Below are 62,569 nucleotides of genomic sequence, written 5' to 3'. Positions count from 1 at the left end.
TGCAGGGCATGACATCAAGCCTCTGAGTCACTCTGTGTAAAATCTACACCACAGCTCACCTTCACCTCCATGGCACATATGTCTGCAGGAGAGATCAGACTATCCTACATTCCTTCCATCATGTCCTCAGTTCTGATTATATCCAGACACAATACATCTTGTTCTGCAGGGTTCCCAGCTTAGCAGATAGACAGCTTGGGGAGGTAATGTCTGAAAGGAAGAGTTCACCATCTGAAAGTGTGGACATATATCGCAACTGTATTGTATATATAACTGTATATACAATATACAGTTATATATACATATTACATTATACATATATATATATATATATATATATACATATATATATATATATATATATATATATATATATATATATATATATATATATATATATATATATATATATATATATATATATATATATATATATATATATATATGTATGTATGTATATAGGTATATTATAGGTATATTATGCAATATGTGTATATATATATATATATATATATATATATATATATATATATATATATATAGAAAAAGAAAGAAAGAAACAAAATTTGTGCTTTTAAAATATAAAATCACAATCCGGAATGACACTCAGAGAGAGAGTGCTAGTCAGTTTTTTCTTTTAAATTCCTAATGAAAATGATCAGAATCCTCTTTAAAATGTTGAATATTTGTCTCCACCAGAGAATAATACAGTTATGTGTCCACACAGTATTACTTTATTTTCTTATTGAGACTGACTTTGTTCAGATTAGTCTTGGTGTAGTATGATACATTTTGTAATATTTGCTGAGACCAGGTTATGATTTTCAATTCAAAATGAAAACGGGCTTGTTTGAAGAAGCAAGGAATTGATTTAATACAGTGATCAGAAAAGAGACCAGGTAACATTTTAAAACCCAACGTTTTGTTGGCAAAGCTGACGTTGTCAGTTGAGCATCACTGGCGAGCAAAACAGGAAAAAAGCAAAACAGGGAAGGCTAAAATCCAAGAACACAGACAAGACAGACAGACTTGACAGGGAACAGGCTGATGCAAAAACCAGAAACAAGGAAGGGGTGACTCAGGAGGGAATTGGACTGACAAGAAGAAGACTGGAAAGTGTGACTTTCAGAGTGTCTAAAGACAAACTAGCTGCTGAAAGAGAAGCTTGTCGGCATTTAAACAATTATATGACTGGTTACTGATGTTTAGATGGCACAAAAGAATGGAAAAAAAAAGTTTTTAAGCAAATCTTGAGCTCTATTTGGTGGCTACATGCCAGCCAGTATAAATAATCAAACATAAATAAGTTATAAAGATTGAATAAATAATTGAATTTCAGTCTATAACAAGCTCAAGAACAACAAAACATCCATTAAGTCCAAAGCAAAGAAAAACAATTCACTGAAAGTGCTCAAGCTCTCACTGAGACGTACATGTGCTCATAGATCATCCAACACCCCCACAGAAGCAGTACAGCAGAGAAACAGGCAGTACCCCATTGTATGACACCATTATAAAACACGTGCATGACACCTATAAACCTATTTTACCACAACGAGCACACACTTTGCTCCGCAGCACACACTGTTCTCCACACGGACCCATAATCTCTTGACCCTCTCACAGTGTACAGATGTCTACACCAGCAAGATCTCTGAAATACATCAGTCTCTTTCACATCAATCTATTATTAATAACCAAGCCTGAGGCACACAGAAGCTAGTGAATTCAGTTTTGGGTCTACTAGGCCGACAACCTGTAATTTATCACAACGTCTGGGCCACTTGGCTGTTTGCCAGCTTAGCCTTCGCTCCTCTTGCCAGTGAGAGCAGCGGACACGGACCCAGTCACTGCAGATGTCCTACACACACAGTAAAAGAAGCATGTACTCAGATGCAGGTATGTTACAAACACATTTGGAAGACAGGGAGAAAGATCCTCATGAGGCAGAGCAAAAGAAAGACACTATTGTCAGATTGTGCATGTGAAAGTGGACCGGGGGACGTGCTCGCTCAAACCCACGGCTGCTGTTGCAGATTTAAGCTCAGGTTCAGGGTTTTCCTCTGAAGGCTACTTCAAGCCTCAGTGATTTGCATGTGCTCCTTAACAGTGATCTTATGTGGACACGGTGTTTACCAGGCTCTCCAAAACAGAGGTGATTTTATGAGAGAATGTTACTGTCCGGAACAAAATAGGTCAGAGACTCTATAAGGGGGGCGGGGGGGGTGTTGCTCTGTTACAATAAAAAACAGTTTTTTTCTTTATTACAAATTATAAAAAGTCCTTGTTGGACTTTCCAACACTTTCCAGGCCGTCGAGACATGAAGTACTTCATAGTTACTCAAGAGATCAACAAAATCATTTCATAATAAATCTAAACCTCAATTCTATTTTAGCTTCAATAGGTTTAACATGTCCAGCTTCTATCCGAGAGGGTGGTTTGATGTCTGGAGAACACATACACAATGACTAAAACAACATCTCACTGGACATACCTATCAATCTTACTGAGTAGAAGCTTTTCACTATGAGTGGAGGGAGTTTTAAGACAAAAGTTCAGCTCTTTAAAAGGCTATTTGATAATCAATGAAATGAAAAATGAAACGTGCATTCCTCCACTGTTGCTAGCCACATCAAAACATTTGGTCAAATAGTCTCAGATTGAATTGTGTTAGTAACTGTGAGCATACAGTAGACTCATGGTGAAGGGATTGATATGTAAAAAGGGTTCCATCTAACTGGGAAAGTCAAAATTCAGATATGAAGGTCTCATGGAGTAAAGTTTAACATGTTAACTGGTTTTATAGCTTTTTAGAGAGATTCATGCAACGTTTTCACAAGCGGAGCTGTACTTGAAAACACTTGCGTCAAAGGTGTTTCCATCCATGTCAAACTTTTAAAATGTTTTTTTGAGATTTCTGTTTGGTGAACCATTGTCAAACCATTTCAAATTCAAAACCATTTAGTTTGAAACCTAAACAATATGTAATAAAACTGTAACTATTATCTCAAACGGAAGTAAAACATGATTCTAACTAATGTGTTCTGCTTAAAAGTCTAACATGTTATAATAAAAACAAGTCAAAGATGTTAAAAGATACTGGGAACTGGTGATTATTATGGTCTTTAGGCCATGGGCCATGGGGGGGGGGGGGGGGGGGGGGGGGGGGGGGCACTGTCCTGATTGCTGGCCTGGTCCCCTGCACCCTGGCAACAGGGGAGCTCTGACTGTGACTGTCTGACTGCTTTTCTCTCGATGTGCGGTTGTCCTTCAGGGTGGCGATCTCAGCTCTGTGTTTACTGCTTGCTGTCTGGGGTTTGGGGCCCACTAGATCTGCCCCTGGTCCTTGGAGGGGTACCAGGAGTTGGGGCGGCTGTAGCTCAGGAGGAAGAGCAGTTGTCCTTCAACTGGTAAGTTGGGGGATCGATTCCAGGCTTCCCCTGAAATGCCGAAGTGTCCTAGGGCAAGACACTGAACCCCAAACTGCCCCCCGATGTGCCTATCGGGGTATGAGTGTGTTGAGTGAGTGTGTGTGCGAATGGGTGAATGTGACAAGTAGTGTAAAGCGCTTTGAGTGGTCAAGCGCTATAGAAGTACAAGTCCATTTACCATTTACCATTTGCATGATTACTCAACAAAACTCCCCCCAGTGTTTGTACACACACATCTACACAGGCACACCCATATGAAGATGTAGACTCACATGATACACACATGGACTTGTTGCTGCTGTTGTTGTTGCTCAAAGAGTTCACAGATTATCTTCTACATGCGCTCCTGATGATGTCTGGTGTGATTTCTCAGAATATCCTGGAATAGTTACTGTTTCTTTACAGGTGTAGAACATGTGTAGTTTTTCTATTGAGGATGTATTGTAGCTGCTGTCGCTGCCTTGGAACAGGCACTATTCAAATACGAAAAGCTATTGGACACTTTAGGGATCTTACGTTCACAACCAGCTTCGACATAACAGCATTGTATATCATCCTGAAACTGACAAAGTATGTAACACAAACTTTAGATTGTTAAGCAATTATTTTTCAGGAAAACTCTTGTGTAAACACAGTTTTACAAGATTGATCACAATTAGTTGGTTTGACATGACAACTATACGACTGTGAAGAGCACTGAAATGACATTTTTGTGAATTGGCGTTACACAAATACAGCTGAACTGACCTGAATAAAATAAGTATTAGAATGAAAAGAAAAAATAACTGCAGTATATGCTGCAAAAATCCTATACAACATACCCTTAACAATTATCCAGGTCAAAAATAAAAATAAAAACATAAAACATTAAATTTCCTACATATAAAAAAATACTATTTGAGTAAAATACTTAAAACAGAAGATGTGAAAAAGATGGAGATTTAAGAAGTCCTTGTGAGTCCAGAGTCTGTCTGATTGAAGAACTTCCCTATAAAGCATAAAGGTTATCAGGTAAGACTCTTTCTGACAGCAGAGCTGGATGAGTCTTCTGGAAAAGAAGCTCCAGCATCTGTTTAGTGCAGGGGTGGGCAACTCCAGTGCTCAAGGGCCTCAGTCCTACATGTGTTATACACACCTGACACCTATCAGACACCTATCAGACTTAATTAGCTAACTTGTGGAGAGCTTGAAGTCAAATTCTGCACAAGTTTGCAAATTACACATTGATTTCAGTCATGTGTGTTGCAGCAGGGAAACTCCTAACACATGTAGGACTGCAACCCTTAAGGACTAGAGCTGTCCACCAGTGGTCTAGTGTGAGGTGGAGAGGCTGGTCAGGCTTATCCAACATAGATAACAATATCTCAGCAGTTTTCCTCTGCACCACAGCCTTAAACGTCTCATGACTGAAACAGGATGGGAGCTTGAGTTTGTTAAATTTGTAAATTTGAGCTTCTGCTTGGTGTGTTTAGGATTGCTTCCTTACTTCTCTCCTTTGCTCCAAACTGCTAATGACTGCAGTTAAGATACTCACTTAGCTGGCTGGCTGTTTCCAGTCACATTACACAATGCAGACACAAAACAGCTGCTTTAACAAAATGTGGACAAATATAAAGGTTGTGACAATGTTATCTCCAAACTTTCAAGCCTGGATTATAGACAGCTACATATTGGACATGTAGACAAATGCTCCTGTGTCCGAAATTCTAGTGGAACTGGGCTGCAGTCTGCCCTACAATCTTCACATGTATTGTTATCTTGTATTTACTATGTTTCCATTTCACTGCACACTTGCAACTTGCAGAGCGGAAATCTTTGGATGGAGCATGCTCTCTATGCAAAATGCACACATATCTAGTCCACTTCCTACGATGCATATCAGACATATCTTGGTGTAGTGATATTGAAACAACATGCAATATTGTGTAACTGCAATGATACAGAATACATGCATCTCAAGACAGAAAGATCTCCCTCAAAATGAAAGCTGAAGAAGATGTTTATGCCACAGGAATTTCATCCATTTTTCTCTGAATTACCTGAATGCAATGTTTTTGTGTTTGCAAGCCGGGGACAAAAATACTGAAGAATCATTCTCTGGTTATCTCAGCATTATCAGTGAGCTAAGAATCCACAATTATTCCCATGGACTGCATTGTGTAGGTTCAGTTCTTCAGCTGTGCATTGCTTGCACTGCCAGCAGATGACTAAATATTGCATTATGCAGCATTTTGCCTCGTCTAAAAAAAAATCTATAAAGAAAAAAAATGGTCACCTGTGTGGAGTTGAAATGTATGCCTTTTGCATATGTAGGTCTTTCTGCTTATTTAGCTGATTCAATCTTGTACTCATCCAAACCTCTTTGTCTCAACCAGCAACCACAGCCTTCTCTGTTGAGAGCAACATGTTGGTTTTCAGGATAACAATCTCTAGTTTCAGAGTAACACTGCCGTGCTTACTCTTGTAGCCACTTTGCAGCTAATCTTGACTTCAGTTTACACACAACTTACCTGCTTTTATTAAACTCTTCATCTCTCAGCAGCCAACTTAGAAACTGCACAGAAATAGCCCTTTCTGTCCCTGGCAAGAGAAAAAGGGACAGCCTTTACTTAAAACAGTATAACTGGTTGGTCATATTTCTATATTGCACAGTTAACAAAGTTTCTTTGGATTTGTATTGAAGCAACCATGGATATAACCTACTTTCCCAAACTCACTGACTCCACATGCAGCTGAAAGATCACCTCACAACGGGTGTTGATATGCTTATTTTTTCTTGTAGTAAAAAGAATAGTGGTAGAATAAGGAAAACCTGCTGTTTTATGTTTTTTATGTCTTCCTCATATTCCAACATTTACCTTCAGATATAATAAACTGAACAAGTTGCAGATGCATATATAATAAAGTAGGTCAGGGCAGGAGTTACTTTCCTGAATAAACGCAGGAAATCATTTGTGTCTTCTTGACTACCCATTGTGTGTCGTCTAAGATCATAGAAGTCATTCTGGAGCACTTAATCAACTGCTGAGTGCTTTTTCAGTCTCAGATGTAGAGGTTTAATTCAGTACTGAATGGGAAGGAATCGGGCCTCTGAATGAAAAATAAATAAATAAAAAGAACTCCTAAGAGTATTGTGTATAACCAAACACATTTTCCATTATTTCACAGCTCAAGCAGAGGAAGTGTTCTTTGATAATCAAAACTGTGAGCCACAAAGTCGTCTTTTTTTCGTTAACTAGGTTTTGTCATTGCAACGGTCTCAGATCAAATAACTGATTAATGAACCAGCTGCTCTGTCGTTTTCAGCTGCATCTTATCAGCTAAGGAGCCATTCTGACAATGTGTTGCTTGTTCAAGCTACGTGACTGCCCAACAAGCAGTTCCAATGGATTCCCTTTAACATGACACTTTTACAAAAATCTTTTCCCACTTTTTGACATCTTCTACCTGTTCTAAATAACCTAAATAAATAAACCTAAACACGTGGATAAAAGTAAATTTCGACATCCACAAGCTTGAAAATTAATTCCTGAAAGAAATTGCTGAATCTGCACTTATTACACACAGTTGTTTGAATTTGCAGTTATGCATATTTTTAAAGGATTACTTCAAGCTCTTTCTTATGGTCCAAATACTGTTCCTCAATCCTGACAGCTTACCCATCTTTTCCACAGGTTTTCCTGTCTGTGCTGCTAAATATTTCTGCAGACACGAGACACTAATTATTTTTAAATAAACACTTAGACCAAGTTTTTTTATGAACTCTACACCATAGTTTGCTCAGATTTGATAGTACTACAGCTGTAAAACTGTACCATAACCTCTGAAAGTGAGAGATTATCCCTCCTTCAGCCTTTACGAAAACAGCTCCGAATGATAAATTCTTGATTGTTTAAAATTCTTACATGATTGCTACTGGATTAAACCTCAGCTATATCCTGCATTATTTCACAATCTGTTTTGCCAGATCACGAGTGGCCTGTAAAACGAGAACACTGAGACCTTGAAAAGAATATCATACTGGGGCTGCTGCTGAGAGCCAGACGTTCCAGACATGAATCATTGTGGCCAACAAGTGATCACATTTTTAAGCATTTGACAATGAAGACGAACAAGATAAAATACGGTTCTGTTTGCAGGGATTGTTAGATGTATCAGTTTTTACAAAGACTTTGGTGCAATGAGGTCACCGTAGCCGATTGGTTGCATATAAACATGTCATTACAGTGTGTATTCTGTTCCCAGGAAGCTCCATCAGCTTTTGCCATATTTTGTCAAACTTTCTCTTGTTTCATCTTTCTTTGCTAATTTCCTTTTTCTAAATGGTTTTGATTTCCCAAGCCAAGAAAAGGAAGGGCCGTCAATCAACCGACAGCTGACACTGATAAATGAGAGCTATTATGCGGACGTTTGAATGCTAAAAGTTAACCATTAAACAGGCCAAGTTGCACTCAAGAGCAGCCAAAACTAAGTAATAGCATAAGAAATATTGTGGCCAGAAGCCAGGGAAGCCCCCGTTTGTGTACCAGCAGCGGGTTATTATACAGAAAATCCAGCAACATTTAGAGACGCATCACACTGTTGCTTTAAAGATTCAGCTACTGATCAAAACTGTATCTAAAAAAGGCAGGAAACAGAGGCTTGTGAAGCTCAAGAACAAATGCACACGATCACATCCGTACCATCAGATAAGGAGTCCTCGTCTGTTTTATCCATTGAACACTCTCCTTTAATGGCAAACGCAGACTGTCTGACTCTCTCTCCGCCTCAAGGCAAGCCAGTCTAAAGATACACTCCGTATTGTTCTCACTCTCATCCTCTTTATCCACGTCCCGTCTGTCCGCCCAAATACCTTTAAATACCTGTCTTTTCTTTTCCCTACTGACTGCCAAATACTCAGAATACCAATGTCATTTCCCATCTGCTGAGACCCATCTAGTCAAGGCTTCCTGTGTAAAAGTGAACTCTGGGGACTGGGGCACTGAGAAGTTTGGCTTCAGTACAAACCGTTCACAGTGCAGGTATTTCTGCTTTGTGCAGAGAGACGATGGTAGATATCCTCATAAATATCTTTTTAAAGCTATACACAACAAAGGAGGATTACTTGTGTAGAGGAGGGAGCCTGATTCATATTTTTTTCATAATATAACCAAAACACCTCTTGCCTAATCATGTCCAAAACCTCACACTGAAGTATTTCTTCTAAATGAAGTTAAATGATTTCCATTGTTGGGATTTGTTTTATGTGCACAGAAGGTGCGTCCCCTCATGGACACAGATTCATGTGCCCACATCTGAATGGCTGCAAGTCATAAATACAGAGAAATGCCAAATCAGACAGCCATGGGGGGAAAAAAGATGGAAAATGGCATGAGATCCCTTTAGGCTTAGCTCTCCTGGAGTAAAGGAGACAAGGAAAGATGGCACAGTTGAGAGGACAAAGCTATAAAAGCAAAGCAGCTACTGGTTTCTCTGTGAACCTGGTTGTGATGATTACTTTTCCAATTCTACCTTCAAAAAGTAAAAGAAACAAAAGGAAGGATCTATCAGCTCATTGCCCAGCACAAAAATAGAGATGAATGTTGATCTGAGCAGGCTTTACACTGGATACCATGACCCAATGTGACATCGTCCTAACTCCCACATCTGGCATTTCACTCATTTCTCTCAGCAATACCTGGAGTTAACATCTGAATATCTTCTTACCATCCTAATTAATTATACCTGACCCCTGCTTTGCCCTCCATGAACAGGGCTGATGTATTGGTCTTGTGCTGCCTACTTATAACAACTCTTCTGCACCACAGTGAAAACCTATACAGCACCTTGTCATCGGCCTGTTTTTGTTTCCACATGGTTTGACCGACACTCTGCTTTCGGAGGGCCTCTCTGCAGTCAGAACACTGGATCTGTGTGTTCAGACAGATGGATTGATGAGAAGACATTGAGCAATGCAGGGGTATTTTAGAAGAGCTATTTCTCACGATACCCAGAAGCTCTGCAATTCTAAAACTACCGTATTTTCACGACTATAAGGCGCACTTAAAAGTCTTTTATTTTCTCCAAAATGGACGGAGCGCCTTATAATGCGGTGTGCCATATGTGTGAACCGAGTTCCAAAATCTATAAATGTTGTTTTGTTACTTTGATGAGAACTTTGCTTGACCGACTGAGAGCATTTCCTGCCGACACGCTGCTTATATTGATAAAAGGCGGACATAACAGAGGGCAGCATGAGAACGTTAAAGGAGGAAGTGTGGGCGTAAATGAAGACGCTAAAGGCATGTCCTTAGTAGGTGTATAGTGCCGGTATGTGTATTATGCAAAACATCGGTTTGGCTAATGACCCCTTATTAAAATGTCACCTGCGAAGAGTCACGTTTAAGAAGCACAGTTCAAACTGCAAGCTATCAGCTACGCGGACAAATGTGGGAATCAAGAAGCCGTGAGAGAATTTAATATCAGCCGCTGTGAAGAACTTGCTACCATCCCGGGAGGCTTGACGGAGGAAGTCCAACCGCTGGACATTGGTATAAACAGGGCGTTCAAAGTGAAGTTGCGAATGGCGTGGGAGCGATGGATGACAGATGGCGAACACAGTTTTGAGGAAGCGCCAGGCGAGTTACGCAACAATTTGTGAATGTATTGCGGATGCTTGGGCCAATGTGTCTGCTTGCACTGTTGTTCGAGCTTTCGCAAAGGCCGGCATCATTGAAGAGGAGCCACACGGCAACCAAACTGACTGACAATGACGAGCGGGAACCCGGTGTGTTCGATGGAGAACTAGCCCAGCTGTTCGTTTCAGATACAGAAGATGAGGACTTTGATGGATTTGTGAATGAATATTGATCAAAAAACAACATGAAAACATTGCTAAATTCTTCAATAAAGTACAGTTTTTCTTACGCTACCTTTTTTAAAACACACACAAGCAAGCATGTTTTAAGCTAGAGTACCGATATGTTTCATCATGCCCGCGCCCTAAAATCCAGTGTGCCTTATCTATGCGTTAAAAACAGAAATAGCACCCGTAACTGAGACTGCGCCTTTTAATATGGTGCGCCTTATGGTCGTGACAATGCGGTACATGAATTGGAAGTCAAACTTTTGGTTAGACTTTTAGTTATTTTGACTTGAAGATGAGAAAAGTTAAACGGATGCAATGCAGTGAGCTCACTCAGTGCAACGGAAACCTGTTATTCTGAGTCCTGTAACGGGACGCTACCTTCTCCTTATGAAATGGACTTCCTGTAACATTTTTCACATGTGAGGTGCCTGGAGCGGATGACTGTAGAGAAAACCGTGACGAGCTGACATCAGCTCATCTTGTAAGAATTGTAGAAAATCTTGTTTCAAGAACAGCCTGGCTGAGCTTGTGGCTCAGAGGGATTCTTCGTACATATGTTTGCCTCATTATTTGAAGCTTCACACTTAGTATGAGCATGATGGATTATATATAGTATTCCTTATTTGTATACCAAATGCATATTACAAAAAATGTGGAAAAGTAGAAGAGTTGATGCTCATGATGCTGAATTTTTATGTGTTTTGCAGAACATCAAAATGTCCCACTCACCTTTGACCTTTGATGCAAAGTTGGCTTTTTTTTTCTTTTTTCCAAGTTTAAAGTTATTGGTTGAACTGTAGATATGTGACCTTTATCCATCCCTTTAGTCATGCTGCTGTGAAGCGTGTCTTTTGGAGATTTCCCATGATGCTCTGAGCACCTACACTCTCTTTTCTCTCAGTGTAAATATTATGTTTTGTTATTTGTGTCATTAACTTTCTCTTTTCTCTTTTTTATGGCTGTTCTGTTTTTCTTACCTCAGATTCAGAGTTAAAGGCAGATTGTCTTCCTGCTACCTTAACCTTCACATTTTGTCTACTACTCCATGTATGTGCAGATGGACGGATTGAACAAGACATACTTATACTAAGTGTTGAAGGAGCACTTCAACACTTAGTATAGCTGTATTTATTGGAAAGTTGGAGAACTTAGCCCAGTTCTTTGCAACAAACTTTATAATATTAATTCTTTGTATTGTAACATAGGTGATATTATATGGTGGGAAGGGATTAAACACTTCATGCAAGGATCTGCATCCAAGTGGGCAGTTCACGAGCATCTTCCTACGATGTCCTCTACTGTTTGATTTTGTGCTTGTGTTGTTCTCACTCATATGTAAGTCGCTTTGCATAAAAGCATCTGCTAAATGACTGTAGAATAGAATAGAATAGAATAGAATAGAATAGAATAGAATAGAATAGAATAGAATAGAATAGAATAGAATAGAATAGGTGACCATTACAAAAAGACAATGATCCTGAAGTGATTCAGTAGGAATTTAGTTTAATTGGATTGTGGACAGCTGGACAAAACAGATTTGAAATCAGATTAATTTATCAGGAATTAATTGGGTTTGACCTGATCTCTTATCTTTTTGGTGTCATTTTATTTTATTTTATTTTATTTTATTTTTTTACCTCATCTGCAATGTGCTTTTGATGTTATTTTTTGCCACAAATTGAAAATATATAAATAAAATTTAACCCATAATGTAAGTATATTATTATTTTTATAATAAATGGAACTACTTAATTAGTTGATTTTGCAGCAATTTCTTTTCAACTGGACATCTGGCACCTGCTTTGTTTTTAACAGTCTAAAATCATGGCCTTTGAAATGGAAACTGTGTGTTTGGAGGCACAAAAAAAGCTCCACACATTGGACTTAGATCATCAGACATTCATGTAAACATATAAAGCATTATCATAAAAACAAGTAAAAGAACAAATCAAACCTACATGGCTGGAAATGCAGATCAAGTTTACAGACTGTGAAGTGGTTAAGAGGCAAGATTTAGGTGTGACTGAACCTCAAGAATCAAATTACTGCAAACATATAATTTTTATTATGAAGAAAAAAAATCTGTATAAGAACTGAAAAAAAGTTCAGAATCTTTTCTTTACAGGAGACATTTTAAGCTTTTTATGTATGCTTTCAAATGTTCTCCTATACAACAAAACTGAAGATATGGACGCTTCACTGCTGTTGTTATCACGTTTCCAAAAAAAAAAAAAATGCAGCCATATTCTTGGAAATCCATCTTTTCATTACACTGGTTTAAATTTGATACATCTAAATATGAATCCCATGTCCAAAGCGGATAGACAGCATATGCTTTTTGTATTTAAGTGGTTCAAGCAGAACACAAAAACTCCCAAAGTGCTGACATAATTTATGCCATTCAAGGCTCAGTCAAATGCTTTCTCTCTTTCCCTTCTCTACTGTCATTGTTTAAGTCAGTGTTGTGACTGGGCGGCTTCCACAACCTCAATGGCCAGCTGCGTTATATGAAGAAAAGTGCAGACTTGAACTTATGGATGTGTGTGGATGCTGAGACTAACAAGAAGCCAGAGTGTGTGCTCAACAAAGCACGACCTCTTTGTGGCGGAGCGAACTACCACTTCATGTGCAAACGATGTAACATTTGAGAAGTACAGTACACTCGTCACAAAAAGTTGTCAAACAAGCAGAAGTAGGATGAATCATAAGATCATAGAGGTTTGAATCATGAGATCTCATATCCTGAAGCTCTGGTCAGTGTGGTTGGACTGATTGTCAGATGAGAAGCCAAAGTTTACATCAGAGAAATTTCGGTCTGCGGTGGGAATATGAACTCTCTTGAAGTCCTTTTCTTTATCTAATGTGTCCAGCAAAAAGGCAAACGTGAATCTTTCTCAAAGACTGTATATGTTAAAATGTACAAAAAGCATGAACACGATAAGAAAAATATTTTTCCAGAGTTTTGAAGCAGAACAGCCACACACTACAGATGTGTGAAAATTTACTCGAAGCTGACATGTTTATATCTCCTGCTCATGGTCAACTCGTGCTATAAGTTAGAATACATAAACTTTTATCTTTACTATTAATATAGGATTAAATACTTTTGATCTTTTATATAGTTCTGTGCTTCTATGGGTCAAAGCAATATTTTTTTAATGAATCTCTTGCTGGTAAAAACAGACTCACTGATATATGCTGGTTTTCAGTTCTTCCCAGTTTTGAAAAAAGTCTTCTTGATGCAAGTGTAAATAAATCATGTCAATATCAATGAAACCCCACATCAGTTGAAAAAAAAAACAACCCAAACAAATAAAAAAAAAAGGTGTTAACATTAAAATCGTACTATTCAATTAAATTATATGATGAAATGACTTTTTGTTAACCCTTTCAGTTTCACACCAACAAAAAAGTCAGAAAAAAATATTCTGAGTGTTTTTAATTTGTTTTGTACAAGAGTAAGCAGATTAAATGGTTTTTAGAAAATGGTTGAATAAGTTAATAATAATGTAATAACATGGAAATGGTTAAAATTTGAAACTGTAGTGTTGTAACACTTTACATACCCAAACTAATTGGTAGAAATGTCTCAGGCAGGTTTATTTCCACAAGAAACTCATCAAAGTCACGTCTATTTTACCTCTACCAAATGGTCGTCCAGGTCTTTAAAGGGTTAAAGTGCATATTAATTGTTGTGTTGCATTATCACTTATAAATGGTTAGAATACAGCAATAGTAGGTAGAAAAGTAGGAAATGGGGTTAAAAAGAAAAAGACATGTGAGAAAAAGGTCTTACCAGGTCTTAGCATAAGGTAAATTTGACCTCAGATGAAAAACACATGCCATATGTGGCATGTGGTTTTATTTATTTAACAAAATTCAAAGCATCCTAAACTTTTGGGGAAACTGTTTTTTTCCAGTTTATTGGATGTTTTCATTATACAAAGTCTGTTTAAGTCTATTGGAAGAGAACACAGCTGAGCTGAAATTAAAATAAACAGTCAAAGCCTGACTTGGAGGGAAATTGTTTTATAGAAATCACAGGTGCACCGGGGAGGGTTTTCTTCTCTTTCTCCTCTTTCAGACTCTCTGCAGGCTTCAACGGCCAGTCTCTCGATCTCCATGGCGTTACCTTTCCATCTGGAAAAGTAATATTCAAAAACATAAGAATGAGTCCATGAATTAGGCTCAATCTCTGTACCTTTAAGAGGTTTCATTATTTATCAGCAAAAAGGCGATTTTTTTTCTTACTGTCGACAGCCAGATAAGGGTCCTCAGACAAGAAGCTGGAGCTTTAATTTTGAGTGTTTTAATACTCCATACGTTGGTTCTTTATGCTTCATGCAGTTCGGGCTTGTGAAGGGGCATCGCAAGTCTTTCACATGGCCAACACAGTCAGAAAATACATGTTGTTAATGTAGGATCACCACTAAACTTGCATGTCTGAGGAGTGTGGGAGGAAACTAAAGTACCTGCAGAGAAACCCACGCTGACACATGAAGAGAAGCTCAAAATAGCAAGGCCTCAGCTGCGATCCAGGGAAAGGGAACCTTTTTGCTTTGGATAAAGGTTACCCACCACATGAGGGATACCAGTATTTTCCTAATCGGTAACAATTTGTCTTATAGCTTGATTAGCATAAATATAAAGAAGTACAAAAAGATGCTAATTTAAATTATTTTTTCATCTTGTGCGTGGAAATTTGAATTTCTGATTGCATCAGACAAATAACTCATTTATGTTTCTTGTTAGTTCAGTAGCTTCCCTTTTCAGTGGAGATTAGATGAGTGCTCAGATTAACGCTACGTGAGCTCACATAGTTTGCGTGGTAACAATTTTTTTTTCAGTTGCATAAATAGTCAGGCTCAAATGTAGACGATCTGAAACAACACTGGTGTTTTCATTTCAATCAAATGATGATGTTGAATGCCTTTAAAGTAAATAAAATCTGTTTTTTGAAAATAATTTTCCATTAGAACTACCTCAAACATATAAATTATAATGCAAGTTCTGATTTTTTTTTTTCTCCATGTTTGGCAAAGGACCACTGTTTTACGTCCTGTAGCAGGAAGCCCATTATTACATCAGACGTAAAGTGAAATATCTTTAGTTTAGAGTAGACTTCTAATGAAGATCAATATACAACAACTGGCATCTGATCTAACCTGACCAAATGGGATCGTTTTTAGGCACAGGTATGGGTGAGCTAATATTAAGGTGCTTGCTGAGTGCAGTGGGTGACACATCAGCTCAGTTCTCAGGTCATAAACTTCTGCTCCCATATGTGATTTCATTTAAACTCACAGTTTGATCTTTTGTGGCCGCTCTGGGAATTTCTGTTTCTCTGCCTGTTGGTTTTATTATTATCATTTTCCTTTCCTCTTAATAAACATGTAATTTGCACGTTGATTGATGGTTGCTATCACATTCCAGCTTTCTTAGCTGGTGTGTCCAATGGCTAAACCAGTCAGCCCCGTGGTCCTCATAAAAGTGACGGGCTAACGATAAAGGCCCCGTTCTACCAAGCGACGTCCTCTCTGTGTGTCCTGTAATTCCCATCACTGCCCTGGACTCCAGGCACTCACATCCAAAAACCTGTTTGCTCATCTCCTTCCCCAACCCCCTCCCTGTCTTCTGACTGAAACACATTATAGCATTCTTCTGTGCATCATTGAAAACAATTATAAGGTTTACAAGAAAGATATGCAGGACATACTTGTGTCTAGACTGAGGAAGTGATGTAACAGACATATCAGCACACTGTGGTCAGAAAGCTGCATGTTTTTAGGCTTGACTACCCTGCCAAAAAAGATTAAGTTCTACCACTGTTCTCAGTGTTGCAGGTCTTCTCAAGTCTCCTTGGCACAGTTATATTAACACGTTTGATCCACAGACCTTGACTGGAGTAAGCATCCAAGGTCATGGCTTGTCTTTCATCATAATGTAGCTGTATATCCAACAGTCTCTCATGTTTTCTGACCTTTTTCCTTTCTTTTTTAATCTACAAGATATGATGATTCCTTTATTTCAAGCAGTGGTTTAAATCATGGCCCAAATATACCTGCAAAAACAGCAAAGCAAAGCAGATAAAAACAACAATATAGGAATAGTTTCTGGACTGCACTGTATTTTTACCACACATATAATTTTCCAATAGAGAAAATATTCAAATTTACTTCAAAGCTTAAGTGTAGGCTCACATATAACCTCCCAAAAATGATTGCATTGGGAGTTTGACTGATTTCCTCCTGTGTCCCACAAAGTCCTTGCCATTTCTTCATTCTTCTGGTGGCTTAGGGGGGGTCATATTTCCCCTTCAAGTTCCACAAACCTCACTTTCAAACAAATCCTATTTTTATGCACTGTGTTATGACGTGATAACATCAGACTAATGTTACCTTTGGTGCGGCGTGACAGACACAGAGGCTCCTCTCAAAGAGCCACTGCTTTGAACATGAAATATCAACTCAGAGCTTTAAATATGTGAGTAATACCACAGAAGCATCAGTGGATAAATTATGACCAATTATACTACAGTACACTCCACTGGTCTGATTTATCCTCAAGCTTTCAGCATTTGAGTCAATTACAAGTTAACTTGTGGTCAGGTATGTACTTTAGAAGTGGTTTTTCAAGCTATGTAAATTTATGGAAATGAGAGTCCAGACCAAAGTATTTATGATACAAAGCGTGTGCAGGGAAATGCATTATGACCCTAAAAAAAGAAGAAAAAAAGTTTTGGCTTTGGAAAAATAGCTAAACACAGTGATGAATGTACTTAATTCATATGCATTATTTTTTACTAGACTTTTATATGGCATTATAGTATGTTTGTAATATTCAGGCAGATGATAAAGTATTTAATTACTGATAAAGTTATGCATTGCAGACGAAAGTTGCGCTTGGTTCTAAAGATAGACATGTCATCATTACAAAGAGCTTCAAAGCCACGATATTTGCATATGCAAAATGGACTCTTCCTTTTCGCTATAAAACACAGCGAGGCAGTTTTAAGAGATTGGAAATCACCTCTGATGTTTCCTGCTGTTTTGCATCATAGCTCAGCTGAACCTCTACGATGTCTACCCACTGCAATCTGGTATTCATGCTCGTGGTGACTCTATATGGCCAAGGTGAGAAATGAAGAAATAATCTTTTTTTGTTTTGTTTTATTATGCTTTTAAAATTCTTAAGAGCAGTAATGACAAGACTTAGGTTATGCTTTTCTTGCTTCAGTTAATGCTGCACACGCTAAATTTATACAGCATCAAAGTATTACATTTGTTGCCTTATGAAGGGCTCTACAACCTTTTAATTCAAAAAATAATTTTCGCCATCAGATTAGCTAAATAAAATCCTCTTATGACCTGTCAAAAAAAGACAGTAGGTATATTATATCTCCCCCAATTGGGGGGGATATTGAGAGCTAACAGTGCCAAACTGTGCTAACATCCAAAAGTCCCATTTTTGAGACCTCATCTGAGCATACTATGTCCAAATTTTCTAATTCTGCTTCATTTTTGTCAGAATTGATGATTTGAAACATATTTAAAGCTACAGCTGAATCCTTTCAAAGGGAAATTCATTTTCATACTGAATTTTTTTTTTCATTTGTTCTCCACGTCATCATATTTATACAGCATTCAGTATGACTCCAAAGGTGTTCAAACATGTAAGTGTATGTTATACAGCTGTTGTAGATTTCTAAATACTTTTTAAATTGTACAACTTTGCCTGCCCAGGAACTGCAGATATATATATATATATATATATATATATATATATATATATATATATATATATATATATATATATATATATATATATATATATATATATATATATATATATATATATATATTTATATATATATATATATATTTATATGTATATGTATATGTATATATATTTGTCATATACATATATATCTATATATCCTGAAGTAAAATATACTGTAGTTTTTAGAATGTGCTCTTCCACAAAGCTGAACGTTTTAATGATCTCCTTACTTTTTCATCCAGGTTATGAGAAAACATGTTCTACTCTACAGAATGAGGAACGTTCCAGATGTTAATTCATCTTTTCTTTATTCTAAGTTTATGCAGGGAGAATCTTTGGAGGCCATGAGGTTGTGCCACATAGCCGACCTTACATGGCGATTGTGAGGAAGCATTTGGAAAACGGTGACGTACGCTACTGTGGTGGATTTCTTATCAATCAGGATTTTGTGATGACTGCAGCCCACTGCTATAGCAGGTCAGTTTACATACTCCATGTTAACTGTGTGGGAACAGGGCCTTTTATTCAACCTAACCCAATACGGTGGGAGCTAAAGTAACTTGACATTTATGCTTTTGTTGCAGCTCCTACACAGTCTTTTTAGGAGTTCACGATACAACCGCTTTAAACGATGAAGTGCAGCAAATAGAGGTGGAACAGTCATTTCCACATGAAGGCTACAATAAAACTGGATACATAAATGATGTGATGCTTCTTAAGGTAAGTGTGTAACTTTTCTTTGTTTAAAATTGGCCATTTTTTCCTTTGAAAATGTCATCAATGAAACTGAATCCACAGGAAATGTATACTAATGAGACACTCATTTCAGATGCTAATTCATATTTCATATTTCTCTCTGTGCTTAAAGTTGGGGTCCAAGGCAAAGTTCACCAGCAGTGTTAAACCTATAAAGCTTGCAGAATATGATGACAAATCTCTGCCAAACCCGTGTATCGTGTGTGGCTGGGGACGAGTAGACAACGAAAATACAGGGATGTCTTCCAAACTCATGGAGGTTGACATAACATTGGTCAGCAATGAGTACTGTGAACAGCAAAACTCGTACTGTTCAGAAGGAGTGAATGGTCCACGTGAGGTACGTGCATTTTTGCATCTTGAAGTAAAAAAAATTGATCTTTGATAACAATTCCTTGCGTAATCTTTGCACATACTTGCTACATACTTTGTATGTTAATTTAGGGAGATTCTGGGGGTCCATTGGTCTGCAAAGAAGGAATGGTATACGGGGTGGTGTCTGCCATGAAAAATTCACCAGGACACAAACTTTATACGTACACCAAGATCCCCGACTACAACGACTGGATCCTTTCAATCAAAGAAAAAACAGTCATTAAGATTTGATGTGTGTCTCCTGGTTGATTTTGTTCTTTATGTAACATTAGAGGTGAGGATTTCCTGAGAGGTGCCTCAGCTAGACCAGAGCCTGCCCTGCCACTTCGATTCAATGCTTTTCTGACAATAAATGTTATATTACGACATGCAAATTTAAAATTAAACCTAATACCGTGTCTTTTAAGGTTTTAAAAATGGCTTCAAATCTGAAATCTATGCATAAACTGAATGCTGTTCACAGAATGTACCTTTTGACCTTGTTTTGATAATCCCACCAGTTTAGTTTTTTACTTTTTCATATATGATTTTTTAAATAAACTTTTGCATTCATGTCAAAAGCTGCATAATACTGGAAAGTGATCAAGTTTCCAGTCAGTGTGTGTATGGTTCTGACATTGGTAGCCCAGTGGTGTGTGAGTCCAGAGAAGCACACAGGATATTATTCTCCACTCAAGTTGCTGAGTCAGATGATCCATCAATTTATTAGTTTGCTTGTGATTTTTAAAAACTGCTCAGTTTTTTGTTTTTGTTTTTGTTTTGATGGCTGTTCATAAACCCATCAACAAATTAACAACAACCAAAAGCATCTTAGCATCTGGGCAAAGCAAGACATGTACATATACTTTTTGTCAATTGAGAATATGTTAATGCAATTTATTTTTCTGCTTCTTCGCCATCCACAGTTTTACACAATTAAATTGGATAACAGTTTGCACAGTGGCATGGTGGCTAGCACTTTGGACTCACAGCAAAAAGGTTGCTGGTTTGATCCTTGGCTGGAGTGAGGTTTGGACAGTGGCATTTCTCTGTGGAGTTTGCATCTTCTCCCTGTGTATGTAGGGGTTCTCTCTGGGCATTCCAACTTTCACCCACCATCCAAACACATGCATGTTAGGTGAATAAGTTACTCTAAATTGCCCATAGGTGTGAGTGGTTGTGTGGTCCTGTGATGGACTGGTGAGCTGTCCAGGGTTTACCCTGCCTTTTGCCCAAAGACTGCTGGGATAGGCTCCAGCTTCCCCGCGACCCTTTATTGGACTAAGCGGTTAGGATAATGAATGAATGAATAAATTAGATAACTTAACAGGTTATTGTTTTCAATGAAAAAGGCAAATTATCCAAAAAGGTTTTCCTTGTTCCTTTTCTTTGTTAGATAAACAGTTACAGTCCCTCCGTTATGTATGAACGTTTCTCTCTTTGATTTCTCTAAAAAGAAAGGGCAACACTGCTCCCTAATGGAGACTCTGCTTTCATGCACCAAGAAGACGTCATGGAAGTCAGACTTGCTAATTTTCCCTCATCCTCATTTAGCTTTAAAGCTGTCGAAGTCTTTATTTCTTGTTGAGCATCTTTAATACTATATAAGCAGTTACTAACAGTGATCAGTTTGAACCAACATAAATCTCTTTTTCTATTTTGAAATCTTTCATCATTTGAATACATTTAAAGATAAATAACTATTCAGTCTCATTTTTTTTACTATTGTAAATGTAGATAGTGTGCAGATCAACCAGAGCAGTTGATTCTCTACAGTTTAACAAAGGTCGATAAGAGTTTATAGTTTGCTGTGAAAGAGAAAATTACTTCTTTTTCACTGAAAGGATACTTAACTAGCACTACTTCTAATACCTAAGCCAGTATGCTGAAATTATCATTATCAGTTTGACACTGACTTGTTTTCTTAAAGATCATAGTTGATGCAACCACTCCAGTTTTGGAGTGGTTGCATCAACTATCGGGTTTCAACACAGTGGTGTGAAACCCGCCACCGGTGGACTCTATGTGAAACATGTTCTCTGCAGTGACTAATCATGCTTCTTTAACTGGCAATCTGATGGACAAATCTGGGTTTGGCGGTTGCCAGGGTAACAACACCTGTTTGTCACGATGCAGAGTTTGTGTTGTCTTTTTAGTTCTGGTTTCCTGTTTCATTTTATAATTTTCCTTGTTTAGTGCCCTCGTGTCATGTCTCCTGTTTTGCAGGCTGTTCGTTAGTTCATCTGGTTTCAATTAGTCCATTCAATACATCTGTGTCTGGTTCTTCTTCTGTTGGTATTTACACCATTTGGTTTCTGTTCTTAGTGCTAGTTCATTGTCTGTAGTTGCCTGATATGTCTCCATCCATTCTTCAGTTCTGTCAAATATTTTTAATAAAGTCTTGTTGCTGTAGCTCCTCTGCTTCCTGTCTCTCAGTTCCTGCACCTGGGTCTCCACACCTCCATGAACCTTGGCACTGTTTGACTGCATTGTGCCAAGTGTGAAGTTTGATGGTGAGGGCTTGTTTGTCAGAAACTGGGCTTGACCCCTTAGTTCCAGTGAAAGTAATTCAGAATGCTTCAGTATACTTAGAAGTTTGGGACATTTCCATGTTCGTAACTTTATACGAACAGTTTGGGGATGGTACCTCCCTGTTTCAACATGACTGCACACTAAGACACAAAGCAAAGTCCATAAAGACATGGATGAGCCAGTTTGGTGTTAAAGATCTTGACAGGCCTGCAGAGGTTCTTGACCTCCACAGGACAGAACACCTTTTGGGTAAGTTAGAGTGAAGACTGCGAGCCAAGTCACCTTGTTCAACATCAGCATCTGATCTCACAAATGTGCTTCTGGAAGAATGGTCCAAAAATTCCCATAAACATGTATATATGAGGAAAATAAAATGCATTCTGAGATGACAGCAACAGCAACTATTTGTGATGCAACGGGAGAATCAGGGTGAATCTGTGTGCTCAGATTCAGTCAGATATACCAAAACTTACTTTAGTATTTAATGAATATTAGAATGCATGATAAATGCTTGTTTTGAAGCCCTAAAACTTACTTTGCAATTCATGTCACTGAATATCAATAAGCTCAGACTTGGCACTTTGAATATGTCTTTGACCTCATTTCAACAACAAAAAAAAAGAAAGAATAGAAAAAGTTTAGAGCCTTAAGAATGAAAAATGTTTGATTGTACAAACAATTGGTATATTACTCAAAGAAACGCATCAGACCGAAAGACTAAAGTGAATCTTTGCCACACTTTTTCACATATCAGGCAGGGGAAGTGGTTTGTGATTGTAATCTCTTGTTCCTGTTAATTACTGGAAGGATGAAGGTCTCGCACACACACAGCAAACGTGATATTTTTCACAAACATGAGCCCTGGAACTGAAGCTGAACCAAATCATCGACTGATACACAATAAATTAAAAAAATTAAAAAGTAAATCTTTTTAATGTCAAAAACTTATAATTTATTTATCATTTATCATCAAAGATTATTTTAAACCACAGACAAAGATGAGTAAACGATCAAGCAGAGTTAACACTGAGGGTGCACACTTCTGTCACCTCATACGTCATGTGAACTCATTGTGAAAGCCCAAAATGATCACAAGTACGTTAAAAAGTACAACCACAAGATCAAACCACAGATCAAATTATTAGACTTTATAATAATTTTCCAGTAAGCTTCTACGGGGCCTTCATCATTTCTAACACTGAAGATAAAACATTATAATTTCAAACTGTGGTCTGCTTTTGGAATAAAGAAATACTATAGACTTGAATTTCAGACAAAAAGCTCTGGAGCAATGAATTCAGCAACACTGTTAAGTGTATTATTCCCTGCAACTGCATGTAGCGATATGACATACAATATGTAATTACACCAGCAGGGATTTATGAAAGGTCAGCAGATATCACTATTAATGATCAAAAATATGTAACGCCAAAGAATAAAAATTGACATGTAGCATCTTTAACAGCTAAACTATATAAAAATGTTAAATGGATGAAACAGCATCACCTTCTGTCACCAGTAATATACATTAGCATTCGCTATTAATAGATAGAAAATAAACTTGGAACAAAGGCATATTATGGTTCTTTGGACTCACGCTCCATCATTTATACTGCAAGATTTGTCTTTACCACTCTTTACTAAAATGACTATTTACTTAGTACTCACTAATAAAATGGCTATTCACTTAGTACTTACTACTGAAATGACTATTTACTTACTACTTACTAATGAAATGTCTATACACTTACTACTTGCTAAACCAAAAGACCCTGCACTTCATTTAAAATTAGAAGCAGTCAGAGGGTACAGACCACAACCCAGCAATGGGGTCACTCATCTATAAAACAACCAAAATGTCAGCTTGTATTTTTTTTCAAGGGATTCTAGACATTGTTTTGAGTTAGAAGCTGCAATGGCAAAATGATCCCTATTTTCCAATAGAAAAGAATTCTTTAAATAATCCCTGGATCCAAGCGGTTATCTAGATCACCCCCATGATTTAACATCTTGTTTTGTATTTCATTTTTGACATTTCTGGATTTTTAAAAAAATCAAAATCCACTCATAACTTTGTGAGCTAGGCTGCTAAAAGACAGACAGACAGACGGATGGACAGACAGACAGACAGACAGACAGAAAGGCAGGAAGGCAGACAGACAGACAGACAGACAAGCAGACAGACAGACAGACAGACAGAAAGGCAGGAAGGCAGACAGACAGACAGACAGACAAGCAGACAGACAGACAGACAGACAGACAGACAGACAGGCAGGAAGGCAGACAGGCCAATGCCACCAAGAACATAAAGTACAGCTTCATGAAGCCATTTTCTAGGTTGTAGTCTGCAGGGGAGTGCAGACACATGCTAAGTAACTTCCTTCTCTCTAGCACAAGGAAGCATATAAAGGGGGAAACGGTGAGAGGTGTTTGCAGCTACTCTTCAGCCCCCAACCTTGACTGTGATCTCAACATGTTTCTTCACAGTAACTTGCCAGTGCTGATCTTCGTCTTGACTCTTCATGGTCAAGGTGAGTCTTTGTTACTACTAGAATGGTGCAGCTTTTGTTTTTTACCAAATGTCTTTGCTCTAAACTGAATTGTTTAAAATTATTTTCGATTTTCACAAGAATTTTAACATCAAATGGATTTAATGTTTAATCCATGTTTGTGTTTGTTGATTGGTGTGGTTCATCCTGAACTTGTTGAATGGGCTTTAACTTTTGTTTGCTAAATTAAGTGATAAATGATTGTATGAAGGTTTCACAAACAAAGAAATAAACAAACAAAGATCTCTATAGTTTTTACAGGGGAAGTCATTGGAGGCCATGAAGTTTTGCCACACAGCAGGCCATACATGGCCATTCTGCAAAGAGAAAAGGGTGATAATAGTATAATGTACTGCGATGGATTCCTCCTGAATGAAGATTTTGTGATGACTGCAGCTCACTGCCAGGCCAAGTCAGTCAACATGCTTTATACCTTTTCCCTAGAAGTCTTAAAACTTAGTACAGAAAAAGCTGGGAGTTAGTCTGCATATGTTGAGGTCAGGGATTATGAATGTAAGTGCTTTATATTTTTTGAAGGCAGAATAAAAGAAATATTTTGCTTTGCAATTTCAGGTCGTACAACGTTCTCCTTGGGGTTCACAATTTCCATGACAAGACAGGAGTACAAAACCTGGCTGTGCAACAAGCATTTCCACATAAAGAATACAATGCAACCATGTTCCAAAATGACATCATGATACTCAAAGTAATTTAAAAAGACTTTTTTTCCCCTCTTTATTCTGGTTCTTTTTTTCTCAGGAATTACGAAGCAAACTGTTGAAAATGTATTTTTTTTAAAAGTAATATTTTTTGTATGACATTTCAGTTGTCCTCCAAAGCAAAGCTCAACATCAAAGTACAACCAATTGCTCTTGCAGACAAGGATGATATCGTTTTACCGACATCATGTATGGTGTCCGGCTGGGGACAAACCAGCACAGAGAATAAAAAAAATTCTCCTGTCCTCAGGGAAGTCAATGTAACACTGATCTACAATAAGAGATGTAACGACGTGTACTGCTCTGAGGGTGATCATGGACCAGGAATGGTATGAATAAATTACACTTCTTTTTAATTTATCATGTAAATATAAGGTAGTCACCAACAATACTTAATTTTCTGTTCCCATTATACACTCACTACTTGCTATGCGTGTACTTCCAGGGAGACTCTGGTGGTCCATTAGTCTGCCAAGATGGAAAGGCATATGGGGTGGTGTCTGCCGCCAAAAAGACAGCTCGCCCCCTCTATAAGTACACCAAGATACCTGAATATACAGAGTGGATTAATGAGGTCATGAAACTTTACAGCAGGAACGACAAGCCGATATTCTACTGATCAGATCATGATATGTGTATTCTGTAACTGAAGGTAGGATGGAAAAGCAGATAAATGATTACTGAGATGTCATGTGATTGGCTTAAAGTTCATAAAGCAGCTTGTTCTAGTGTTTCATGGTGTTGTAGCTTTTATGCTTTTTAATAATAGCAGCATAGCTTTAGAAATATATACAATATATATATATATATAAATATGCTCTTTGAAAGATCTGTTTAAATTTGGCCCTGCTTCTAGGAGTTTTTCAGTTTATACATACATATATATATATATATATATATATATATATATATATATATATATATATATATATATATATATATATATATATATATATATATGTGTGTGTGTACTGTACTCCTTTTGTGTATCTACATTTGAAATAAAATTCTGCCATATTATGTCATTTTTTATGTGTTTTCTTTTTTTATTCAATTGCAAACATAATTTTTCTGCTGGAAAAACTCCTCTTTCTAAATTGGTTATAAATCATTTGACAGTTCAGTGTACTGTTATCTTTGTCTGCTCACACAATTAATTCATATTAAGATAAAATATTAACACACTATGTAATTTAACAGATGATTACTGTGACCTGGGTATGTCAGCTGTAATAAAAGGAGAACTTTGAATATGGTGACAAATTAAGCTCAGCTCTAGCACGATCATCGACCCTTGACAAGGAGGGAAAGCCATAAAAGGTCATTTCTAAAGAAGCTGGTTGTTAACAGAGTGCTGTATCTAAGCATATTAATGGAAAGTTGAGTGGAAGGAAAAAGTGCACCAGCAAAAGGCATAGTCAAGCATGTCAAGCAACATCCATCCAATAATTTGGGGAGCTTCACAAGGAGTGGACTAAAGCTGGACGCATCAAGAGCCATTACGCACAGATGAATCCTATACATGGGCTACAAATGTCTCATTCCTTGTGTCAAACCACTCTTGAACCAGACACAACAACAGAAGCATCTCACCTGGGCTAAGGAGAAAAAGGACTGGACTGTTTCTCAGATAAAAGCAAATTTTGCATTTCATTTGGAAATCAAGGTCCCAGAGTCTGGAGGAAGAGTGGAGAGGCACAGAATCCATGTTGCTTGAAGTCCAGTGTGAAGTTTCCACAGTCAGTGATGATTTGGGGAGCCATGTCATCTGCTGGTGTTGCTCCACTGTGTTTTCTGAAGTGCACACTCAACACAGCCGTCTACCAGGACATTTTCAGAGCACTTCATGCTTCCTTCTGCTGATAAGCTTTATGTAGATACCGTTTTTTTTTTTTTTTTGTTTTTTTGTTTTTCCAGCCAGACTTGGGACCTGCCCACACTGCCAAAGGTACCAAAAGCTGCTTCAATGACCATGGTGGTACTGTGATTGATTGGTCAGCAAACTCACCTGATCTGAATCCCATAGAGAATCTGTGGGGTATTGTCAAGAGGAAGATGAGACACCAGACCCAACTATGTAGATGACCTGAAGGCTGCTATCAAAGCAACCTGGGCTTCCATTACACCTATGGCCCAACCAAGTATTGAGTGCATGGAAATGAACATACTTTTCAGAAGTCTGACATTTCTGTTTAAAATATCATTTTTTTCAATTATCTTATGTAATCATTGAATTTTCTGAGACACTGCATTTTGGGTTTTCATTATCTATAAGCCACAATCATCAAAATTTCAAGAAATAAATGTTTGAAATGTTTCACTCTATGTGCAGTGAATATATATATTACATATGGGTTTCACATTCTGAAATGAGTGAAAAAATTTCTAACTTTTTCATAATATTCTAATTTTCTGAGATGTACCTGAAGTAGTAAAATAACACATCGCTGTGTACCTTCTCTGCCTGGCCAGAAGGGGGTGCGGTTGAGTGATTTTTACTAAGCTATTAAAAGCACTAAATGCCATCACTTTCAAATTGATAGGTACTACAAGCTATTAGAAATTATCATCTGAAATATTATATTTAAAAAAATATTCATAAATAATATTTAAGGAATATTTATAGAAGAGGACGCCCTCGAGGACGAGCTGGACACCCTGGGTCTAAATCACTCCATTGTAGCTTTTCCTGTATGTTTAGAGTTGTTGCCTTGTTGGAGGCCAAACTTCTGTCTCAAGTTTTTGCAGCACCTCATAGTTTTTTCTAAAAGCATGGCTAATTAAGTTCTATCAATCTTTTTATCAGCTATGAACATATTCCTTAGCCCTGCTGATGAAAAGCATTTCCACAGCATAAAGCCACCAAGGGAATAATAATTCTGCCACACATCACATTTTGTATTTAGGCTAAAAATTTTAACTTTGGTCACACATTATTAGTTTATTTTATTCCACATGTTTATCTTGTTCCTCACAAAGTCTATCAACTACAAACTCGATTTCTCATAGCTTTTTTCAACAAAGCTTTCTTCAATACGTTCAATTCATTCAATTCGTTGACTAGTTTTGTGAGACACCACTCAGGTACTCTTGATTTACCAGTCGATCTGTGTTCCTACCGTCACCTATGGCCATGAGCTGTGGGTCGTGACCGAAAGAATGAGATCTCGTAAACAGGTGGCTGAAATGAGTTTCCTCAACAAGGTGGCCGGCCTCTCCCTTGGAGATACTGTGTGGAGCACGGTCATCTGGGAGGGGTTTAGAGTAGAGCCGCCGCTCCTCCGCATTGAGAGGAGCCAGTTTAGGTGGCTCAGGCATCTGGTCAGGATGCCTCCTGGACGCCTTCCTGGTGAGGTGTCCTAGACATGTTCCTCCAGGAGGAGATCCCGGAGGAGGCCCAGGACACGCTGGAGGGATTATATCTCTCGGCCGGCCTGGGAACACCTTGCGATTCCCCTGCAGAGTTGGCAAACGTGGCTGGGGAGAGGGAAGTCTGGGCTTAACTGCTTAGGCTGCTGCCCCCGTGACCCATCCCTGGATAGGTGGTAGAAGAGGGATGGATGGATGAATGGATGGATGGATGGATACATATTTGGAACATGCTTACCGGATGAAAGAGGTGTGATATTTGGAGATTAAAAATGAAACCACTGCGATACCGTATGCGATATAGACAGGAATATTTTCCCAACCGTGAAACATTGTGGTGGATACATCATGGATTTGGGATTGTGTATGCTGGACTTGGTTCAAAATGTCATGAACAGAATCTGAAGAGTTTCATGACAAAGTTGAGTTAAACATCAAGACAACTGGAAACATACAAAATGCCTGACTATATAAAATGTTGAAGGAAAAGATTTGGTTCATGTTTGTGAATGGAAAACTGTAAATCCTGAACTTAATCCAAGGAATGCCATGGAAGGACATGAAGCTAGTTGCTAGATTTTTACTTTAGAAGCCTGCTGCAGCATTCTGAATCATATTCTTTGAGTGTTTGGATTAATCATCCACTTTAATTAGTATAATCAAGTTAATCATTTTTTACAGCTTGTTATATCAGATTCCTCTACAGCAAGTGAGCTATCAGCCCTCTGATTAAGTGGCAGATCCACAAGGCCAGAGAGAAAGTGGTCACTACATTGATGCTATTCTCTTTAAATCCTGTAGGTGACACTATGGGACTTTTTAAACCGCTGCTTCAAGATAGTGTGGAATAGACTAAAAGATACAACACAACACACAATGCAACACTATGCAGCAAACATCATAAATCACCGATGTACAGAGTGGAAAATTACAGGCCAGGAAAAAGTTTGAGTAAACAGGAACAAGTTCTTATCGTTAGTCTTCAAAGCACTTGCTAAAAATGATGCGTTGCCTTGAAAATACACCCATTCCCCTGTGGTGTTTGTTTTATTTGTTTGTTTACTTAAATTATCATTAGTAATATAATGTTTGTGAATTTTATATAAAGGTTCTATTCAATACAGTCCAAATTTGTTCAATTAAATAAAAAAGCATAATTTGAAAATAAAGCAATATTTCTTCAAGAATATATGTAATTATATGAAGTAAGCCAGGTAATTAGGTCTTGATTTAAGTGTATACTGTCAGTATACACAACATAAAAGATCACATTAACCATGAGGGTAAAAAACAGAAAATAGCATGAGGAAATCCAAGTAGTTCCTAAACAGGTTAAGGAAAAAGGTTTTTTTCTCCTAAAACGTTTCTACGGTCAGACGACACCAACATTTTTTTTTTTTTTTTTCATTATTTAACAATATAAATGCATGATTTACTGCAAATTCAACACTTTTCATCAACTCAAGAAAATCATTTTTAAGCTCAAAGCATGGAGGCGGCAGCTTCATGCTGTGCAGATGTTTCTAAAGTCCTTATCGTATAGTCTCAAAGCATATCTCCAATGCAGCACATATAGGGGACACATTAAAATGCTTCTTTAAGACTTTACAAAACTCAAGACTCAGTCCAATTAATATTCAATGAGATTGCAAACATCAGTAGTAAGCATCCATCTTGCTTATCTTTAAGATAAACTGAAGATCAAAGATGCCAAGGGGATGCTAAAGGAAGGCTCTACATTGCTTATTTAAAAAAACTTATTTAAATTCCTTTAAAACACTCTCTAAACTAGGAATAATGAAGTGTTACAGCATGCTGCAGGTATTGTGCAGACCACTTTGCAATACAAGCTTGCAGCCGCCTCTGAAACTGATCCTCTACTGTAAACAAAATGGTGCAGGCAATTAACATTAGAAAGTTAAGACCACAGTCAGTTTAAAAATAGAAGCAGATAGTGCTGCTGTAAGCACTCGAACTTCTTATCTACCCTTTTCTTTCTTTCTTGTACCTCAGCACCTCCTACTCAAGTTCACCTCACAGCTTCCTGTGCATCACCACAGTTTTCCATTGAGGCAGACTTCGGCCTGTCGAACTTCACAGTAAAGTTTTAGTCAGATAAAAAACTACAAAATAGACTAGCTGAGGTACTTCAGAGAGATTCAAAAAAGAAATGTCATTGATATGGATTTAAAAAATGCTGAAAAAGAGAAAAAAAAAGAAAAAACTTTCTTTGTTGCTGGTGCTGTTGTTGTATTTATGTGTTGGAAGGAAACAAACCAGTCAGATGGGAAATAATTCAATCAATCAGCGCTTTGCTTGACTTTGTTTAGTTAAGTGTGCCAAACTGGGAGTGTTTATGCACAACAATAACAATACACTACACAATGCAAGTACATATCTAGGCTGATTTATGTTTTCTTTTTATTTCCATAATTAAAAAAAGAATTACTAATATGACTGAAGAGGGCAGTCTAAGCAAACATACTGCAGGTTTCCTTGTGCAAGTACAGGCCAGTATCCTCTCTGAGAGGTTCATTGACTCCATCCTATATGTGCTGTGTCCTGCACTTGACTCTCTTTGATGCTGATTGTTATTCCAGAGCCACAGCTTTGCAGAGGCTTGCTATTTTATTGCATCCACACTTGCGTGTGATGATGATGGCTCCTTTGTTTGCTCCAAATGATCATTTATTTCACTGCATATTACAAATCAGTCCATATTTGAATATCTGTAAAGTTTCTACAGACTCTATCCATGAGAGGAACGTGTGATTAGGTGGGGTTTATGCAGTATTTGTGCTATGAGTCTCACATTAATGTGGCCGTATGGTTTTCAACAACAAGATAAGGATGCAAAAAGCTGCCCATGTGCCTTTAAGAGGCAAGATCACATTGTTATTCTGGGTTTGTCCACATGCCGACTGTGGAGGTGGACAGATAGTGGTTCTGGGGGTGGTGTGTGGAGGAGGGAAAAGGTGTGGGATGGGCAAGCGTAGGAGTCTCCTTATATTAGTCTCCAGGGGCCAGTATGGATTAGAAAGACACAGTGAGAGAGATGTGGATAAGATGTCCTTTAGATGCATCCCGTGTTTTACAGCACATCCAAGGAGGCAGGGATTGATCCTGTGTCCCCCTTTCCTCCAGAATGGTGTTGGAGGCTGAACACTCAAGGCTAAGCTGCCCATTAACAAGCCAATAATTTGTGCCATTATGTGAAGACTGCAGCTGGTGCTACTGATGATGTGCGGCTTCTCACATGTCAGCTCTGAAGACTGAAAGGAGACTTAGTGCTGCTCATTATGAGGCCAGCCTCTCATCCCTGCTTCCATCCTTTGTCTTGGAAGCACGCATGACAAAAAAAAAAAAAAAGGCTTGGCCTGGATGGCTTATTTATTTCCTCCCTTGCTCTCCTTTTTGAAACACGGCATGCTCAATATAAAATCAATGCATTAAGTGTTCTCAAGTATGCAGAGTGACGTGCTGCCATTCCCACTCCATGCCTTTGGCTGTGATTACAGCTAATTTGAATGATTGAAATGCTTCCATAGTGAAGCCAGAGTGACTGAAGTGAAGGGCTCACACAGATGAAGGGGGAGGAGGCGAGAACGGCTTGGCTCTACTCCAGGTGGAGGAGGTGAGTCATTCCCCACACAGATAAGACCGTCTGCCAGAGAGCACGTATGTTTGCATGTGCATTGTTGTCACACGCACGCACACAAACTGTTTTTATTCACTCAACACAAATTGTTACAGAGAGAATAAAACAATGCTCTGAGCTTCAGAGTGTTGAAGAATGAAAGCAGCTGTAAAAATTTCTTCTGTTTGAGTCAGAGTGATTTTTTTTTTTTAAATTATTGTGGATGTCCTTGAATCTGTGTGCTGCAGATAAATAGTCAATCTGTGGTCTTAACCCTATAAAGCCCAACGTATCATGTGACAAACAAAGTTACTTTATGGGAAAAAAAACTTTGCTCAGAATTCTGTTGAACACAATCTGATGCTTGTCTTCTGCCCCCTAATAGATACCAGGAGGTAGAAGATTAAACTATGATATTTTTGACATAGTATCACATTGTGATAAATGGTAAAGACCCCACCCACCCCCCCTAAATAATGGTTTCAGCTTTTTGTTACATTTAATCAAAGGGCCAAGTATTTTATTCTTAAATTTCTTACTATTTTTGGGCATATTTTATAAACTTTACACTGTTGATGAGTCAATGCAACAAAATGTTCTGTATACACTTGTGTACGCATGAATGATAAGAAAGCCTTTCGAAGTGGAAGTAAAGCCCTCATATTCAAAATATTTGCCTTTTCTCAGCATTTTGTCATGGGTCGGGCTCTAAAGGGTTAAGGTTGACTGACTTGACTTTGCAGACTGGTTATCAGCTTTGTATGGCTCAACATATTAGGTTTATTCTGCTGATGAAATGAGTTTGTGCATGTTTTACATTTCACTTTGAGCTGGAACTGATGACGTCCCCACTCCGCACTATTCATGCACTTATATTTGTGAAGTTCTCAGTATATCTGGTTTATTTTGCTAAACGTTGCAGATGCAACCATGTGTGACTGCATATTTGGGCCGCCTGATTGCGCTGCTCAAGGTGGGCGTCAGATTCGTGTGGCTTTAACATCAACACTAAATAAGGTCAACAAGAAGTCTGAGTTGCGGGTTCGTAAGCCATCTCCACTTGGCCCTGTTTTTGTCCTTTTGCATTTTCATCATTGTTTCATCTCACTGTGATAGCATCTTGAGATTTAGAGTTATGTTTTGAGTGTGTGGCAAACTATATAGATCTCACCAATGCAAATATAGACAAACACTCCCGTGTGCTAACACACCCACCCATAGTGGTTCAATATGAGTTTCCCATTGCGCCATGTATTCATGAGAAGTGTGCTTCCTTCTTATCGGATAGTGACGACAAATATCTCACAAGATTTCTACAGTATTTGTGGATGACTGCAAGCAAGTTGATGGTTATTTCACTTACAACAAGGGAGGGGTGCATACAAAGAGACTCTGTGTTCAAGACAAAGCAAACAAGCAGGCATACGACTAAGCTGCCTTCTTCCACCCCCGCCTGCCATGCACCCCAGCCCACAAGTCTGTCTCTTCCTAATAAATGTGCCAGACTCACTCTGTCTGTCTGTCTATCTATCTATCTATCTATCTATCTATCTATCTATCTATCTATCTATCTATCTATCTATCTATCTATCTATCTATCTGTGTCCATCCATCTGTTCTTCTGTATGTTTATCCCTGTCTGTCTGTCTCCTCCACCAACGCCACTGACGAGAGAGAAAATAAAACGTTGTTGTCATGGAAACCAACCATGCCTCTCCTCCTCTCCCCTCATCACCTCCTCAGCAAGCTCAAACTTGAGATACATGTGCGCGCACACACACACACACACACACACACACACACACACACACACACACACACACACACACACACACACACACACACACACATACACACACATATACACACAGCTAAATCATTCCAGAAAAACTATTTAGACATGGACAACTTCAGGAAGAACTGCACACGAGACATTCAACGGTTTGTTCCCTTTAAATAATACACTTCGGCCAGTTCTTTGTTTTGGCCGTCATGAAATGATACTTAACTTATGAAACCACAACTTTTTTCCATCGTCTGTGATTTAGATTGAATTAATAAAAATATTTACCAGTTATTATCATCATCATCCATGTGTAAAGTAAAACTCTGAAGAAGATCAATACATACGATCTTAAATTCTTGTTTGATCAGGCTGAAAGTTAAAGATATGATCATTTCTGCCCAGTGATTTCCTTGAGCTTGTAATTAATTTCACAAGCATGCACAAGCTCTGTGGTTAGGCCCATAAAGTTTACAAACCAGTAAAATAACTTAACGATGAGCACAGAAAAAGCAGAATCGGCCACTTTGCCTTGAAGCAAAAGTGCAGTTTTCAGGTAAAGGAGCAGCTTGTGGACTGCTGTTGATGTTGTTGATTTTGCAGCATGGTCTCAAGAAAGGCGGCTTCAATTGTCAGCACCTGCGAAAGCACACCCATAGCCACTTCCACACACACACACACACACACACACACACACACACACACACACACACACACACACACACACACAAACACACAAACACTCTCCAGCTGCTCTGAGGGCTGACACACCTCCACTTAAGCTCCCCACCTCCCGACTCCTCCTCACATCCTCCTCATGCAAGGCACATGTCCCGCAGGTCTCCATTCACTCAAGGTGAGATGCAGATGACATGACAAGCTGCTACCATGACAACGGTTGGTTAGGTAAAACCATGCAGCATGAGCCTACATGTCGGCTGATAATGAAATGGCCCCTCCTTTCTTCTCCTCTCCCTCTTCTACAGAAACTGAAGAGAAATGACTTCTAACAGAGGTTTTCTTTCTACTATCATCCTACTGGTCAGGTTGTTGGAAGCCTTTGCAGGTTTACAAGATGAGTATTGGATTTACGATCATTTCCTGTAAATGTTAAGTTACTGCGTCGTTATGCTGTTTTACCTGATTTTATTTTTTTTCCATTTGGGAATTATAACAGCTTGAGATCATAGCAACGATGCTTTAGAGACAGACAAAATATCATTTCAGCATTTCCTGGCCAAGGACTGACGAGCCTGCACTTTCTAATATGTTACACTGAGCATGATTGGCATGTGGGGAGAGAAAATAAGCCAAAAGAAAAACAGAAGAACAAAGTGTTTGTCAAATTAGTCTGCGCAATCATTCTCCCCCTTAACAGCTAATGTATTTGATATGATAATTATGCTGGTTTATTTACCAGCCACTTGTAACACTGATTACACTTTAACAAGCTTATTAGCCAGAGGTCTGCATGGTAGTTCAACGTTGCTGTCATGTTTCGGCTTTAGAAAGTTTGTTTTGGTCAGATTTCAATTAATGTTTAAGTAATTAAGTAAGTAAAGTAAATGAGTAAAGGAATTTCATTTTTGATACTAATCAAGAAAGCTGTGTTGACTGGGAGTAGATAACATATCCGAGTCCTTCACTACAGAGCAAGCTAAATGACAGATAAAAAAATCTGTAGTCTGATGTGCCATCTGTGCCCCCTTATCTGCAAATTATTGTGTTGTGTAATAGACCTTTCCTCCCCCTCCATTCCAGTTCATTCACTCTCTGCTTTAAGTACTGTATTCAGACAGACTGCAACCTCAAGAGCCTGCAGATGAGAAGATACATCCCCGGTGACATTTAAAAGGAGTTGCTACCTCACCAACCCCCTCATCTGCTCGCCCATTGTCAGCATCCTCTGTGGCCTGTGAGAACGTACACGCCCAGGCCATTTAGAAATAGTCTGTGTCCTGGTTAAAAGCAACACCTCTCTTTGGGTGCTATTTGGGCTGCATGATTCACTGTGATTCATGCCAGTGTGTGTTCGCTCTGTTCTCACATGAGCTGGATGACCAGGGGGGGAGGAGTAGTTAACCGGAACATGGATCATGATGGGTGTGTATGAGTGTATATGTGCTTGTGCGTGTAGGCTGTGCCACACATGAAAGTGGTACATTGGACAAAGGGAGAAAGCCAAGCAGAGACTGAAAGTGCTCAAGTGCCAAATTAGTCAGCCCCCCCACTCTGGAGCCCACTTTCAGAAATATCAGGCCCACTTGAGGAAGGGGAGGGAGAAGTAGCCAGGAGAAATGATCTTTCATTTTGAACTTTCTGTGGCTGTGAAGGAGCAGGGGCAGTTGCAGTGTCTTAAAGAAAGTGGAAAGCTCATTATCACATCACTGATATTATCCTGCTGTGCATGCACACTGTACATAACCTCTTCATGGCTGTGACTGACATGCTGATGAAGTGACTGGCGCTCACTTAACTGCACCCTGCTGTTTATTGTGCATGTAACCTGAAGGTATGAAAGAGAAGTAATACATTAATATGACAGAATGCCACGAGGGCACATACTGTCCACTTCACACCTAACATGTTACCTTCTTTTTTAGCTTCCTAATTATTTACAAATATCATTTGGCATGTAATGCTTGGTCTGTTTGTATGGTTGTTTATTTGTGTGTGTGTGTGTGTATGTTTGAGATTTCTAGTGCACAGCAGCTCCCAATGGCCACGTGGGTGTGTGGTGGGTAGCTTAGAGTTACATTAATAGCCAAAGGGCAAGCAGGCTGAGGCAGGCATGGAGAGAGGACATAGACAGGAAGGCAAAATACAGTTTGCCAGTCGCCCACCACTTCCTGTATGTCTCCCACACTCTCAGCCCACGGACTAGAGCTGCTTCTAAAACCAGTTTATTTAATTGCTGTACAACAAAGAAATGACAAAAGTGAAGGCAAGCAGAGTGAGGAAAAGCTTTGGAATGTCACACGTACTAATGTGATGAGTTTGTCTCTGCAGGACAGTTATGCAAGACGGTGGGACTACAACTGCTCAAAACTTTCATTTTCTTTAAGTGTAGTTTTATCAGTTGTTACAGTGACAAAAAGCAAAAACGGAAAGCACAACTACCTTTCAAGCACAGTCTGTCAAGGTTGCTCTTTTCCTTCAAGGTCAAAGTCTAATACGGATGAGCTTAATGCACGTTTCTCCCCAAAACTTTAACCTTGTTTTAAGTCTGACTCCAGGTGCAGATAGTCAAGCTGACACTGAGTCCCAGATGAAAGAAGGATTGTAGTATCAAGACTTAACCAGCAGAGGTCCTTCTCTCATTAGTTGTTGTCTGCCTCTGTCTTGAACTTGAAACAAAAGGTGATGCGGGTGAGCCACCGTAGTTCAAGTGTAGTGTAACAGAAAACAGATGCCTTCATGAACACATAGTTCAAAGTTTCATCTCTTATGAACTATAATAGTCTCAGTCTTTCAGATATGACCTGTCTTTGGGAATATTTCAGACCTTTAACTCATCTCCACCAACAACAAACCACTAAGCGTTCACATCCACTGCAGCTCCTGCAAAGAGGCTGCTGCTCACTTGTGGTCAGGTTGAGAGGGTTAATGTCTGATTATTGGACTGGTGGATAAGAAGCCCCTAGTTTTGCACGCATTACTGTGTTCCTGTAAGAGGCAATTGCCCCCCCAGCCTCCCACCCGCCCTTGCCCTTTTGGGATACCACATCCCCATTGAACTTTCCACCCACTCACCAAGGAATGTGGGGCGAGAGAGAGAGAGAGAGGGGAGGGAGCAGGGGACCGTGAGAGGCAGAGATGGGGGATGTAAGGGGAGGAGAAAAGAAAAGAAGTAAAAGGATGACAAAGACTGAGCAAAAACAAACAGTAAAAAATATATATATATATTTATTAGACTGTGTGTGTGTGTGTGTGTGTGTGTGTGTGACAGGAATGTCCCGATCAGTTGGGCATTGACATGAACAGGATCATGGGAACAAGGCAAAGACAAACATGTTTAGTACATATCTGTGCACCCATGCACACAGACTAAGCAAGAACCAAGCGTAATATAAACAAATCCATCAATACATGGCCATACAGTTCGATCCAGGCCGTAATATGTTTTGGTTTTATCTCAGCAGTTTGAGCCACATGACATCACAAGCCCTTAGGTGCATGTTTGATATTGTTTTTGACACCCGAGTCTTGTCAACAAGTTGCTAATGCATCTCTCCATGCCTTTTCTCTCTGTCTGCAGACTTTCTCAGAGGACTTGTGTGCTGCTGAAAGCAGGTGCCGTGGACCGCCTTTGGCTGAATTAGGAATTCCACAGCGTAAAGTGGCAGCATTGTTCAAGAAAGGTTAGAGCTGTTTCAAATTCTCCCCCGAAATGAAAAGGCCCTCTCTCCAGCGGTTGTACAAAAAAGAGAGATGACATTTTGGTTGCATCAGCTGTATGTCTAAAGTGTCTACAGCAAAATGCCAAAATGATCAAAGCCAAAATAGGGAGGATAATACACACACAGAGCACCTAGGCTCTCTTTGTTAGGTTATCTACCCACAAACCTTAGTCAGACCTCATAAAAAGTCATTACGCCCCTCAATGATAATTCTGTGAATACCACCCATATAATGATAAACATTTACAGGGTGACAGTGAAAGGAATTTATCAGGTCTTTACATTAGGGATTAGATTCGGTGGTTGAATTAGTGTCTGTTCAAGGGCAGAATGGAGGATTGGGAACTCAGTGGGTGGAACATGAAGAGATTTCATAAGAGTAGGCAGGTGGTGCTGACACAAGACATTAAAGCTCTCTACTTTCCTCTGGATCAGTCTCTGCATCTTGCTCTTCCTGTCCTACCTCCAAGCACACCGTTTTTTTGTTTTTTTTTTGACAATTTAAAGATGTGAGCAGATACATTCGCTTTGAGGTGTCAGCTGGAAGACTGACAGAGTTGCATTTCTTAAAGATTAGACCGTAAGAGGCTGGTTCTTTGACCATCTTTGTCATTTCCCTTGTTGAGGTCAGTCATGTGTACGTCACCGACTCTCTGCTCTGTTCATTGCTTAAAGAACCCAGAGGCTACCTGCCTAAAGCACCAGCTCGTCGCCATTGTGGCAACGCCAACTCTTTGTATCTTATAGTGACTCACTGGAGATCAAGCTCTTCATGTTTGCTCCATTTCTCAGCCAGTGACACCTTGCAAAAGGGAGTCATCAGGCTCTAGGTTCAGTCATATGTAAGGATTATCAAAGGAGCACGATGTCGAAAGGTAAACTTCAACTCTGCACCCACCCAATAGGCAGACAGAAGTGGGAGGCAGCGCAAACAGAATAGATGTATTTGCTTTTTATGTAAAAATCAATAGGCCCAGACAGATGGCGGTTTGTTTCCTCGCTATTTACTCCCCAGCTTCATGATTAATGTCCTCCCTGCCCCTCCTGGGCTGATTGTGAACAGGTAAGCAGAAACTAGCCCCGTCCTTCCCGTCTTCAAATGGATGACAGATGTGCGCGCTGCTGTCTTCTTCCTTTTTTGTTTCAAGCCACTGACCCATCTATTCCTCAGCCGATTACCTGGCCACAGCAAGCAGCCTTGAACTTGAACTTAAGAGAGAAATATTCTATAATTTCAAAAGCCACCTCATCAGTTTCTTTTTCTCTTCATCGGAAACTAACTGGGATTTGAAAAAGTTAGCTGGAAAAGTTTGTATTTATTCACGCAGAAGGGTTTTGTGACTCATCTTGTGTAACAGCAGACAGATAGTGTCTACGGTCTCTCACCACTAAAGATATGTTGTGACAAATACACTGAAGAGGGCTTCATGCCAGCCATGCCTGAAGTGTTTGAATTCGGAAGGAGAATTTACTTGACATGCCGGATGTAAGAAGCTGATAACCAGTAAAAACATAGATAACAGACAGATATGTTGTCATTTTTTCCCTCTGAACCACAAAAGATGGCTCATGAATGAATCAGAGACGTCAGAAACAGAACAACTAGAGTTCCGCCAAAGTTAAGTAATATTTTCTAGATCAGCATGCACACTCTGAAGTCAGTTTCCCTGTACGCAATGTACTTTTACTGGAATTTACCCCAACTGAGACTATGTGTGAGTATTTTTCCTTGTCTCAATCAGTACAAACACTAACTCTAGAGGCAAGACTGATCCTCACTGGAATCAGCCTGAAGACTGCACTGCTGAATCTGTGGGTTTTAACAGAGCCCTGTGTGGAATCAGACTTTCCTTCTGCTGCTCAGAGAGATATTTTTAGTCTCCCAGTGGCACTTATGCTTAAGAGAAACAGCACAGAAGGTAAATGCATCTGATTTAAATGGTTTTGTCTGGGACTTTTTGATTCAAGCATAAGTCCAATTCACAAGCAAAGTGATGGTTGCACAAAGCTTCTAACCTGTCTCTCATGTCTTTCCTCATGCTTTTCAAGACAAGTCAGGGTAGAAACTATAAGAGGGGGTGGGCTGAAAGTCAGTATTCCAGCTGGACTGAAGTAGAGCAGAGGTCGCATGGGTGGAGGTGTGGGTGTTGCAGTGGCAGTAGTGCAGGGGTGTAGCAGAGTAAAGAGCAAAGAGCAGTTCCTGATTCCACAGCCCTGAGCTCACCTCCTTTGTGCATGCTGCCAGCCACTCCTTTTCTCCTTCACACCCTGCTTTTCCTTCTCCTCCCACTCATCCCTCCACCATGTCTCTCCATCTGAGGTGTTAACTCCTTGTTGGGCTGCTCCAGAGCCATTGGCATCAATTTCAGTTTTCAAGGAAGCTTAAAGAAAGAGGCGGACATGCAGCGCTTACTGGAAGTAAAGGTGTGTGTGCCAGGAAAGTAAAAAAAAAAAAAAAAAAAAAAAAGAGTCACTCCTTAAATGTTTAGATCCATTTGCAACACCTTCTAATCTTCCTGGCGTTTGACTGTAATCTTGCATGACGGACATAGCGCACACAAAAACAACACTGTATCAGTGACGTAGGATGCAACACAAGATGAGGCAGGGACTGGTGAGGAGGAGCTCTGGAATGATCATGCTTGTGTTTAACCATAAATACTGGGCTTAGTCAAGCTTCTCTAAATCATAAATGTGGGCTCGTTGAGTGTTTTAAACAATAGCTAATTGGTGATAAAGCCAACATTTACAGTGTCATCCCACTGAATATCTACGACTTGTCCACAAAAGAGAATTATTTCATTGAATAATAGAACGCATTAAGCAAGACTGACAGGTGAATGGAAGAATAACACAGGAAGTAATGACACGCATGCAGTACAGCATGACATGTAGGCGATTTAGCATCCATCCTGCGGATGGGTTTGGCGGAGGAGGTGGATGTAGTGGAAGAATCTTGCAAAACGAAGCACCTGGAATGAACAGGGTTGGGCTTTGGCCGATGCATAAGATCAGTATGTGCTTCTCTTCTGCTCTTACACTACTCACAAATCCAATCTGTGAGCGGTTGGGTGAGTCTGGCATTACACAATACGAACCATAGACGGTGACATTTTAAATGTGCTGACTGTCCTTAGGTAAGTAACGCCGACGTGACGCGTATGCTGTGGATAAAGATGACCTTATGATAGAAATGCTGTTATGCCTCCCTCCAGTTTTTTTTTTTGCGCCTTTAGCTCTCATTTACTTTCCACTGTTCTTTATTTTGTTTTGTCCCTCCTATCCAGCCAGTGCTACCATATTCCCACTGTTTAAAGAAATAAACAGTTCACACAGCTGCATATTGTCCTGTCGCTGCTGGAGCTATAAAAAGACCCACTCGGCTGCATTTATTTATCAATTAATCTGGGCTATGCTTCTCTTGCTTCCATGCTGAAGGATCAGGCAGTACATGATTAAGGACGCTATTACAGTTTGGCAGCTCCTGACTCTACTCAGTAACCTCGGAGGCATAATGTACTCTAATGTGTTTAAGTTCCATTTAAACTTCCAGCTTTGCCTCTTTACCCTGAATGTTACTGAAAAAGGCCCAACTTTGGAGAGAGAATGTGTGAATGTACATGTGTAAATGTAATTACTTCCAAAAGGATCAAGGGCCAGTGGAATATTCATACATAAAGCATAGCGTTCATTTCTAATCTTTATTAAACTACCTGCTGTTACTTGCCTTTATTTTCTGTGGTCTGTGAAATGAAGCAGGATTTTGGGAATCTGTGTGTGTGCGCTTCTGTGTGTGTTGGGTTTGTAGGGCTGCGGTCCACACGTAGAATAGAGGATGTCAGTGTAAACACAGCCAGTCAGTGCAAAGGAATGTGTGAGGCATGCAATAAACCATAAGAACAAAGTCCAAAAGAGGAAGGGAGGGGTGACAAGAGGAAGGAAGGGGGAGGAAGATGGAACAGAGTGCAGCAGAAGGGGTAAAGAGAATTTTTTTGGTATATGTGTATGTGATGAGAAGAGGGAAGTAGGCTACAAGATGATGTGAGAAGTTGAGAAAAAGAGTGGGAGAGGAAACAGATCCTGAGGACTTGTTGGAGAAAAGAGAAGTGATGTGAAAATGCATAAAAGAGAGAAAATAAAATACTAAAGGAAGAGAAAATTGGGACTCAGACAAGATGAGGAGGAGTACCCACAGTGGTACCCTCAGGGGTAGAGAGAGAGAGACAAAGAAAGAATGAAAAAGAACCAAATGAACAGGGAAAGGATTGGAGGCCAGAGGAGAGGGAGGAAGTTGAGGGAGGGTGCAAACCAAGAAGGGTTCCCCAACCTGTAGGCAAAGAGGTGGGAAGGAGGTGTGAGATGGCATTAAAAAAAAAGAGGGTGAAAAGATGAGGGAAGGTTGGTGGAAGGCGGAGGTAGATCAGTCATGTGGAGTAGGGTGGCGTGAGGAAGGAAAAGCCATGTGAAACTTCAAAGGCTTTGAAGGCCTTGACAGAGAGACAGGTCAGAGTTCTGTAATCCAAAGAGAGGTTATGGGGTCCTGCAACTCCGGTTCCCGCTGCTGCTGAAACTAATTTAGCCAGAGGGCCCCAGCAGCTCCCTAGAGGGGCAGGTTGTAACCAGAGGAGCTGTGAGTGACGAAGTACAGCGAGCTACAGACGTAGAAAGCTCAAACACACACAAGAAAGAATACTTCACAGACCCTCACAAGCCTGTCAAATGGATCTTAGAAATACACAGTAAATGCTGCTTCTGTTCACATGCAAATGTATCAATCATACCTATAAGGAGAAGCCTTTTTAACATTGTTGATGCATAAATGTCAGTAATTTCTTTTACCAACATAATGGGACCCAACTGTCCAGGTTATGCTCTAAGCTCTTATAGTTATAGGTAGTCTAGCCAACCATTACTTATGTGGCAATGGGGATGTTGCCTGATGCACTGAGATGTACCTCGCTCTATTTCTCTAATGTATTAATGTATAAATATATGCCAGTATTGCCTTCTCTAACTTGTTTCTCATTTTTTTCCGCAGGTCTTCCTGAATAAGTGCAGTTGTACATGTTGATCTATCTTTCCTGTCCTCTCCACCCCAACCAGTCGAGGCGGATGGCTGCCCTCCCTGAGTCGGGTTCTGCCGGAGGTTTTCTTCCTGTTAAAGGAGAGTTTTTTCATTCCCACTGTTGCCGCGTGCATGCTCAGGATGGGGGATTGGATCAAAGTCATGACTCGATGCAATCAGTTGGTTTCTATTATAGGATATGTATGAATTGGCTCGAACTGATGTGTATGTTGATTCGTGTATGTAAAGTTCCCCGTGACAACATTGTTATGAAGTGGTGCTATACTAAAAAAGTTGAATTGAACTGAATAACTGCAAAATACATTTATTTTAATCTTAAAAAAAAAAAAAAAAAGGTCATCATGTCTTTTTTTCCATGTTCCCTGGCAGTGGCAACAATGGACAAACATGTCTTCATCTTAACGAAGACCAACTGACATGTGGGGAACAAGGAGAGGCTTGTCACGTGTCAGAACACCCAGTAACGCACTACTCATGGTCAGGGAAAGTTGAGGTTGTTTTTGTTTAAGCAATTATGCTTTACAGTCACCCACACTGAATTCCTTCTTTGCTGACCCATATGGAATTACTGCACTGGCTCCAAACCACCCGAAATGACAGAAGACTGTAAAATACGGGTAGGCTCTGTGAAAGGAGACACTATGGTGATGGAGCTTTGGTGCTTGGTGCTAACCAACTGATCAACAGCACAAAAGGCACTTAAACAAGTTACAGGAGACTTGAGAACCAAACTATGTGTGGATGAGCAGAATAAACTGATGCATACTGGAATATCTTTGATGCATACTCTGTATGTTTTATGTATATCATGGCGCACGTGTTTTGTGTCGGAAAATGTATGTACTTTAGTGTGAGCGTGTGGGTGATGGGAGGCCAAGTAAATGAATCGTCCTGCACTAATCATACAAAAATGCTCACATCTTATTCACATCCTTGCCCCCCCCTTGCCCTCGCGAAACCATCTGTATACTGTGTGAATGTAAACAAGTGGGAGTGGACGCAGCTTTGAGGCAGGAAAAACAGGACTAGAGGAGATGTAATGGTTTGACTCACTGGGGCAGTCACAGGAAAACCAGCTGAATGGCATCTGAAAGAGAAGAAAAGGAATTAAAACGGCGGGCAGCAAAGAGGCTGTGGGTGTCTGAAGTTTTGTTAGATAACAATGCAGGAAGTGTAATTAAAACTTGCAGGTGAGTAAGTGGTTTAAGCTTGTAGGAGAGCCTTTATGAGCAACAGTCTGTTCATCATGGCTTTTGATGTGCATGAACGTGCACATGCTGTCTGAACGCTACTCTGTGTGGGCTCTGGGTGCTGGTTTTATTACAGTCACTACCCAAAAATTCTGAAATGTGTCTGTCTACATAAGATGGAAAACAACACATACACACATGCACATACCCACTGTTTCTTCCTCTCATGCATACAGTTGTAGATATTTTCACAATCGCAACATCAATAGATAGAGGTCTGCAGTGATACCACAGCAAAAAGATTCCAGCTTCATTCTGGTCTGCTGGGGCCTTTCTGCTTATTTATATGTTTTTCTGCTAGAGTTTCTCACAGTGAGTCGAATAAGCTGGCTAAAACAGCAGAGTGTTATCTGTTCCCCTCCTCTTTCAAATCCAAATGTGGCCGCTTTCCATATGACATAGAGAATCTATGCTCTAAAGCTATCTTTCCTTATACGTTATGGTCTTCTTTTAATAATCAGAGGTGATAGACATGCAATCAAACAACCAAATGTTGGACTTTCTAAAGCTAAGCTCCAGGGTTGGTTCCTCCAATCTTGCAGAACAGGGATCCCCAATCCTGGTCCTCAAGGACCGGTGTCCTGCAGGTTTTCCAAGTGTCCTGCTGCAACACACCTGATCCAAGTCAATGTGTATTTAGCAGACATGTGCAGAGCTTGTCTGAGTCTGAGTCAGGTATGTTCCAGCAGGAACACTTGGAATACCTGCAGGACACCGGTCCTTGAGGACCAGGGTTGGGGACCTCTGTTGTAGAACATAGAAGACGTCTCATCTGAAGGAAGTGCACCGCAGACCCTGCAAAGAAAATGACCAGTGATCTTAGTTGGTGATTTTCTTATATGTTTGCAACGCAATAACTTGCAGGTTGTTATGATTAGAATCAAGTATAAGTGATCTTTCAAGATGATTTCTCTGCTTCATATATTGTACAGCTGCTAAGATGAAAGGTTGCTTCAAGAAAAATAACAATCAATCAATCAATCAGTCAAGTTATATGTGAATATATATATATATATATATATATATATATATATATATATATTTATGTATATGTGTGTGTGTGTGTGTGTGTGTGTGTAAAACAGCACAAAGTTAGCACAAAGTTCTTTACTAAAGAACAATAACAACTAAAAATGAACAAAACAAAGTTTAAGACAAGCCTTCACATACCCAAGCATAAGCATCTAACATAACCATATTACAAAACAAAAACACACATCTAATCTTAATCTTTCACACTCTCACACAGGTAAAGTGCACATAAGGACCTCCACTTACCAACCCAGCCACTAATCCTTTACCTCACAGTCCAGCGTTAGTCTCCAATGTCAGGGTTAAAAGCTATAAGAAATAACACAAAATCTAAAATTAATAGGACTCATGGAACAAAATGATTTTTTTGAATGAATGAATAAATAAGTAAATACATAATCTAATGTTCATTTTATTAAATTTAACTCAATTTAATCGAATTTTATCACATTTGTTTTATAAAACCATTTTTGCTCAACAGAAAAGCTTAAAAGTGGAAACCACTTCTTGTTTTTACAACCTCATTTCAAGGTACTGAATATCTAAAATGAAATCTTTTGAAACTGCATGTGCCATAAAGTTACATATAAAGACATGCAAATGTTGGACTGATAGCTTACTTTTTCAGTGCAGGTTGTTTCAGTTTAAATGCACTTCTGAAGAAGAGCTCTGATAAGTTTTACAAAGAAGTATTGCATCTTTGAAAGGAATCAATAGGGATGCGTCGACCTCATTTCAGTGATGCACACACAGCACAATAGAGCTGAGGTGAAAATAAGTGTTTACCTAGGGAAATGGAAATGCTAAAAAATGATCATGGTGGTAGATAAGGCATAATGAGCATTCCCTCGGTGGAGATTAAGGTGGACATGATAAATCCCAAACTCCTCTGCTCCACCTTAATGGAGAGAAACTGGAATATCTTTGAAAAGTGCCGAGCTCACCCAGACCCAAAGGTCCTGGGTGACCTAGTTAGCGAGTCCCTGTGGTGGGTTTTAGTAGTTCATCTGACAGGCTCGCCTCGCATGTGAGCTCCGTTTTTAGCTGCTTCACTTCCTATCTGACTCTCACACTGCTGCTCACTCCACTCTGTGTCTCTGGCCTCTACCTCCCACTCCTGCATTATCAGTCCAGTTTCACCATGCAGGAGACAGAGGTTGCATGTGCAACAATCAGTCCGGCTCACCTTTTAGCTTTGGCTTGTGTTCGCTATGTAAATTTGCAAATATGTGTGGGCTCTTCATGCATACCAGGTTTCTGCTTAAGGTGACCACAATTCTAAGAATTGTGTATTCAGGAAGAGAGCTGAGGTCTCGACCAGGCAGGTGAGCGTGTGTTTGTGTCTATGTGTGAGTTTCACCAATGAGATCATCAGATGACAACTGTGGGGGCCTGAATGTCACCACGGGGAGAGCTGTCATAAGGAAAGAACACCATCTCTTGCAATAAAACGTGACAAGTTTGTTCTCGCTCTGCTCCCTGTGCTCTTGTTGCTGTACAACCATGAAAACCAAAGCTGCTCTCAGAGGATGGAAAGGATTCTTTCTTTCTTTTTATGCAAAGACACACTCAGCATAAATGATTCATGTTGAAATAAATACATTAAGCCTTTTGTTTGCTATTTTTATGTTATCAAGTCAAGATGAAAATAGCTGAAATGCTTTTCATTTTACAAAGTGAATGGTAAGTTATAAAAAAAAAAAAAAGACAAATTGTCCATAATGCTGCACAAACACAACATGTCACATGGCTGTAGCGGGTTTCAGAGACTAGGCGTACTGCTACATCACGCTACATGCAACACATTGTCTTCCATGAGAAATGCAGAGGTGAAAGTGTGAGTGGGTAGAGGCAGCTGTCAATTGTGGGATGTGATGAATGACAGTTAGTAAGGGGAGGGGTCACCCATGAGCTCGTCGTGACTCCCATCCTGACCCATGCGATGACCAGCAGTGTGGGAGGAAGAAAGAGTAAAGGAGACAGATAAGACGGTCTGATGGGAAGAAAGGAAAATGGACGAGAGAAAAATGACGTACGTAGGTCGACCTGTTTTAATTTTTTCACTCAAGCACGACGAAGGACACGGCAGGAGAGGTAGGTGGGTGTTGAAACGGGAATGGAGCATCATATATTTGTCATCTATATTTCTTACTCTCACTCTCCGTCATTTTCTACCTCCATTCCCCTGTTTCCATGCCTCTGTCCTGCTGTTCCTGGCTTCTCGTGGGAGTGTGAAGGCAAATAAACAAAGGAGATTGTTTATTTCTGCCAATGGGGAATAACAGTGCATTATTAACCTTGTATTACCTTGCCTTGGGTTACTTCAACCCACTAATTTATTACAAAAAACACAGAGTAATGATTTCTTCTGCTTTGGATACGTCTGTGTGACACAGAGGTACAATCCCCTCCATCCGTCCCAACACAATAAACACACACTGACCAGTTGTTCTCACATATGTAAGCAAAAACTTTCCAGGTTGTGTGTGTGTGTGTGTGTGTGTGTGTGTAAGCATTGACACAAGCACAAGAGAGAAGCAGACACAAACAGCAACATTACAAATTGAAACACTGAGACCCATGGAAGATGTCTTAGCACACAGAGAGAGGTAGAATCATGCATGCACAGACTCTCTCTCTCTCTCTCTCTCACACACACACACACACACACACATACGCATGCTTACAGTGATTATTAGCCTCCAGTGCCAGATGTGCCACCCACACACATCCACGCAAGACCTCGTCGTTTGTCCTCAACAATCACAGGAAGTTAGTCAGTGTTGCTTTTAATCTCCCCATGGAGGTTGTTTTCCACCAAATGTGCACAAAACAGCGCAGATAAATATAAAACAACCATCATCTGTTTGTTATTCTGTAAATTAATTTGATCACTTCAAGAAATGTTTCATCCCTCAAGAAGGGACAGAAGAGATCTTATACGAGGATTTTTCACTTTTTAATTGTGCTGTCATTTGTTTATTTTCAAGTTTAGATTCAGGTTTTGCCTCCCTGCTAGTGGTAAAATAACCATAAGCCGGTGAAGCATTAACCATAAGATAGCATGTATTGAATAACAAACTAAGTCAAATTATGTTGTGTGTTTTTATGTGAATTTACACCACATACTGTTCACTCTCAAAAATAGAGGTACAAGATAAGGACATTTCTGTACCTATAGGTACATTTTAAAGAAATGTTCTCTCAAAAGTACAATACTGGTCTTTAAGAGACCAGAAGCACCTTCAGAGTACGAAAAAGGGTTCAAAGTGACATCAAGTACAAATTTGTACCATTTTGACCAATAGGGTACCTGCAGCATTGAAAAATGTAATGTTAATGGCTGTAATGTTACAAACTACAGCAGAGTTGAGTGATGACAGTAGTACTACTTAACAGTCATTTACTACACCAGACAATGAAGGTCAGATGCTGCAAACTAAGTGTATGTCTGGTCAGTATTTTGAGTTTTTGAAGATTATTTCTAGATTAAAGATAAAATAATATTGCTAAGTGGAATGGACCAGGCCTAATGCTGTGAAAAACATAAAAAACATAACTTGAAAAGGTGAGGTTGAACTTGATAAGGTACAAAAATAGACCAGAACTGAAGGGTACAGAAATGTCTCTCAAAAGAGTACACCCCCAGCGACAAGCATTTGTACCTTTTTAGGTACAAGCTGGTACCTCTATTTCTGAGTGTGTTGATAGAAGACATCCTGCCATAAACCTTTCCTCAAATCCACAGGTCTCAAAGTCCAGTTCTCGGTTTTTGATGTTTCCCTGGTCCAACACACCTAAATCTATCTGCTCATTGTCAACTTCTTCACATCGACCCATTCATTTTAGTCAGGTGTGTTGGACCAGGGAAACAACAAAAACCTCCTGGATTGCAGCCCTGGAGGACTGGAGTTTGACAACCATGCAAATCAAATAGGTATAGGAATGACAGAATGCATGCCATGTGATTGAAATAGTATGCTATTCATATGCAATGCCATGAGGTCACAGACAGCTCTGTAACGCCAACATCAACTACATTGTTGCTGAAATTATCCAAAACTTAGGTGTAGAACTAGATTTTCTGTCTCTCTCCCTTCAGATTTAAGCTCTGACTCTCTCCATGCCTTTAAGAAATCAAACAGAATTGCTTCGTCTGAACTGTACTGTCATGCAAAACCACCACAGATCGATCACACGATCACAGTGGGAGCTTAAGTCTGTGCATATATTTTCATGCACACATAAGTTGGTGCCTTTGCTAACTTTCTGACCCAGTTGTTCATCTTGTACTTTGATAACCTCCTCTGGAGAGTTTTATACCCACCTCAGATGTAGAATTAGTTCAACTCGGAGTCACGTAGCCTCATCTGCATAAAAAAGCAATTATATTTTTAGCCAAAGACACTGAAAAGAGTCAAATCTAGTTGATGAAATGATAATTTGATGCAGAGAATAAAATATATGATGTGCAATATAAAATAATTAAAAAAAAATTGTCTTTAAACATAATACAGAAAAAAAAACTGTTGATGTCTGTTATTGATCATCGAGACAATGTAAAGACAGCAAATAAATAAATCCAATCAGGGTTAAATCAGGCATGTGTTGTTTACTCTGCTTCATGCTGTTTAGTTGTGTTTCAATACTTATTATCACCTGCAGTGTATACAGACATTGGGTATTTCTGCATACAGTCTGAAATGGAGACTACTTCTCCCAAGTTGGAGCAAGGCATCACAGTCTGGGTGAAAATACTGCAGCACAACAATCTGACGGAGCTTTAACATTATTTTACCTGTCATGGTGTCACCCAGGAAAATGTATTTCTAATTAGGAAAACAACTAAACAAACCAGCCTCCTCCAGTTTGTGTTTCTGATTTACATTTCCTCCTCCTCAACGTGTCACCGCCAAAACACGTCCAAACCAACTAACCTCACGAGTCAAGTGTTTCCAAAAACATAAGTAAAACACTCTGCCCACACACTTTTATAAATACATTTTGCTGCAAACTCCCCAATTTAAAATGACTGTGGAGAAAAATCTGACAAGCCATCCACGCAGCCACTAAGGGAAGATAAAGAGAGAGATGACAGATTTCAGTATTGTCTTTACACTTGGGCCTCTGTGGGTTAAATGGGAGAGGTGGTGTAGTAAGACAGGTTGGAGATATTTTCTTTCAAATAAAAAAAAAAAATAAAAGGAAAAACAGAGCAGCACCAAGCTGAGACACAGTGGTGTGTCTGACATTCTGAAGCAAACACACATACGCTGACACACATGCATGCATGATCTGGGTGTGTACCTGCTCCTCTTCAGACGGCTTCATACAGAGGTGATAATTAGCTCATGGCCCATGCCTGTTGACTCAACACGTCAACCTCACAATGGCACAAGACCACGTCAATGGCATGGCTTTGTTCAAAAGCATGAGCAGCCTGTTTGTCTCACAGCCAGGGCTTTTGTGAAGTGTGTGCGTGGAGACGAGTGTACGCTTACATGCTTGTGTGCCTGCTTTCCCTCGAACCTCGCTGATATTTGCACCTCCCTCCACATGGTGTCTCCGCACCTCTGACCCAGTCTGGAAGTGCTGAGGCAGAAGCACCCGCTCCTGCCTTCATGGGATTCACTCAGTAACAGTGCAGGCTGCTGGCCACAAAGCTGATGTTCACCCTGGAAGAGGACAGACGGAAGCACACCGACAGAAGCTCCCGCACATGGCGTACAAAGCGGGATGCGTTCCTCTCCCTCCACTCTTCCCCTTACCTTCCATACATTCACGAAGAGATGGGGAGTGAAAAAGAAGCAGCAAGAGAGGAGGCTGCATCGATTTCTGCTTGATCGTTTCAGAAAACCTGTTTTCTTGGCAAAATCTGACGCTGAATTATTAATATCGTCATTAAAATTTGATGCCTTTCTCTTGTTGGAAAACTTGAAGTTCCTGAGCGAGGGAGGCCCCTGCATAACCTGAACACATAAAGTGGTGCTGCTGCAGCTCCACCACCTCCACACACATGTCTGTCTGTCTGTCTTCCACCTCCTGGCACTCCCTCCATCCTCTCTGGCCTGTGTGTGTGTGTGTGTGTGTGTGCTGGAGAAAGAGGAGGGGAACAGAGATAGAGAGGGAGAATTAGATCATGTAATGAGAGCTGCTGGCAGTGTGACTAAATTGGCTAACTATAGCTAACAACATTACACACTGTCCATCTGGGGCCTAGCCTGTCCTCCCTCTGCTCTTCTTTGTAAGGCCCACTGGTGAAATCAGTCATGTAAAGGACTCCCAAGGCCTTCCCCTTGAGAGTCAAATATAGAGCTAGTGATGAAATAAGTTTTCCTCGTGTTTGATGGGAATTTGGCAAGCCCACACTACAGAGGAAGACTGAAATTTGCAGCTTCACTGACTCCTGCCAGGATCTCCACTGTGGCCAGAAAGTTCCAATATAAATTCTCAGAACTCATTTGACTAAGTCCAAATTCGCATTTTGAGGATTACTATTCGTGCACAGCTCAGGATCTGACGTTCCATCTCCACATGTCTTTCCTTACTTTTGATCAGCAATCAGAATACACCGCCAACACACTGTGCTTTATAAAGTCTGTTAAATCTTCTACCCCTCTGCAGCGCCTACCGGCTGTCTCTGTGTCCACAACTGGCAGTTCGCCTGAGTAGGAGGCCAGCGCCAGGCAATCTGTGCTCCAGCACCTTTGCTGACCTGGCAGCTGCTGGACACCATGTGGGCCTAAGAATGTGGGCACTGGGCAGGTGCAATGAAGGGGGCGAGGATGGAGGGATGTTGCAGGAAAAGGAGGAAGACAGAAGGAACAGAACTTGATTTCTGGCTGCCTTCGTCCTGAAAGTTGCAGAAAAGTACTTCATCGAAGAACCTGGATGGCAAACTTCTGAGCACATAGCTGTGAATGTAATTCTGTAAAATCTCTGAGAATATCTTATTCTAATGATGTAGACCAGGAGTTGATAGAAGTACAGAAGGTTAACGTAGGCATGCGTGGATGGCAGGTGAGAAGTTATGAGGGCAACGGAGAGATAGAAAGTAAAAGAGGGGAAAGAATGAAACAGAAGGGATAATGGCCACGAAGTAATAGCACAAGGCTCCCAGGCAAAGATGAAATATTTGCAATTCCACTGGGTGCCTGGGCTGCAGGCTTTCACTCCATTTGTATGGAAATGAGTTTGTCTTTCTTTTTCTGAGTGTAGAAGGGGACTAAAGGGAGGGAGAATAGGATGGAGACTGAGGGAAGGTGAACAAACTGACTGACTGTCAAAGATATTGTGATTCCTGCCAATGCTGCTGCAAGGCTGGGACCCAAGTTGTTTCTCCGATGCACGTATGGATAAAATAAATCTATGTGTTTATGACGAACTGATCTATGCACCTGCAGCGCTGGGAGACAGTTTCCTTCTTAAAGCTCTTTGTCTGTTATTGACAATGTATCTCACTAAACTCAGTCTCTGCTCTCACTCTTTATTTCCACCTATGCCATCCTCCAGCCCAGGCCCCCACAGCTGGGACCACTCTGATCCAGGGCCCAGGTCTGCATTCTGTCAGATAATTAGCAGATGTTGTTGAAGGCCTCTGTTTAGCTATTTTCAGCTGCTCCAGAGTGTCTGCACATATCAGCTGCATGTGTGCACACTGTGCGTGTTGAGTGATGCCGACACTCATGTATTCATAGCCAGCTGCTCATCTCTGCAACCCCGGGTGAATGGGAGAAGACATTTCATCTTTGACACCCTCCACTTCCCTCTGTTTCTGTTACCCCCCTTGACTCCATTCCCTCTCCTTCACCACCCTCCTTTCCCTTTCCCGTCACAGCCGCCAGCCACAAGTCTGCGTAGGACTGAGTCATGCTTCGGCTCTCGTGAGATGGGCCCTGCTGTCTGTGAAACCACAGACATGAGATATGAGAAATGGGAAATGAGAAAAAAAACAGACACAAACACACACACACACACACACATATACACACACAGAGTTATGATTTATATACGAGGAGCCTTCTGTAATAAAAATAAAATGCCTAGAGCCAAACGGCAACACCTGTTTCCCACAGACTGTTGGATGCGATGACTATCCAACACTAAGTTCAATTTAAGGAAGAATTTGATGAATCAACTGTTATGTTTTACAGATAAAAGCTTCCTTAGAAGCTTCCATGTGTCCTCAATTTGCACGAAAACACCTTTTATTTATGACTTTAATAGAAAATTGACAGTCAGTTTGTCCATGTTAAAGAATTATGATTCTTATTACAGACGAACTACAGAATTTTTGCAGTTTTTGCTGACTTTGACCTCCTATTGACAGTTAATTCAGCATCCAACTTGCATCAATTCTGGCCATTTGCTTTGCCCAAAGTTTCATTATTTTAAGCACCATTTAACAGCTCATTGGGAGAACTGATGTTCTGTTTTATTGGATGTACAGCAGCCCTTATATAAATTTACCATGCTATTTTTATAGATATATCAAAATACTCTTAACTGACAATGTCCTTCGCAGTGGCTCATATATATATATAGAAGCAGTCATATATATATGTCATATGTACACATGTATATATACATATATATATATATATATATATATATATATATATATATATATATATATATATATATATATATATATATATATATATATATGTATACAATTCTTTCCAACCTTATTTAATTTTTGATGCAATCCACAGTTAAACCAAGCTAAATATCTGGAAAATGAACTAGACGTGTGACGTGAAAATATTAGACTAGACGTGCATTGGCTCTGTTGCTTTCTTTTTGCTCCAACTGTAATTCTTTAAAAGGCTTGATGACCACTAGTTTTTGGTCCCCAGAGGTGAGACTGATGCTTTTCCTCCCCCACAAGTTGTACAGGTGTAAAATTGTTGGTCACGTTTACAAAATGGAGTTTATCTTAAGCTGTGAGAGAGTTACGGGCCTTCCACATCTCAGGTCTCCACTAAGTCAGGTCCTCATAATTTTAGGTCTTTGTTTTGAGGTGAATGACAAATGTTCCCTGCTTCTCCAAAGTGAAAATGCTCCAACCACTGCTTCCTGCAACTAACATATCGACTGCTCCTAGGTGCTTCACACAATACCACTTTGAGAAAAAAAGAAAGTTAAAAACATCCTGCTGACCTACAGTAGCCTTCACCGCAACATTAGCAAGCACAAGCAGGTTTTAAGCATGAGATAACATTATGCGACCACTGTATGCGACCAAATTAACCTCTGACAGCAAAAAACACATTGCTTACTTGTTACAACAGAGTTTAACTTATTGGTTGTGAAAGAAATAAGTGATTATTTGTCAGAGAAGAAGGGACCCACTTTATGTCAAATTATACCAAAGAGTGATTTATGACCCCTGTCATCCAATGAGAAGCTGCCACGTCACAAGTGGGCGTATCTTAATGAACCGGAAGTCCCGCCCCCTCAGTGATCCAATCAGCGTGTGCCACGTCATAAGTGGGCGTATCTTAATGAACCGGAAGTCCCTCCCCCTCTGTGACCCAATCAGCGTGTGCCACGTCATAAGTGGGCGTAACTTGGGTGAGGGGCGGTCCCTGGACCACGTGACGTCCGGAAGTGACGTCCCTCCTCCCAGGCGTGGCTCTAAAGTGACGTCATCCGTGGGCGGTCCCTGGACCACGTGACGTCCGGAAGTGACGTCCCTCCTCCCAGGCGTGGCTCTAAAAGTGACGTCATCCGTGGGCGGTCCCTGGACCACGTGATGTCCGGAAGTGACGTCATCCGGTGGCGGTCCCTGGACCACGTGATGTCCGGAAATGACGTATGTCCGTACGTCATACCTGGGCGGCATGTCCGGACATGTCTTCTGGACGTACGGCATGCCTGGACGGTGTGCCTGGACATGCCCGGACATGTCTTCTGGACGTACGTCATGCCTGGGCGGTGTGCCTGGACATGTTAGGGGCATGTCCGAACGAGTCTAGAGGTATAAAGAGGGGTCCGGGGGGAAAAAAAGAACCCTTACTTACTTACTGGGGTAGAAAAGGAAAAGAAAAAAGACATGGAGCAGCAGAGAAGAGAATCAGCTCTTTGGACCTGCAATATGGCAAATGAAGAGAATCGAATCAGGCTGAATGCTACACCGCCGCCGTCTGTGATTAGCGAAACGGCAGTGACCGTCTATGAGGACAACGGTTTAATTCCTCGAGCTCCTGCAAAAAGTACTGTGTATGTCCAGCGGGTCCAGCAGCGTTCATTCAAATCTCTGCGGGATGAATGGTCTCTTGCTGCATACGGAGTGCGTGGAAGCTGGGGGTATTATTTCAAGTATGAAACCGGTGAGCTCTGCCTGTACCAGGCGTGCGATGGAGAAAGTTTTGGGCCTTTAGCGAATGTCGCTTCACTGACATCAGGAGACTGGGCTGTCTTAAAAATGGTGGTGCCGCGCAGCAGCTCAGAGATTGAGCGGGATTCTCTGGTAGAAGAAGAAGAAGAAGAAGAAGAAGAACAAGAAGGTGGGGAAGAAGCAGAAGAAAAAGAAGAGGCTGATCAGGCATTCGCTACTCCAGCCAAACGATCGAGAAGGGAATTATTTACAGAGAGCCAAAGAATCCCTCGTTACAGCGCTATATGGCAGTCAAAAACCAGCGCCTCAAGTCGGTGGTTCTTCCGAGCCAGCTTCCGCTCCTCCGGGGAGCGCATGGGTCAAGAGGACTTTGTTTTGGAGTCTTTTAATTCAGAATGCGGTGTTTTTAGACCGGTGTTAGTTTTGCCGAGCGAATCCTGGGTGAGCAGGGTGGAAGAAATGAAGGACAAGTTTGACTCCCTTTTCCGCGAGTGTCGAAATTGGAAAGACACGTTAGCGGTGAAAAAAACCTTATTTTTGTAGACCACGCCCCTTTTTGCTTTTCCAATCTTTTCTCATTGGACCTTCGATGTGTGCTGGAGGAAGCCCCCCCTTAGCATGATATAAGTAGACCGCATGAATGTACGTCAACACTGTTGAACCAAGATGCCAACCCTGCGCCAGAGACGTCTGACAACCATGCTCTTGAAGCCGACCTCTGCAGCCACCGCGAATGACATCGGTGATGGGGTGGAGAGTCCTCCAGAGGCGGTCCTGTCGAGCGAGATGGAGCACCAGCAGCTGCACCAGCCCTCCTCCGCGGAGGAGTCGAGGGGCGCATTGGAGGATTCAGTCTCCACGGATGAGGGGTATGAGGACTCCCAGCAGGCGGGGTCTCTGGCTACGTGGCTGAGCGAGTCAGTACTCACACCGCCGACTTCCCCGACCCCGTCCGAGGGGAGCACGGATGGCAACAATGATGAGCCGGACGGATGGGTGTTTTCATCCTTCATTAAAGTTGTGAAAACAGCGGTACTCCATCTGCTCACGATGACCCTTCACAAGTTTCGACGAGCTAACTGCTACGGTTGCGAGATCAATCATCCTAGCCAGAGAGAGCATCCTTGTCTAGAGGCGGTGGAGGACGACTACTACCGAGACAACTTTCACGGCATCATACGAGGGCTATGCACTCCTCGTTTTATTCCAGCCATCCAGCATCTGTTGACCCTTCGCAACATTAATTCCGATGACGGCAGAGTAAAAACTGCAGCGGAGACTATTTTATACGAACTGAGATCGGTGAAGAAGATTGAGGACCTTTACAGCATGTTAGACGATCTGATTGAGCAGGATCCTGTTAAAATAGGACAGCTCTTAATGCTGAGTGAGTATTGGAAAAGTTAATAAAGAAGGCGGAAAAAAATTATGGGAAATTACTGGAGGAAACTAACTAAATATGCGGAGGAGTGTGTCATTGACTACTGGCTGATGGATGTTTTGGAGCGAGTCATCGAAAACAGAGTTTTAACTCAAAAAGGTGCGGAGAAGTTTACCGTAAAGTTAGAAACTCAAAGACTGGAAAACATTTTACACCAAGTCCGTTCTCACTCGATCCTGACACCCTGGGAGACGATTGTACAATGTACCGCGTGTATCGATGCATCTGGGATGTCAGAGACATTTGAAAACATTGTCAGGGAATGGACAAGAGTTTGTGTTGTTGTATCACCTATTCATTTATTTACACTTTATGCTCTGTTTGTCGATGTGATGTGTTACTGTGTGAAAAACAATCTGAGGGTAAATATCACGTCTGAATTGAAAAGTTTGCAACGTATTATTCATAGTCACTTGGAAGACGCCATTATAGAGCAAGTCTTCACCATCATTTATTCTTAGGTTTTTATTATTATGATGTTGAATGAAAAAAATAAATAAAAAAATAAAGAAATGGCATAAAAGAAGAGCTCTCATGGCTTTTTCTTTTATTCAGTAAAAACTTAGAGGACAGGATGGTTAAGGAGAAAAGGATCATGAAAAAAGTGTATTACAACCCTGAGCATCCAGGCAGCTTCGGAGGAATAGATCGACTTAGACGGGGCGTGCAAGATGAAACGGGCGAAAAAGTCGGAATTGATAATGTCAGAGATTTTCTATCCGAACAAGACGCTTACACTCTGCATAAACCTGCCAGAATCCATTTTACCAGAAATATCGTTTTTGTCCCACGGGCTTTGAACCAATTTCAAGCAGATCTTTGCGATATGCGTGCCTTAGCCGAACATAACGACAATTTTAATTATTTATTAACGGTCATAGATGTGTTTTCAAAAAAGGCTTTCGTACGTGTCTTGAAGAAGAAAAACAGCGGTGGAGGTGGTGAGAGCTTTCGAATCCGTATTTGAAGAAAGCGGCGTACCTAAAAAGTTACAGACGGATTCTGGTAAAGAATTTTTCAACAAAAGTTTCAGAGTTTTGTTGAAGAAACACGGAATTACACATTTTGCCACAGCTAGCGACCTCAAAGCATCGGTGGTTGAACGATTCAATCGCACTTTGAAAGGAAGAATGTGGAAATATTTCACCGCCAACAACACCAAACGTTACATGGACGTCCTGCAAGATTTGGTGAAAAGTTATAACCACAGCTATCACCAAAGTATAAAGATGACCCCCATGCAGGTGACTGATGAGACCGCCTCTCAAGTCTTTCGAAACCTGTACGGAGCAAGGTATGTTACAAAGGCTAGCAAGATGAAATTCAAGAAGGGAGATCTGGTTAGAATATCAAAGCTGCGAGGAGTGTTTGATAAAAAATATGAGCAGAGCTTTACGGATGAGGTTTTCTCAGTAGCAGAGTGCATTCCACGGACCCCGCCCGTGTACAAACTCCAAGATTACGACGGAGAGTCCATCGACGGGTCCTTTTATGAAGCCGAGCTGCAGAAAGTAAAGATTGGTAAAGACAGAACGTATCAGGTAGAGGAGGTTTTAAAACGGCGAACGATCGGGGGTGAAAAACAAGTTTTAGTACGCTGGAAAAACTGGCCGGAGAAATTCAACAGCTGGGTTAAAACCTCGGACCTAACGAATGCGTAAAAACCTGCGTACGTTGAGGTTCAAGCATTCAGCAATATGGATCTATTACATCAAGACGGATTTTACGTGACGCTGCCGTCCAACTCTAGTAAGGACGTGTTTAAAGATAACACGAGTTCCAGCTATACTGTTGATTTAGCAAAACCCATTGAGCTGAGCGGCGAGTGGCTCGTGGGTCTGTGCGAGATCGTCTACCCGCACACGTGGTATAATCTCCAACCGGACGCAGCATTTTTCGAGCTCATGAAAGTATCGGAAGATGAACAGACGGAAAAAGGTTCCGGAAAATCACAAACGCAAACGTTGGTGAGCGTAAAATTTAGCCGAGGAGGGTATTACGCACGGCAAAAAGAGCTGCTGGATCAGATTCAGCCTGCCTTAAGAAGATACATGCCCACGGCGAACGTTTCATACAATGCTGTGACAAAGTGTGTCGATTTTAAAGGCGACGGTCAATATAAAATCCGTGCTTACAGGCCCTTAGCATACATGCTAGGCTTAAAAGCGAATGATTGGTGGACTATCTCCAACCGCTCTTCTCCTCACCCCAGCGACCTGAGAACTGGGATATATAACTTTTTTGTCTACACCGATCTTATTCAGTACCAAGCGGTGGGGGACAGTTACGTACCGCTGCTGGCTGTCGTGAATGTTAGCGGGGAATACGGGGACATTGTGAGCATTAGATATAATACAGTGCATTACGCTCGCGTGTAAAAAAGTTACGTGAAAAGCATACGGATAGAAATAAAAACTGACCGCGACAGACCCGTAAACTTTGTGTACGGAAAGAGCATAGTGAAGCTGCACTTTAAACCGGCTGCGTCAAATAAATAAAGATGGCTCTGAGACAAGATCCTCATCGTTTCGTAAATTATTATGAGGGTCAAGTAGGGGGATCCCTACCCGGTTTTTATGGAGCGCCGGTGATGTACGGCCGCGGAGTAGGATCCATTTTTTCCAAACTGTTCGGTTTCGTTACCCCTCTGTTTAAAAAAGGTTTCGCCATAGCCAAGCCTCATCTAAAATCAGCGGCAAAGAACATAGCTAGCAACGTGGTGAGCCACACAATGGGGAAAATTATGAATCCCGCTAATCAGGAGGGATCAGGAGGGATCATGGTCCTCTCGCGCAGACCGAAGAGACGTCCTCCGGGTGAGCGTTTGCGCACCGCTAAAAAACGCAAAGCTCCCGCCAGGAGAAAATCAGTCGCTGCCGGCAGAGCCCGAGAGAGGAAGGTCGCTCGGAGCACGGACATATTTTAAAAAAATAAATAAATAATTTTTCACGTAGTCATGGCTCTTTTACATCAGAAATCGTCGGAGTGCACCCTTTCTGAATTAGATTTATTTTCGGCCCCGATGACGCAGCTGTCTATAGAGGATAAAACCTACACTGAAATTTCTCCTCTTTCAGCCATTACAGACGGCGGTCCTATTGAGTTTTTTATTCCCGGTGATGGGGAGAAATATTTGGATTTAAATGACACTTTACTTCATCTACGGCTTCGGATTACTAACGCGGATCACACCGTTCTGGCCGACGACGCTCAGGTGGGGCTCATCAATTACGCTCTGAATACGATCTTCAGCCAATGCGACGTCATCCTTGGGGATAGACTGATTTCGCAGAGCAGCGCAACGCATCCTTACCGCTCCATGATTGAAACTTTGCTGAACTTCTCAGAGGACACGCTCAAGAGTCAAATTTCAGCGGGGCTTTTCATGAAAGATACAGCCGGGGCTATTGACTCCATCGTCACAAATAACGGACCAAACAGGGGTTTAAATCAGAGAGCGGCCCTCACAGCGAATTCCAGCGAGCTGCATCTGCTCGGGGCCCTCCACGGAGACATATTTTTCTGCGAAAGACTGCTTTTGAACTCGGTGGATTTGAGGATAAAATTGACCAGAGCCAGCGACCATTTCTGTCTGTCCGGAAAATTCCAGAATTTCTAACCAGGAGAATCTGTTTCTGGGGGCCGTGCCAAAATACGTGGTGCTGGGGATGGTACACCACGAGGCATTCACAGGAAGAAGAGATCTTTCCCCGTTTAATTTCATCCATAACAACGTGGAATATTTAGCCTTTTGCCAGGACGGCCGACAGGTTCCCGCCAAGGCCTTCCAGCCTCAATTCAACCAGGGAATCTTGGTTAGGGAGTTTTACAACATGTTTATAGCCACGGGGAGACATCTTAAAGATTTACCGCTGAGCATCGACCGAACTGAATTTAATCAGGGCTACTCATTGTTTGTCTTTAATCTGAACGCCACCGAGGACAGCGACGCCCTGTCACCCATCTCCAGCGGTAGTCTGAGGCTGGAAATGAGATTCAGGGTGCCTCTTCCGCACACGACGACTTTGATTGTGTACGCCTGCTACGACTCTATTCTGGAGATCAACTCAAAAAGACAGGTGCTGGTGGATTATTATTAAAACTGAAAAAACAAAAACAGAATGAATAACCATCAGCTGGAGAGTCTTTTACAGCGCGTGCTGGGGAAAAATTTATTTTCCGGCGTGTGGGCCTCCGACCAATTACATTCGTTGAGTAGCGAGCTTCAGCCACCCTGCTATTTTATAGTCAACACGCATCCTTCGCATAAACCCGGAGAGCACTGGCTTAGTCTTACCCTGGAGGCGGATGGAACGTCGACTTTTTTTGACTCTTACGGTTTCAGTCCCACATTTTTTCACTACCCAGCCAGCATTCTGCAGTTTTTGGAAGACCGCTCACATCAGATATCTTATCACACTCTACAGCTTCAGCATCCTCTGTCTACAGCCTGCGGACAACACTGCGTTTATTATCTCTGTCACCGTGCCTGGGGATTCTCTTATAAACAAGTTTTATCTTTGTATACCGACGACGTGTTAAAAAATGACCTGGAGGTAACTAACTTTGTAAAGCAGTATCAACGCTGTATCGGAAATCGGAGATTATACCACGTGTGCGGGTAGACGATCTCGCACAGACCCACGAGCCACTCGCCGCTCAGCTCAATGGGTTTTGCTAAATCAACAGTATAGCTGGAACTCGTGTTATCTTTAAACACGTCCTTACTAGAGTTGGACGGCAGCGTCACGTAAAATCCGTCTTGATGTAATAGATCCATATTGCTGAATGCTTGAACCTCAACGTACGCAGATTTTTACGCATTCGTTAGGTCCGAGGTTTTAACCCAGCTGTTGAATTTCTCCGGCCAGTTTTTCCAGCGTACTAAAACTTGTTTTTCACCCCCGATCGTTCGCCGTTTTAAAACCTCCTCTACCTGATACGTTCTGTCTTTACCAATCTTTACTTTCTGCAGCTCGGCTTCATAAAAGGACCCGTCGATGGACTCTCCGTCGTAATCTTGGAGTTTGTACACGGGCGGGGTGCGTGGAATGCACTCTGCTACCGAGAAAACCTCATCCGTAAAGCTCTGCTCATATTTTTTATCAAACACTCCTCGCAGCTTTGATATTCTAACCAGATCCCCCTTCTTGAATTTCATCTTGCTAGCCTTTGTAACATACCTTGCTCCGTACAGGTTTCGAAAGACTTGAGAGGCGGTCTCATCAGTCACCTGCATGGGGGTCATCTTTATACTTTGG

The 62,569-nt window shown here is 40.6% G+C and overlaps 2 protein-coding genes across 2 annotated transcripts; both read left to right on the top strand.

Annotated features, from left to right (window-relative positions):
- Positions 1-17,357: 17,357 nt before the first annotated feature.
- Positions 17,358-19,581, top strand: LOC306759069 (granzyme G-like; the record flags this gene model as incomplete). The annotated part of the gene is made up of 5 exons (XM_079244561.1): positions 17,358-17,412; positions 18,376-18,535; positions 18,643-18,778; positions 18,927-19,154; positions 19,259-19,581. 5 exons carry the CDS (start codon positions 17,358-17,360, stop codon positions 19,418-19,420), a joined length of 741 nt encoding a protein of 246 aa, XP_079100687.1. The 3' UTR covers positions 19,421-19,581.
- Positions 19,582-24,581: 5,000 nt separating this feature from the next.
- LOC306759928 (granzyme E-like) lies at positions 24,582-46,854 on the top strand (the record flags this gene model as incomplete). Its single annotated transcript, XM_079245675.1, has 9 exons — positions 24,582-24,661; positions 24,823-24,955; positions 25,076-25,297; positions 25,414-25,542; positions 26,886-26,916; positions 30,351-30,436; positions 38,016-38,118; positions 39,900-40,076; positions 46,823-46,854. The coding sequence occupies exons 1-9, from the start codon at positions 24,597-24,599 to the stop codon at positions 46,852-46,854; spliced, it is 978 nt and encodes a 325-aa protein (XP_079101801.1). The 5' UTR covers positions 24,582-24,596.
- Positions 46,855-62,569: the final 15,715 nt, after the last annotated feature.

This window comes from Telmatherina bonti (assembly GCF_933228915.1).
Source record: "Telmatherina bonti genome assembly, chromosome: 8".
NCBI classification, from domain to species: Eukaryota; Metazoa; Chordata; class Actinopteri; order Atheriniformes; family Telmatherinidae; genus Telmatherina; species Telmatherina bonti.
This window is presented reverse-complemented; position numbering and strand designations above follow the sequence as displayed.